We start from the raw sequence: 70,135 nt of genomic DNA on the forward strand, positions 1-70,135 counted from the left end.
CCTCACACCATTACCTACCGTCTGGCCATTACTATTGCGCGCCAGTTTGCCGAGAGCTATTGTTGCCGAGAGCCTTTACATTACTCTCGGTAAATGTTTTGCCGAAAGGGGCTCTCGGTAAAGAATCCTTTGCCGGTAGATGTTTTGCCGACGGCTCTTTGCCGAGAGCTACTCTCGGCAAATAGTTTGCCGAGCGTCAGATCGTCTTTGCCGAGAGCATCGGGCTCTTGGCAAAGTTACTATTTATGGTAGTGGTGCTCGAGCCATGCTCGCGTCGAATCGGCCAAAAACAGCGGGAGATTGCGAATAATGAAGTTGTCGTCACTCGCACCATCGGCCTGACATGCAAGCCGATAGTCTTCGAGCCAAAGCCCGGGATTTGTTTTGCCAGAATATTTCGGAATGTTGGTAGGCGGTCGATACCTTAGGGGGAACGCAGCGTTGAGGATGTGTCGACCGAAGGCCTGAGGGCCTGGTAGGCCGGGGCTCTTGCTCCGGTCCTCGTAGCACCCGCCACATCGGGGATGGTAGCCGTGGCGTGCCGCTTCACCATCGTCGCCGTGGGCGCGTCTCCGGGCGTCGATGGTGCTGCGTACGTCGTGGTCACGGCCGAGGCGTTGATGCACTGGGACGGCGGAGAGCTGCCTGCCGCCTAGCGGTGTTTGGTGGATGGACGTGTCTTTGGTGGGACGCACCGAGGACGCACGCCGGCTAGTGTCGGGTTCGCGTCGTCAAGACAATGAACTTTCCGCCTACTGCGCCGCCACCCGCTCGAGCAACGTGCGAATTTCTCGGTGGGTGTGGCGATCCTCAGATGTCACGGCCTCCAAAAGGCCCCGCAGCAAGGCGGTTGCTGCGGCGATGTTCTGACTGGCTTGGGCAAAGTGAGGGAGGGCCCCATCGTTGGTGAGGATCCTTTGGTGCACGGTGCGGGCCGTGGCGCGCGCACGCCCCCCGTCTTTGCAGCGTTCAATCTCGTGATTGATGTCCGCGTATTCCCGGACGAGCCCTTGCCTGACCTCATCGATCTCTTGCTGACGGGCCCTCGGTTGCTCCATCCCTAGGCGAGATGGGGCTACCGTCTCATCCCCGGATCCATAGTTAGGGTTGTTTGTGGGGGTCACCTCTTCCCCGGGGACACTTTCGACGTGACCCTCGGGGGTCTGCGTCATGAAGCATTCCCGAGAAGGGTGGTGGCTCCCCCTACTAGAATTTGAGCTGGAGAACAATCCTGGTTCCTCGTTGAGGAGCCCGTAGAGAGTCTCCGTATCCTGCTCAATCGCCCCCACGAACTCGATGTCCGTTGGTGTTTGAATCATACGTAGCGCCAGAAGGCGGCCAGTGGTCGCCGCAACATTGCGAAGACCGATCGGAAATGCTATCGGGGCGCTCCGTACGGACCCTCCTAGGCATAAGGCGGCGTTGTGAGAAGCCTCCCTTGATGATGGGACTCCCAGGGAGTTGCCCGGTGGACCATCGAGCCTAAGACGGCTAAGGTTGATGGAAGGGGGAGATGGGGCGGCTGAGTGAGTCAGCGCCAGCTCTCCTCCTAATGTCATGATGAAGTCTAGGTCACCGAAACACACGTGTGCGCCCGGGGCCTAGGTGATTGCGTGGGTGGCCATCCGAGGCCTGATTTGGAACGCGCAAAGCCCCTACCTGGCGCGCCAACTGTCGGTGTTTCGTACAAGCACCGACAAATAAATTTATAGTAATGCGCGTTAGGCCTGTATGGAGCGCTAAAGGACACAAGATTTATACTGGTTCGGGCCGAATGTCCCTACGTCCAGTTTGCTGCTGCTTGTGTTATTAGCACCGCGAACGGTCTGTAGTAAAGGGTACAAACGATCGAGAGAAGGACTGATCCCAAGTCTCTGATGAAAGGGTTGAAAGGAGGTCAAGAGCTTCGTAGCTGCTTGACTGTGTGTATCTGTCCGTGGTCTCGCTTTTTCCCCCTCCTATGGGAGAAGCGCATCCCCTTTTATAGATCAAGGGGCTGGCTTTACACGGATAAGGGCTTTAGCTAATCTTGTGGTTCACGTCTACCCGGTCCGGTCCTTTATTCTGATGAGTGCTAAGGAAGATAAGTACCTACAACACTGTTGATATCCCTATAGAGTGTCAGGTTGATTATAGAACGCTGCCCTGCTCAAGGTATGTGCTGTAGTATAGTGGTTTTGACTTATTAGCCTTTCCTATCCTTGCTCCGCACGTCTTCCGGTTTTTGTGAGTCTTCGTCGAAGTGTCGAGGGATCAGGGTTTGGAGTAACGCCAAGGTCAAGGCCTTCTGGCTTTGGACCTGAGGGGTCGGGAAGCGGGCGCCGCTCCCTCGGGTCTACAGCGTGGTGACGGAATTCCCGTCGTTTGTGGAGATAGCAAATCTTCTTCTGGAGTGTAGCGGTTGTCGTATATCTTCATCGGGTTCCGTGTCCCAGGATTGAAGGCGGCGCCTACAATTCTACAGGGCGAGGAGCACGCACCTGTACAACCTTTCGGGCCCTACGGCACCCGGAAGGGTCTAAAGCACCCGTCCCGTCCTCCCCTGGTAGTGTTTTTCCTGTCAGGGCGCAGGGTATGGTTCTTGGAGCCATGGTTGACCCGAACGTCTTGTCTTGCCCTGTTTCTATCATCCTGAGGGAACAGGGAGAAGTGGTCAGGTAAGGTGAATCCAAACTTTAGATACGAAGCAGGGTGAGGCTCGTTCCTCGCCATCGGGTGAAGCGGAGACCAATCCCTATCTCCTAGGCGAGACCGACCCTGCCCCTCTGGGGTTGGGCAAGGCGGAAACTATCCCTTAGCCCTCGGACGAGACCGAGCCTGCCCTAAAGGCGTCGGACGAGACGGACACTAATCCTCAGCCCTCGGGCGAGACCGAGCCCGCCCTAAAGGCGTCGGGCGAGACGGAGCTTATCCCTCGGCCCTCGGGAGAAACCGAGCCGGTCCCAAAGGCGTTGGGCGGGGCAGAACCAAACTCCTATTATTCGAACAAGGGATGAAACGATGCCCTTATGCGTCCAGAAGTTTTTCACGTTCGGTGGTTATCGGTTCCACCTTCTGGGGTACCCCGGTATTAGGTCCCCGACAAGAAGCCACCGCCGGAACCATCATGGCTTTGAGGGTCCACTAGCTCTGCTCAACTGACACTACAGTGACAGAGCTTGGCTGGTATTAAAGCTGGTTCTAGCTGTTTTGTTGCGAGAGAAAAATACTATAGATTCTAGCTGATAAGTTGGCTGATAAGTTAAAGCGAACCGTCCGGAGCCTCTCCAAATGCGTTGTTGGTTTCTGTTGTTGTCCACTAAGAGTTATTGAACTTCTCATAAATCGTTGTAGTTTCACATGTAAATTGTATATTATGAAAGTATTTGTCCTAGTAACTCTTAAAACAAAAATCTTATATTGTCAATAAGTACCACTTTTAAAAATTGATGGTTAAAGTTAGCATTTTTTTCAAAGGGGGGTTTTCTTTTGAACCGGCGGTGAAAATAATTTTCACCTTTCGTTTGGCATAAGCGTCAACCTGAACCCCGTGAGCGTCTTTGTCTCCAGCCTGACCTAGCTGCCCATCAGCTTCTTGTGTCGTGCTTTCTTGGAGTGACAACCAGGTGGGGGCATGACATTCTAGAATTGGTTGCCGCGAGAGGGAACGGATCCATGGTCCCATTATCCTCCCTTTATCTCCCTCCCTCACTCCCACAGCTGGCTTCCTCTCCCTCCTTCCCTCCTCTGTTTCCGTACCCGTCACTAGCGCATAGCACGACAAACCCTAGGGGAAGGCGCATAAGTGGTGCATAGGCACCGACAGGCGGTCCCAGCGTGCGGTTGCCCCGGTGCACGACGCGCTAGCAATGGCTGCCGAGCGCGCGACCCTTTTGCGCACGGCGCACGAGCTGCCACCACGCGTATGGAGGTGAGCCCATCCTCACCCTCTCTCTTCTTTTCATCTCTCAATTTTCATCACTCTCTCTCTCTCTCTCACACACACACACACAGAGAGAGGTCTAGCAATAGCGGTGGTGGGTGGTGGCACGAGCACATGGCGGGTAGGTCGAGGAGATGGCGATGGGTTGGAGCGAGGAGACAACGATGCTGATTCAACTAGCGATGGCATGAGCAACAACTACTGCAGAGTGGACGGTGTGGGCAACGGTGGGCTCAAACCGCTGGTAGCAGTGCAGGTTCGTATAATGCCCGACGGTGATAATTATTTTCTATCTCGGTTTGAGAATGGGAGCGATGAGGCTTGTTATCACCACCTGAAAGGTCCTAATGGCTAGAGGGGGGGTGAATAGCCTAATAAAAATTTCTACAACAACACTTAACCAAATGGTTAGACTATTATGAGGCGAAGCGAGTGTTGCACTAGCCTACTTAAAATGCAAGCCACCTACCACAATTCTAGTTTAGATAGTGTCTATTCACACAATAGCAAAGACACTATCCTATGTTAGTGTGCTCTCAAAGACTAACTAAAGAGCCACACCAACCAAGCAAGCAAGCTCTCACAACTAGCTACACTAAAGAGCTTGTCAACTAGTTTACGGTAAAGTAACGAGAGTGGTTAGGATAGTTATACCGCCGTGTAGATGAAGAACCAATCAATCACAAAGATGAATAACAATGAAGACCAATCACCTCGGAATCAATGATGAAGACAATGATTTTTTACTGAGGTTCACTTGCTTGCCGGCAAGCTAGTCCTCGTTGTGGCGATTCACTCACTTAGAGGTTCACGCGCTAATTGGCTTCACACGCCAAACCCTCAATAGGGTGCCGCACAACCAACACAAGATGAGGATCACACAAGCCACGAGCAATCCACTAGAGTACCTTTTGGCGCTCCGCCGGGGAAAGGTCAAGAACCCCTCACAATCACCACGATCGGAGCCGGAGACAATCACCACCTCCGCTCGACGATCCTCGCTGCTCCAAGCCGTCTAGGTGGCGGCAACCACCAAGAGTAACAAGCGAAATCCGTAGCGAAACACGATCACTAAGTGCCTCTAGATGCAATCACTCAAGCAATGCACTTGGATCACTCCCAATCTCACTATGATGATGAATCAATGATGTAGATGAGTGGGAGGGCTTTGGCTTAGCTCACAAGGTTGCTATGTCAATGAAAATGGCCAAAGATGTTAGCCACAGCCGGCCATGGGGCTATAAATAGAGCCCCCATCAAATAGAGCCGTTATACCCCTTCACTGGGCAAAACGCGCTCTGACCGGACGCTCCGGTCAAACTGACCGGACGCTGGCCCTCAGCGTCCGGTCGCCCGATGGACGCCACGCGTCATCAGCTTCAAACGCTGTACGTCAGATTCCAACGGCTACGAAGCTGACCGGACGCTCCGGTCAAAACTGACCGGACGCTCAAGCCCCAGCGTCCGGTCGTTTCCAGTAAGCTCCCCGAGACATGTTTTTTCGACCGGACGCGTCCGGTCCACCTTGACCGGACGCAGCCAGCGTCCGGTGCTCAACCCTAGCCTACTGTGCCGTCTGACAGCTCGACCAGACGCAGCCTTTCAGCGTCCGGTCGCTGAGTGACCCAGCGTCCGGTCAGTAGACCGACGCCAGCATCATTTCGACCAACTCCATTTCAACTCTAACTTCTTCACCCTTGCTCCAATGTGCCAATCACCAAGAATTTTGCATCCGGCGCAATAGAAAATAGACATTTCATTTTTCCAAAAGCGCCGAACCCATCTCAACCCTACAACCACCTTGTGCACATGTGTTAGCATATTTTCACAAATATTATCAAGGGTGTTAGCACTCCACTAGATCCTAAATGCATATGCAATAAGTTAGAGCATCTAGTGGCACTTTGATAACCGCATTCCGATACGAGTTTCACCCCTCTTAATAGTACGGCTATCAAACCTAAATGTGATCACACTCTCTAAGTGTCTTGATCACTAAAACAAAATAGCTCCTATGGTTTATACCTTTGCCTTGAGCTTTTTATTTTTCTCTTTCTTCATTTCAAGTTTAAGCCCTTGATCATCGCCATGCCATCACCATTGTCATGCTATGATCTTCATTAGCTTCTTCTACTTGAAGTGTGCTACCTATGTCATGAGCACTTGATAAACTAGGTTAGCACTTAGGGTTTCATCAATTCACCAAAACCAAACTAGAGCTTTCACCACCCACTTTCACCGCCGAATGGCAAAATTAATGGTGAAAATGATCTTAGACTCGACGGTGATGAAAATTCTAGAATAATATACATTAAAGAAATGTTTGGATGTACTCGTATTGATTTCAATCTGTTGGCGAAGCTTTTATTTAGCTATAAACTTACATAGATTTCTCACCTATCTATAGCGGAAACAACCATCAACGATTGCAGACCTACAGCCTGTTCGGGAGGCCGTAAACGATCGTGGATTATTTACTGCTAGCTGGTTTGATGTAAGAGAAAAATACTGTTTCGGCTGAAAATTTACGATCATTTACGACCAAGCGAACGTGCTGTAACTTCTGAGGCATGGACTATCGGAAATTGAAAAAAAAAATGGAGCTGTGTGTGAGAAAGACAAGAGGAATTAGTTATTTCACTTTGTTTTTTTATTTATCGTGTGGGCAGCTAGTGATGCCTTCCCATGGCAGCACTTGAAGTGAGATTCTATCCATGCACATATACTCGGCCGTTACGGTTGCAACTGGCCGGCCAAGGCCATTTCATAGGCCGAGTCAGCAGGCCCAAGCGCCGAAGGGTAATCCTGTACTTTCCCGCAACGGTGCGATACAAAGTTTCAAATTTCAAAATTTGAAACGGCCGGCCAACAGAACCCGCCGCTCCCCTCCATTCGCCTGACGTCCGTCCTCCCATAGGCTCCCCAGCCTCATCATCACATAAACAAATCTCACCCGCATCGATGCTCCAATGGGGCCCAAATATTTCTGTCCATCCGTTGGTCCCACGTGTCCGTGTCACAACATCCACGACCGAAGGTAAATATCGCCGAGACCCCGAGCACGCCGGCTCCGCGGGACCCGCCCGCCACAGCTCATTCCGACCGTTGCCGGCCGCTGATCACGCAAGCCTCAGAGCCGTTCGAAGCCAAACGGTCGTTAACCCAGAGGCTGCGCCGTGGGCCACCATCACGTCGTCAGCCCCGAACCAGACGGAGCTAGGTCTACCGCGCCGCGCCACACCATCACGGGCCGGCCGCGGCCGCCTCTCCCACTCTGCCTATAAAAGCCGCCGCGGGGCGGGGAGGCATTTATCGCTTCACCTCGGCGTCTTCACAAACGCCAGCGCTTCCACTCTCGACAGATCGATCGATCCTCGACCATTCCCCTTTCCGTCCTCCCCCGACCGGCCTTCGCGCGAGTCCCGGTCTCTTCCGAAGCCGTCGCGCGCGGTTGTTTGAGAGGAGGGGAGGAAGATGAGGGAGTGCATCTCCGTCCACATCGGGCAGGCCGGCATCCAAGTCGGCAACGCGTGCTGGGAACTTTACTGCCTCGAGCACGGCATCCAGGTAAGATCGCGTCATATTATCCTCCTCGCTAAGCGTTTCTATCATCGTTTTCGATTGATTTCTGATCTGTTGTCGAGGAGTTCTACGATTCGCAGTTGCAGGGCGTTAGTACTTGAATCGGGGTGAAGTGGTTAGGTTTTTTTTGTCAGATCTGTTGGTAGTACTAGTATCTCTAGGGTTCGAAATTTCCTGTGCGATTTAAACTGAGATCATCCTGTGTTTGGGTGTATTGTGGATTTCGTTTGCGATTAATACTTTGCGGCGGAAATAACATGCTGTTCCGACCGAATTTTACATCTCGTATGCACCCGTTTGTTGCTGGTCACGCCTATTCTCAGACGGATTGCGATGTCGTAATTACTCATCGGCCGTTCCGTGGTCGGTTTGGATCTGTTTTGTGCGTGGATGAACTGCGCTATCTCTGTATCTGTTATTGTCGACTAGGAGTTGATTGGATTCTCCTTATTATTTCGTGAATCAAGCTTTGATTCTGTAATTTTACTCATGTTGTTTTCATTTCTTCGATCTGATTCCAAATTGGTCTAGGGGAATGATGCTTTAGTTTGTGCTGTGCAGCTGTAATAAAATTTCTCTTTGAACTGTATCTGTTATTGTCGACTGGGAGTTGATTGAATTTTCCTTGTATTATTATTTCCTGAATTTAAGCTCTGATTCTGTAAATTCTAGTCATGTTGTTTTCATTTCTTGGATCTGATTACAAATTGGTCTAGGGGAATGATGCTTTAGTTTGTCCTGTGCAACTGTAATCTGACTGTAATGAAATTTCTCTTTCCTATGAACTGCGATATATCTGTTTCTACTTGTATTATTTTGTGAATCAAGCTCTGATTCTGTAAAATTGACCCATGTTGTTTCCATTTCTTCGATCTGATTCCAATTGAGAATATGGGAATGCCGCTTTAGTTTGTGCTGTGCAACTATGACTAAACTGAAATTTCCCTTTCCTATGAATATGAGTTGCCATCATGCCTTTAGAATCAAATACTAATTAAATTGATGGTATGCTGAACCATGATCCTTTGATCCTTTCACGATATGATCTAAATTGCATTTAATACCTTTCTGTTATACGCAGCCTGATGGCCAAGTGCCTGGAGACAAGACCGCGGGACACCATGATGACGCCTTCAGCACCTTCTTCAGCCAGACTGGTGCAGGGAAGCACGTGCCCCGTGCAATCTTCGTTGATCTTGAGCCCACTGTGATCGACGAGGTGCGCACTGGCACTTACCGCCAGCTCTTCCACCCTGAGCAGCTCATCAGCGGCAAGGAGGATGCTGCTAACAACTTTGCCCGTGGCCACTACACAAGTAATTGCCCATCTAAAAACTTTGTGTTCCACAGAATAAGCTCATCTCAACTCATTTATGTTTTGATTACTGATGCATCATGCTCTTGTTCATGCAGTTGGCAAGGAGATTGTTGATCTGTGCCTTGACCGCATCCGCAAGCTCGCTGACAACTGCACTGGGCTTCAGGGCTTCCTGGTCTTCAATGCTGTTGGTGGTGGAACCGGCTCTGGCCTTGGTTCACTCCTCCTTGAGCGCCTGTCTGTGGAGTACGGCAAGAAATCCAAGCTGGGCTTCACTGTGTACCCATCTCCCCAGGTGTCAACCTCTGTTGTGGAGCCCTACAACAGCGTGCTCTCCACCCACTCCTTGCTGGAGCACACTGATGTCTCCATCCTGCTCGACAATGAGGCCATCTATGACATCTGCAGGCGCTCGCTCGACATTGAGAGGCCCAACTACTCCAACCTGAACCGCCTTGTGTCTCAGGTAGAACAATTGCATTATACTTGGTGGGGATGTGCTGGTTTTGTTCATACATATGTGCTCTGGTTTTGTTCATACATCCTTGAAACCGATGCTAAAATGTATGCCTTAAACTGTTTTGGTGTGCAGGTGATCTCATCACTTACTGCTTCCCTGAGGTTCGATGGTGCCCTCAATGTGGATGTGAATGAGTTCCAGACCAACCTGGTTCCTTACCCGAGGATCCATTTCATGCTGTCCTCATACGCGCCGGTGATCTCTTCGGCGAAGGCCTTCCACGAGCAGCTGTCGGTGGCGGAGATCACCAGCAGCGCGTTCGAGCCGGCTTCCATGATGGTCAAGTGCGACCCGCGGCACGGCAAGTACATGGCGTGCTGCCTGATGTACCGTGGTGACGTGGTGCCCAAGGACGTGAACGCCGCGGTGGCCCTCATCAAGACGAAGCGCACCATCCAGTTCGTGGACTGGTGCCCGACGGGGTTCAAGTGCGGCATCAACTACCAGGCGCCGACGGTGGTGCCGGGGGCCGACCTCGCCAAGGTGCAGCGCGCCGTGTGCATGATCTCCAACTCCACCAGCGTAGTCGAGGTGTTCTCCCGCATCAACAGCAAGTTCGACCTCATGTACGCCAAGCGCGCGTTTGTGCACTGGTACGTTGGCGAGGGCATGGAGGAGGGAGAGTTCTCCGAGGCTCGCGAGGACCTGGCCGCCCTGGAGAAGGACTACGAGGAGGTTGCTGCAGAGGGCGGCGATGATGACGGTGAGGAGGACGAGGAGTACTGATCTGCTTGCATGAATCTCTTTGGCTGTCGAGCCATGTTGTGGTGTCGAAAAACCTTTTGCGTTTGCGTCGTGGGTACTGTTGTTTTTTGCTTTCATGTCACTTGCTGAACTGCTCTAGTAGTTGATTGAAGTATCTCGCTTAAGCACTGTTGGTTCCAAAGATATGTGTGTACTTTTGGGGGTGTGTTTGTTCGTGGTCGTGGACGGGACGGGACGATCGCCTTTTTCACGTTGTTTGATCGGGTTGTACAGTGACGATCCGTCCCGATAAACTCACCAAATTCGGAGCGTGCTGCCCGACTAAAGCGCGCGGGCGCGGCGCCGGCCAGCACAACGTGGGAGAGACCCGTGTGTGGGGTTGGAGAAGCATGTTGCCGGGCATATCACACCTCATGTTGTCTCCGAACCAACTGCAACAATACTGTTGTGAAACGACACATACTGTTGTGAAACGACACCTATACGTAAACGGACGTCTACAGACGAACAGGCGTCTCTTCATAAGTGATCTCATCCATCAAGCATAGAATTAGTGGATATAATTAGACAGTTAATTTTAGTTCCAGAGGACATGTCTTTTGAGAACAGTCGTGTCCATTCGTGACACTCCTCCACTTGTATTTATATTTTCGAGATCAATGAAAGCAACAGTTCTCCCAAATCTTGTTCATTTACATTCACGCTTTAACACGTTATCAGCACTTTGCTCTACGATCAAGAAGGCAGGAGGATGACGATGCTGGTGATGCAGATTCTCCCACGCCGTCTCCGCTGCAAGACTGCTGTTGTCATCTCCAACAACGAGATAGACACAAGGGCCATCAACACACTGCGTAAGCATGTTCTTTGGTGTGCAGAATCAAGAACTCAATGTTGATGGCAATGGAAACGCTTCTTCATCGGCGTTCCTAGAAAAGAACGAATTCAGAACAAAACCAGAAGAAGATAAAGGACGGTAAACCACCGCTATTGATTGTCTTCGATTTATCATATTCTTTGGCTGGGCCCTGGCATGCGGCGGCGTGTTTGTCGGTCCCGAGGCCAGGCTTCATCGCGGCCGCGATGGTGGCCACGCCCTGCTCGCAAGGACGGCAACACTGGCCATGCCCGCGAGCCTGGTACCCTGTCGTCGTCGGCAGTCGGCACCCGTGGCTGGCGACTCGGCCGCCAGTGGCCTCCGTGTCGTGGCCTCGCGCCGCGGCTGGTGCCCCCCGAAGCGGCCCGAAGTTGGCCGCCCACGCGTCCTCCGCTCCTCGCGGCCCCCAGCGCCGGCAACCGGCAGCCCTGCAGGCCACCGCGCCCGCGGCTCATCGGCGATAAGGGCCGGCGGCGATGGTTGTGCCCCGTTCGCCCAAATCGGCAACGGCGGCTCCGCTATCCCCATGGCCCGCGCGACGGCCGGCCCAGTCCGAGGCCCCTTCCCCGGCAGCAGCGATGGCCGGCTCTTGGCGGCTTCCGTGCCCGTGACCTCGCGCCTAAGGCCCCTGCGGCCACCGCGTATCGGCGTCCGCGCCCCCCCGAGCGACTTCCCGCAGCGGCGACGTCCGCATCTCGGCCGCGTGACGTTTTCTACCGATGGAGAAACCGTCCTTGGGGACAAGGCAGTGCAAATTCGCACAAAAATCTTTCTTTCTCTTACGAATTACATGATAATCCTAATAGATTATTGATGTATTCTAGAATTATGTTTTTTTTATCTCCGAGAATTATGTTTTAACCATCAGGTTTTAACATGTCTATATATTTATGTTCATTTTACACCATATATATATATTTTAAAACCAACTATGATGCACAATATTTACCTTATGTAAATAAATATTTTTGAGACATGCGTCATCAGAAATTGCATCGTAATATATACAGCTGCAAATGAATTTACCACTATAAATTCACTTTCTAGATCCTATATTTTCTGGATTTTTTTAGTATTGTTCAAAGTGTTCATCCAAAATGGCAAATCCAATAAACATGTACTATTAGCATTACATGTTCAAAGTGTTGGTTCAAATCAGTAAACCCAATAAAGATGTATTATTATATTTACATTATTTAAAGTGTTCGTCCAAATTGACAACCCAATAAACATATAATATTATTATCACGACGTTTTTATTGCAACTACTTTGTTATTTGCAATTTTCATTTTATGTTAAGCCCATTTAAGCTTTATTTAAAGCTTATAGCGCTTATATTTTTTAATGAAAAATCAATTAAGTGTATTACCTCATTATTTGTATAACACAAATATTCCACATTGTATGTTGGCCATACACAAGGTAGCGCCATAGTTGCTACTGTGGGATCTACACTAAATTCTTAGTGAATATCCTCAATGTGCGTATACAACATCACAAATTGAAACATACGGTCTACATCTTTTCACAAGATGACTACCATTAATCAGCATTCCTATTGGCTATACACAAGGTAGCACCATTGTTGCTACTGCGGGATCTACACTGAGTCCACAACTTAGTGACTATCCTCAACGTGTGTACCCAATTCGTTTGCTGATTAATTAAGGTCTACATCAATCTTTTGATGATTACCTTAAAATGTGTTTATACAAATTGCATACACCACTTGACATCTACTGTTCAACAGACTATGTCCATATTATTAGAGGTCTACATCTATATGACTACCTCTAATGTGTTAGCATAAATGAGGTTTACATTATTAGTGAGATAGATCTTGTCTCCTATTTATTTTGCATTAATTAATACAACATCACCATAGCAATTTTAAATTTACCCTTAGTGTAAATTCATAAAATCTATGGTTTAAACCTTGTTAGAATAATAGTCAGCAAAGAGTTTGATCTCTTGCTCTTGATGGTCACCATTATCTAACATGGTCAATGGACGTAATATTAAACTTGATGTTCTATGGATTCATGGCAATATTTGATGCTCCTCATAAGAGAGCATCATCACTTATGATCAATTTAAATACGGAGTTTTATTTAAATAAAGCAACATATACATTCAGGTCACACGTATGTGTATCTCAATGGGTGTAAATCGAAACACTATATGGCTAGCTTTCAATGAGTGATACGAACAACACAAGGCAGTCATTCTGCCCAATGCCAACTATGATTGACCATAACTTTATCTCTAGGATCTTAAGTCTACTTGAGAATATAATTATGTTGTTCCAAAATATCCCCCACATTGTGTTTGCGCGAAAGCACACAACTTACCAAATGTATTCTACATTAATTCCTACATTATTTCAGGTCTAAGTGTATGATAAACTCTTATCGAGGAATCATCATTAGCATTATAGTGATGCTCTATCATCTGAAGTACATTGAATTTTTAGAATCATTATAAGTTCGATGCCATGTAGTAATGCCATCCATAGAACTTTAATGGTAAGATTTAACGCAAAAATAAGTAGCAGCCCTGTACATTCTTTAGGGTCAAGGCATTTCTCAAATATGATAGAACCATATTTTGTCCCAATTGTGTATGTTACAGCCACATAACTTAGAAATGTCATGCCTTGAAACATTTAATTGATCGGTATTACAAATCCATTGGACATAAATATCCGGCTCAACAATAAAGATATGAAGTACGCTTCTATCTTTAACCTGACACCACCAGGAAGGCCAGTTGTTCACAAGTTTCATGAAAAAACCAAGTAGCAACCAAACACTTAATTAATAAGTGGGTCTTATGAGCATGGAGAGCACGATCATCGAATTTACTTCGCTTGATCCATTTTGGAGACCAAATTTGTCTTCCATTTACAAAGATACCTAGTATCTTCGTCCCATTTTGGTGTTATAATATAAAATATTATCATCAATTTTAATTGAATATCACAATAATGTGCCATCACATTTGATATTCTATTAATTAACTTGTATGTAATCTATATATTTGCAAAGAATGTTATTATATTCTTCATGCTATATATAGACCTATACGGGAGTCGATCCAAATGTAAAGAGAAATTTTGCTTAGTGGATAGTTGCATCACAAACTCTATACATAGGGAAGCAAAATATTCCTAAACTCTTACATAGAGACAAGAAAATATTTTGTTAATCCCTTGACGCGATGTCATGATAGTGGGCTTTAGTCGTCCTACTATCATACTCCCTATTGGTACTTAAATAATAATCATGAATTCATTCTTGTATTCTGATTCCAAAATGTACCCAATTAAAATTATAGAGATATCCGTCAATGTGGTTTTCATATGGAAACCCCAAGATGACAACTAAGAGGAGTATTTTTCTCTTAACCACGGATATGGCAACATTTAAACAAAACATCCTCAGTTGGATTTGACTATATATACAAAACCTGTATCCGATGTTGCATACAAATAATGGTCTTGTTTTGTAGATAAAATCCTAATGAGAATAATGGTGAAATGAAATTGAAAAGTCAGATATTTAGTTTAAATAGATATTACTATTTAAAGTATCATATAACAAAAAAAACCTCGATGCATATGCAACCAACCTCAGCTTGACACAGAGCCTTTCTCCCATAATGTAAACTGTTCTTAATCTTAATAAAAGCGCTTGTTATAAAAAAAAACCAAGGCGGTTGACTGTAGCTGGTGCAGTGGCGCACGCCAAAGTTTCTAGGCTAACCAAATATGAACCTAGAACTAAATGATGGCTAAATTTCTACGACAGACTAAAATTTGGCTTGGCTAACTCTGGTGTACAACTAAACATGACCTTAGTCCCACGCAGGAGCTTAGATCAAAGAAATCCAATAAAGATAATTAATTTTGTTTTTAGTTTGGACTATATATAAATATATTTAAACTACTTTAGATAAATTTGATCTATGAGCTACAGATCTACAACCTTTTAATAACCTAAATAGAACACTTACTGCCAATGGCGATGCTAGCAAGATTACGAAGTAAGCGATGCTCTATTGATTTTGTGTAAATGTAGTCATGCCATTGTCCGTCTATCAGCGAGAATTGAGCAGAGCAGAAAACTTTGCAAAAGGTTCCTAAAACTTCAGCTGAACCACCGAAAAGAAGAGCAAAAAAACTCAAAGTTCAGCTGAACTGCCAAAAAGAAAAGCAACAAAGAAAAACCCTCAGCTGAACTGCAAAAAGAAAAGAAAAAAAGAAAGCTGAACTGCAAAAGAGTTAAGAAGAGCAATAAGAACTGCCAAAAAGAAGAGCAACAAAGAAAAAAACAAAAAAACCCTTCAGCTGAACTGAAAAAAAAAGCTGAACTGCAAAAAAAAAGTTACAAAAAGAAGAGCAATAAGAACTGCAAAAAAGAAGAGCAACAAAGAAAAAAAAAACCTTCAGTTGAACTGAAAAAAGAAAAAAAACTGAACCGCACAAAAAAAGTTACAAAAAGCAACAAAGAAAAAACAAAAAAAAACCTTGAGCTGAACTGAAAAAAGAAAAAAAAAGCTGAACTGCAAAAAAAAACCGAACTGCAAAACCCTTCAGCTGAACTGAAAAAAGGAAAAAAAAAGCTGAACTGAAAAAAAAAACAGCTGAACTGAAAAAAGAAAAAAAAAGCTGAACTGAAAAAAAAAACCGAACTGCAAAAAATTGCTTTCGTTGAGAGTCGAACTCAAGACCTCCCGCTTACTAAACGGGTGCTCTAACCAACTGAGCTACGAAAGCTTTTGTTTGAGAATTTAAGAATACTTTATATGTTACTAAACACCTTCAGAATCTAACTACAACTTTGATATAGACCATTGTGTTTACTTAGATATAGACTATTGTGTTGCAGATGAACACACTGCTCAAAGTGGAGGAAAAGTTACAGTGCTAACTCTTGCAGCAAAGTGTCGCAGTCTTATAGTAGAAAGTGGAACATGAAATGAAATATGCAAAAAGAAAAAAGTTGATCTTAATAACTCTGGAACAGAGAGAACGTGGTAGGCAGGCAGTATATTCTACGCCATCTCAGGATGTTATGTCAGAGACACGACACTCGGATTTACCAGACAAGGACATAAATAGGCAGACACGTATAGACTCTCCAATCTATACATAAAATGATGTTTTATGTTTTCGGAGACGCGATCTCAAATTTACCAGACAAATTATACGTTTATGTCAGAGACACCACCTCTCAGATTTAGTACCAGACAAAAGTTCCTCACCGCTTCATGACCTGCAAGGTCATAGATAGGCAGACACGTACATAGACTAGACCCTCCAGGACTCAACGGTATCCTGCAACATCCCAAGTTCAAAATTTTGGTACTACCTCCGTTTGTTTTTAAATAAACGACATTTACAGCAAGCTAGTTAGTTGAAACGTTGCTTGTTTAAAAACAGAGTGAAAAACAAGCATGTGAACATTCACCAAATCAATGAGCCCTGAGCACAGCTTCCTGCTTCATTGTATACAAAATAAGGTCTGACTGAGAACAGCTCAGTGCTACAGAAGGAATTTTCCCATTAAAGAACATTTGGTGCCACCTTTAGCAAGGCAATGAACAAAACAGACAGATGGTGCCGAGGTACAAAAACATGGTACCCGGTATCTAAGTTATGATATATGGTTTGTTTATTCATCAGCTAGTTGACCAAAATATGGAAAATGGAAGAACCCAGTTTATCAACCACAATGGAAGACAGATTCAGCGATAAAGGCTCTCAGATCTCAAGTTCTCAGCAATCTCAGTCTCCCAGCGATCACCATTCTCAAGCAATTTCTCCTTGTCGTACAGTAGTTCCTGCATCATTTGCATGTCAAGGCTTAGCAGCAAGGCTTAAAAAACTTGAGATAAAAACTACAGTGGAATCACGTAGTTTACCTCGTGTGTCTCGGTAGCGAACTCAAAGTTAGGCCCCTCAACAATAGCATCGACTGGGCAAGCCTCTTGGCAGAACCCACAGTAAATGCATTTGGTCATGTCAATATCATATCTGTGATGAGATAAAAGCAACACAAGTTCAGATTAAAGTTTAATTGCAGAACACAGTGAGCAAAGCATAGTTCTATAGACGAGAGAGAGAGAGGGAGCTTCATTTTGATTACCTTGTGGTTCGGCGACTGCCATCTTCACGTTCTTCAGCTTCAATTGTAATTGCCTGAGCTGGGCATATCTGCTCAAATAGTCAAGAGTTATGTATCAATAACTGCCACCTTAGTTACTAAAGAACCATCAACAATCCAACCATCATAAGCCAAACATACCCCACTACACTAGTATAACAAAGACCATTTCACCATACTAAATTAGTCAGAAACACCACATGTTGAAGCAAGCATATTCAATTAATATATTACTTTTTACCAAAGTGTTTGGTAAATCTAGTATGAGTTAGTGGAGACAAGGAGCCTATCAATTTTTATCTCCATATCATGAATTGCTGGTATTTCACAATTGAATGTATAATGCCCCCTCCAAAATTTCCATGGCCACCTTATATGAACTTGCTCCATATACAACTGGAAGATGATAAGGAGCACCTAAAACATTGGGCAGCAATATGACAAAAATGATTTTGCTTTCAAGTGACTTACATTTCAAATATATTTTCAAGGCAAGATACATTAAAATATTAAAATCATAGTAACTCTTATGAACTCAAAAGGACCCACAATAAGGGTTTTGAGTTCCAATTTAGCTAAAAATCTCAGACCCTGGCAGCACAGATACCAGTAGGTAACTGGTATTTTTGGGATTTGAATATTTGATTTGACAACTACTATTAGGGAAAGACAGGAAAACAACTGGTTCCTGGCTGTATTTGATATTCATCATCTGAAGTAAGAAAACTTTAAACATAAGTACAACTTACAGCTTCGCATAGTTTACAAGCAATGCAACGCTCTTCCCCAGATTCGTAACGTCTGAGAGCGTGCTCACCACGGAAGCGGGGACTCAGAGGACCCTTCTCAAATGGATAGTTAATCTGCAATGTGGTGAGATAAAAACAGTCAATGGAAGCATGCAACTACAGTACACATAACGTCGTATGCCAAATTCACCACTTACTGTAACATTTCTCTCAAAGAAGTACTTGAGAGTTAGCATCAAGCCACGGACCATTTCAGTCAAAAACAATGTATTGATGCTCCTTTCAAACACTGAAACAAGAAAATCACAATGAGAGGGAGGGGGGCAACAATATCCCGGCAGCAACAAACAAAATTGCCAATGACCATAATCGTCCAATGCACAGAAAAACATCATCAGAAACTCACCAGCATTCCAATCTTTTGCGACATCTTTTGCAAGCTGTTCTTTCTCCTCATCCTCTGGTCATTAAATAGGATTAAACACTCAGAGAACAGTAACACTGAGTGAATTCAAATTAAGTATGCCATGGAAATCCAAGTGTGAATAAATACAGCTCATATAGTAATCTGCCTAATCACTTAAATAAACCAAGAAGGCAAGGCACAACTTCATATTTGAGAATTTCGTGTTGGCTGAATCTTGAAAGTCAAATTTAACTGGTAACCCAAAACTCATCCTGAAAAGTTTCATATACTGCTCTTTCACACTGCCGAAGGTACTAAAACTCATCAACAGACGACTAGTTGCAAACCAGACACTCATATAGAACTGGGCTGAATTATCCTCATCAATTTCTGATTTCAAGTTCCCCAGTCTGTCCTATTTGAGCATGTCATGTTGACTGAAACTTGAATGACACACAATCAATCAATAATCCAAGACCAAACAGTTTCATACATCCCGTAATTCAGTGCTCTTGCACACTACTCTGAACATATAGGTAACCAGCGCAACATGAATCGCATTATTTTTGTGGTACAAATACTGGCAAACAGCCCAGTAGAAAGGGGGGAGAGCAGTGACCTTTGAACCGCTTGGGAATCCCCGCGTTCACGTAGGTACGGAGGTGCCCCTGCATCGCCGACGCGGCCGGCCCGAGCTGCGCCTGGAACAAACACCGGCACCACAGAGTCACACACGCATCCGCAACGGCAGCACCCAGGAATGACAAGGCTCTCGATCTGAGAATCCGCGAGCGGATAGAGGGGATCTGGACTCAGGAAGCGCCGGGCACAGGCGGAAAGGGCTAGGGATTCGTACCGTCTGCCTCGCGCGCAGCGCCTGCGCTGCCTGCCGGGCTAGGAGCGCCGCCATGGTGGCGCGACCTCGACGGCGACGAAGCGGCGGAGGCGATGTGCTCGGACCGAAACGAGGGAGGTGGGGAGGCGTGGAGCGGCCGGTGCTGGGCTGCGTATTAGTGGCTGCGGAGATGGCCGGGTGGACGAGGAAAGGAGGAGACGCGCTGCGGGTCGCGTGTGGCCTGGGCTGGGGTGGGCTGAGCTGTGTCCGAGAGAGCGGCAGGGGCCCAACGGATCAAGGCGGTTCGTTCCTGAGGTCTGTTTGGAGTTGGGACCCGGTACCCGTACACCGTAGACGTAGCTGATTTCTCTTCTTGCTAAGGAGAGAGATCCAGCAAGAATTCCGATTCCACGTACAAATCACATGTGCAATATTTTTAAAACATCCGGATGCAACAGTTGTAACATGTAAAAGAAGATGGATGAAACATTCAAAACAAGTGTCTGAAACATTTATGAAAACGCCTTAAAAACTTTTGAAAACCGTTGCAAACATATGCAACATTCAGATGAAACACTTGCAAAACATAGGTTTGAAACACTTAAAAACACTTTAAACATATGCTTGCAACATGCATGTATATGCAACATTCAGATCTATTTTTGCAATACCTAGATAAAACACTTGCAACATACTCTGGACAGATAAAACATTTGAAACATACGCTTAAAACATACGTGTATAGTCATTATAACATGTGCAACATCTCGATCTACTTTGGCAACATCGATATACAACACTTGCAAAATACGTCTGAATCATCTGAAACACTTGAAACATACTCTTGCAAGATACGGTTTTCATCCTTCTTCTTCCGTATGACGCAACACAGAGCGGGGGGACGATCGATTCTGTCAAGCCGGCGACCGAGGATGGTGGCGCGGCCTAGCAGCGGCCAGCTGCGCCTACGCCTGGCTTGGCCCCGGCCTACGATGGCCACCTCTCCTGGCCACTTGGCCACACGCGGCGGTCGGCGCTTGTGTTAGAGGAGAAGCTAGGCTTTGTCGTCGGGGTCAGCTGACCCTAATAAATTTGCGCAAACTCAGTGGTACTTATTGTTTTGTACAGTTATCCAAAGGCAAAGACCCCGGTGTATATTAGTACTGACCCGACGCCATTTTTGTCTGGCTTCGCCACTGGCCTGCGTGCCTGCTACTGGCGGTCACGAGTAGGCAGGGCGGCAAGGGAGAAAGAGGTAGTGATGGAAGGTGGTCAACAGTGAAGGAGAAAGACAAGCACAACGTCGTTAGCCACAAACATCCCGCCCTAGTGCCGCGGGAAGACGAGCAGCGATGTAAGAGAGAAATATGGCAAGTAGAAATTGTTGGACCGTTGTTAGATCCAATTAAAATAGCATCCAATAGGGAAAAAAAACGTCCGGACATCTGCTCAGGAGCATTACACTGGGAAATCGGAACAACTGCTTAAATCAGAAGCGAAGACCCCCGCTGTTCTCAGGCGCGCATGCGCCTCATCATCTTCTGAAACGCGCGCATGCAAGCCGTTTAATCAAACCTTGACGACGTTGCACCTTGTTTAATCATCACCGCATCAATCTCCGGGACTAACTGTTAATCATCTAAAAATTAGTCATAGGCCATCTAAATAGATGGTTTAATTTTTAGATTTTAATCCACATCTCAACTAACGACTAGTCTACAAGTTGGCAAATGAGAGCTAAAGTGAACTAATTGCTTCTGGTTTATGTATACAAACAACATATGACTAAACAAACAAACAAATTATATATACTTATTGGCCTATGGAGAGTAGCAGTGTGATCGTCACACATCCTAAAATACACAAGCAAGCCCCTACCATTGTATCAAGCACTAAAATTCTCTTCTTTTGACATTCAATTGCAGCATTTTCTCTTGATTGCGCCCATCCATTAAGAGGCTGTTCGGCTGGCTGATTGCCGGCCGGCTGGCTGGCTCTATCACTCACGAAATCACTGTTCACGTCGTGCCAGAACAGTAATTTTCTCTCACAACAATCAGCCGGAACAGTGTTTTTCAGTCCTGTCGAACATGCCCTAAGCTTCACGCGCTGATACTATTTATGGCGACTTCATCAATTTCAAGATCAGTCGGCTCAGTTTCTTAAAAATGTCATAAAGTAAGTTGTGTTATCGTCATAAAGTAGCTCGTGCATACATCTATGTGAGCGTATGCGTTGTTTCAGGAAAAAAAAAAGAAGATAGGCTGATCGAGACATACTCACATCACACGCATAAGTAGTAGTGCGTGGAACACTTTTTTTTTGCAAATGTTTGTGAGACATATTTGTATAGCTATAAGTAGTAGTGCGTGGAACACTTTTTTTTTGCGAATGTTTGTGAGACATATTTGTATAGCTATGTGTCTTAGACATATTTGTATAGCTATGTGTGTAAGACATTTGTAGGAATGACGGTTGTCTTTTCTCTTTCACACGCATATGCAGCGGTGTGTGGAACAACATTTTTTTTCTACGAATGTGTGTGAGACACACTTGTATAGTTGTGTGTGACACATTTGTAGGAGTGACCGTTGCCTTTTTCTCTTTTAGGTCTTGTTTGGATGCATGTGTATCCATCTCAATCCATATGTGTTGAAATAGAATGAAATAGAATAGAATTTAGTTTAATTCCACTCCAATCCACTTCAACACATGTGGATTAAGATGAATACATGCACATCCAAACAAGGCCTTACCTGGCTTGGGCTTTTTCCGATTACAAGGATGACACACACGTTTGCACACCATCACGAACGCACAACACACTCCCACACCCCAGAAGTCTACTACTTATCGCGCGCTTGCAAATAATATGTAGTTTTCGCATCGCGTTAATGAAAATAGGCTTCCGCTCTGGACCGTTGCGCGCCTCTCTTTTATGTGGCTTGGTCTTTTTTCGATTACAAGGATGACGCGCACATTTGCACATCATCACAAACGCGCAACACACTACTAGACATCATAAGTCTACTACTTATCGCTTGCTGACAAATAATACGCATCACTTGAGTTTATATCAGTTACGGGGGTTGAAGATTTAAGTCAGTGCCCTCTCGAGCACACCAAGAGGGGTCCCTTGCGTCGGGACAAGCACACAAAGAGCGGTCCTTTGCGTCGGGTTGAAACGCCGCCTACTTTGCATCGCTAACCTTTGAAGCTGAAAGATTAAGTCAGACGTTGCCACGTTGTGCGTACTAAACAAGCCTTTTTCTGAATAAAAAAAAACAAGCTTTTTTCAGCGAGACGTCAGCCTGACTTAAGCATGCTAGCAATGGTTATGGACTTATGGTTGGGACACTTAACAAAACGCTGAATTCAAAATGTTCACTCCAGACATCATCGGGACTGCTTTCCTTTGCCTCCTAAACTAGTTATGCACATATTTATATACAGGTAAAGTTACTGTTATATGTAGAAGAACTGTGGTTACTATAGTTATACCTTCGCTCCTTCACAATGGGTGAAGCTTTCTGTCTATAAATACGGAAACTACATTGTCACAACTAAAATCACCCTCCTATCCTGCTGCGGGTCAATTACAACGGGGAACTCCAAGCAGCAGCAGGGACTGCTCCTACAGCCCAAGCACATCAAACTCGTGGGGCATGTAATCTTCGCTCGGACGATAGTACTTGTTGGGGGAATACAAACCGAAGTTTGTAACCTGGCTGCTGTACAAGCATGCAAATCTCTCAACCTGCGGAAACAAGTGAAAACAAAATCTTGTGTCAGTCCACACATTGCTGCCCGTAACATTCTAAGCAAGTGTGGTTGAACGTTCTGCACCTGATGAGCAAATCTGGAATTTTGGTACCCAGTCTTCATGAGCTGTCCCCACACCTTATGAAACTGAACTCAAACGGAAAGCAAACAATTAGAAAGATAAAAAGCGCAGGGAACAAATTCAGCAGTTGTGTAACTGAGAACATTACCTTCTGATGATGTTGCCTCTGAGCCTCCTGATGAAGGCGGCGAACATGCTCTCTCTGTTTCTGCAATTAAAAATGAAAATAAAAAGTCCCCATCAAAGGAAAAAGAATTTTTACCAACATGTACCAATTGTTTTAAGGAGCATGAATCATTTTTTTATCTAGTGTATGGAATGCACATATATGTGAATGCTTTAACATTGTAGAGCTCTACCCTCTACTCTCTACTCTCTCACTCTCTCTCTCTCTCTCTCTCTCTCTCTCACACACACACACACACACACACACACACACACACACACACACACACGTGTTACTTATACGTTGAAACATCCAATGTTATTTGTTCAATTCGACCCTAACTTTCTCAGAATGACTCCCACTGTGTTGCAGACATCTATGCCGACAAATATACATAGACGTTTACAAACACACACGCACACGCATAACCAACCCATGACCATCATACCTCTGAAACACATAGAGCATGTTTGCTATGTTATTCATGCGCAAAGGCTTATTTTATCCTGAATTCCTGATTGCTATGTTATTTTTCTGTCTTCCGATTTCTTTGTTATTTAGCTCACATAGAGTATGTTTTGGCCCAATTTAAAGTGAAAAAATAGCCTTCATGTTATATTCTTGACTATCCCATCTGTGACAATTTTGTTGTTCCGCTAGTACAGCTTAATTGTTCCCCACATCTTTGTTTGTACTAAAAAGCAGAAGCTAGATCCTCTTCTCTATCAATATATTTGCCTGGCATAATCGTGCCAGCAATTTTTCAAAAAAAAAAGCAGAAACTAGATCAAAACAACTTATCTTAGTCGTACTTTTTCTATGCTTGTGATTGCTACCAAACAGGGCCATGGTGAACCGATTATAAGCAAAAACAAACAGACGGCCTATAAATATTAAAGTAATAGAAGACAAAAGAAATTAGACGCTCTAACCGGGCCTAAATCCTATTAAGATTCGAGCCAACCACACTCTCTCGGTTTGGGCCTGAAAGCTGAGAACTCTCCTCTCTCCCAGACACACCCTCCTCCCAACTCTCTCTGGGCAGCTGGGACGCTGCCCATCAGGCCATCAAAGCCTAGGGCAGCTGGGTTATAACAGCCGCCAATCTCCTCCGAATAATTGCCCATTCTCCCGTATAGGAGTTGACACTTTGCTATATCAAGTCAGTATAGGAGTCGACACTTTGCTATATCAAGTCGACACTTTGGAATGGAGGGAATTGACAACGAAATGAATCAAAATAAGGACCAACCAGCAGATTGTCATGTTCAGAGAACAACTTCTTCTGATTTTCTGTGACATCATCAAGTCTGAACAAAGAGGAGAGGGCAAATCAATTAGGAAACTACAGCTTTGACGCAAAAGTACAATTATGTTAGAAGATTCAAGTTAGTTCTTCAAAGCTAAAGCAATAGAATGTGGAGTAACTGCATAACAGTAAAAATAGAATTTAACTTAAATAAACTTTCTCAACTTACTTAAGAGACCATTCAAGATGATGGATTCTGTCTTCAATTGAATCACGCTCCATTCTAAAATGTCTAAGCTCCTGAAATAGATAGCACGTAAAAAAAGGCCACGACCATGTTTGTGACAATAGAGTGATAGACCACATGAACTTGGCAATATCCGGATGTCCAAGTCTGAGAACAATATCACATAATGAAAGGATATGAACAAGCCGCTGATACTTTTTTGGTCAAGATAGTCTCTACTTACATAACATGTTGGCCTCAAGTTGAGTAGTTTTTTTTTTCCTGAAAGAACTCAAGTTGAGTAGGTAAACCTCAAATATTTTGGCAAGCTGCTTCTGCTACAATATTTTGGTTTACCTTCAGTATAACTAGTCCTAGAGAACAAATCTCAATAGAAAACAACCATGAAAATTATTGGTTCTAGGGAAGTGCTGATCATGCACAGGAATATCTCAAAGCCTGAGCCCAGTTAATAAATAATATCTCATTGTTAGGAATAAAATTGTTACAAGCAACTGAGTGTCATTCATACCTTCCGAGTAGACTTTGATTTTGAGAGAAGCTTCACCTCTTGTTCTAGTTCTGGAATCACTAGCATAGTCCGCCAGCCTTTAGGAAATGGATGAAATATAGTGGACAAATGCAATAAGGAAAGCGAAGTGCCCCACAGGAAATATAGATAATGTGTAAAACTACTACAACAAGAAATACAAGAACAAGAACAACAACAACAACAAAGCCTTTAAGTCCCAAACAACTTGGGGTAGGCTAGAGTTGAAACCCAGCAGAAGCAATCAAGGTTCAGGCACATGAATAGCTGTTTTCCAAGCCTTTCAAGTCTCTGGGCATATTCCATCCTTTCAAGTTTCCTTTTATTGCCTCTACCCAAGTCAACTTCGGTCTTCCTCTGCCTCTCTTCACGTTATTATCCTGACTTAGGATTCAACTACGCACCGGTGCCTCTGGAGGTCTCCGTTGGACATGTCCAAACCATCTCAACCGGTGTTGGACAAGCTTTTCTTCAATTGGTGCTACCCCTAATCTATCACATGTACCATCGTTCCAAACTCGATCCCTTCTTGTATGACCGCAAATCCAACGCAACATACGTATTTCCACGACACTTATCTGTTGAACATGTCGTTTTTTCGTAAGCCAACATTCTGCACCATACAACATAGCAGGTCTAATCGTCGTCCTATAAAACTTGCTTTTTAGCTTCTGTGGTACACTTTTGTCACATAGAACACCAGATGCTTGGCGCCACTTCATCCACCCTGCTTTGATTCTATGGCTAACATCTTCATCAATATCTCCATCTCTCTATAGCATTGATCCTAAATATCGAAAGGTATCCTTCCTAGGCACTACTTGACCTTTCAAACTAATATCTTCCTCCTCCCGAGTACTAGTGCCGAAGTCACATATCATATACTCAGTTTTAGTTCTACTGAGCCTAAAACCTTTGGACTCTAAAGTCTCCCGCCATAACTTTAGTTTCTGATTCACTCTTGTCCGGTTTTCATCAACTAGCACTACATCGTCCGCGAAAAGCATACACCAAGAGATGTCCCCTTGTATGTCCTTTATGACCTCATCCATCACTAAGGCAAACATATAAGGGCTCAAAGCTGACCCTTGATGTAGTCATGTCCTAATCGGGAAGTCATCCGTGTCTCCATCACTTATTCGAACACTAGTTACAACATTGTTGTACATGTCCTTAATGAGTCCGACGTACTTCGTTGGGACTTTATGTTTGTCCAAAGCCCACCACATAACATTCCTTGGTATTTTATCATAAGCCTTCTCCAAGTCAATAAAAACCATGTGTAGGTCCTTCTTCTTCTCCCTATACCGCTCTATAACTTATCTTATTAAGAAAATGACTTCTGTGGTTGACCTTCCGGGTATGAAACCAAATTGGTTCATAGAGACCCGCGTCATTGCTTTCAAGCGATGCTCTCTCTCTCCCATAGCTTCATAGTATGGCTCATCAACTTAATTCCCCGGTAATTAGTACAACTTTGAATATCCCCTTTATTTTTATAGATCGGTACCAATATACTTCTCCACTCGTTAGGCATCTTGTTCGATCGAAAAATATGGTTGAACAGCTTGGTTAGCCATACTATAACTATGTCCCTGAGGCATCTCCACACCTCGATTGGGATACCATCCGGTCCCATCGCCTTACCTCATTTCATCTTTTTCAACGCCTCTCTGACCTCAGATTCTTGGATTCTCCGCACAAAGCGCCTATTGGTGTCATCAAAAGAGTCATCCAACTGAAAGGTTGTGTCCGTATTCTCACCATTGAACAATTTGTCAAAATACTCTTGCCATCGATGTTGGATCTCATCCTCCTTCACCAAGAGATGCTCCCTTTCATCCTTAATGCACTTAACTTGGTTGAAGTCCCTTGTCTTTCTCTCACGAGCCCTAGCCATCCTATAAATGTCCTTCTCTCCTTCCTTCGTACTCAAATGTTGGTAAAGATCCTCGTACGCTCTACCCTTTGCCACACTTACAGCTCGCTTTGCAGTCTTCTTTGCCATCTTGTACTTCTCTATGTTGTCCACACTCCTGTCATGGTAACAAGAAATAACTAGTAAAAAGTGTGTGTGACACACACACACTATACGTTTTGACGTTTTTTGTGTCTGTTACATTACATGACGCAGTGCACGGCGTCAATGCATGCATTTGGATGGATCGGCACCGTGCTAGTCAGAGGTGGTTTGGACGTGCAAAAGGAGAGGGATGCCAGCAGCAGCAGCAGCACATCAAGACCCGTGCCCATAAAAACGAGTTTTACCATTTGTCTGTATCATATACTAGTACTGTATTGTATAAGGTATCTTGTCCTTTATGAACTTAATTGCAATATCTGAGGATGAAGTTTGGACATGTGTTATGATGGATCAAATCCTATTAAGATTCGAGTCAATCACACTCTCTCGGTTTGGGCCTGAAAGCTGGGAGGCTGCGCCGCTGCAGGGTAACACTTGTAATGGCCGCCGAATAATTCCCCATTCCCAAACCCAATTCCTTAACTAGCTCACAGGTCACAGTCTCTCTATCGCTCGCATCGCCGATGGAGCAGCCCCCCAGTCCGGGGCAGTCACCGGTGCCCTGGCTGTGTAGCGCCGAGACGGCTGGTGCATCGATGATGACACGACGGGAAGCAACATCGGAAGGAAGAGGTGCGCTCCATAAGGGAAAGTACTTGTTGGCACGTGCACGGCATTGCTCAAGTCTTTGCAGACGCCCGCAATGCTAGTGAGCTCGGCGAAGCACTGCAGATAGGTGAAGATGAGGACGAGGATCTCTACAGGGATGATGGCCAAGGAGGCCATGGTGGAGGCAGTGCGCGGGCAATGGAGCGTGAGGTGGGTGGGGATCAGTTTCCAGTTCTCCCTTCCTCAGTGTGGGTGGTGGGGGTATAGATAGAGACTAGAGAGATGAATAGGGATTTGCTGAACAGCTAGTGGTTTCGGTCTCCCTTTCTCTGCTGGGACCACTTACCGTAGCTTTACGACACGTGTCGTTTATAGTGAACCAGAAGCTGCAATATACTCAAACTTGAATACATGGTCAAGATGTTCTGATCAGTACGTTGTCAAATTCGTGGATGCTATATTAGCCAGTACTTACGAATTTATGGTCTTATGCTATTGAAATTTTGATTTTTTGATCAATATATATAATGAATGGATGTTCTTCCTCAGTTGAAGAAAATAAGCATAACCTACTAGGCATAATCTTTGTAGGTAACGTGATATTGGCTGCAAGAACCATTTGATGTGGGTGAGAGCTGAGAGCTGTCTCAAGCATTTGCTGGAAATATACTGCAAGAAGCTGATGTTAGTAGTTTGCTTCAAGTTGACAAATTCTTTTTGAGGCAAGCCTACATACTGCAGTCCCATTTTTGAACAAGGAGGGTATAGAGAATTAATTGGATGCCACTTAGCTTCCATTTCACAGTTCAGATTGGATTTTGTTTAAGATGAAATGGCACTTGATTCCCGTTTTTCACCTTGTTACTCTTACGGGAAGCAACATCGGCAGGAAGAGGTGCACTTCGTAAGAACTAGTAAAAGTACTCCCAGAAGAATAACTAGTACTTACCACAAGAAATAACTAGTAAAAAGGGTAGTGTGAGTGTGAGTGTGTGAGTTTGTGCGTGTGACACACGTTCACCTTTTGTGTTTGTGTTATGTTACATGCAATGGCAAAGCACCGCAGGTAGGTGAAGATGAGGATGAGGATCTCAACAGGGACGCTGGCCAAGGAGGCCATGGCGGAGGGAGTGTGCGTGCAATGGAGCGTGAGGTGGGTGGGGATTAGTTTCCAGTTCTCCCTTCCTCGGGGTATAGATAGAGACTAGAGAGAGGAATAGGGATTTGCTAGAGACTGGAGACTGGAGAGGATTTGGGAGATGGCGGCGGCGAGAGTGTCATCGTCCGCGGGGAATCCAGGGAGGTCGTGGCAGTCGAGGTTGAGCAAGGCGGAGCGCCATAGGCGCTTCCATCATTTGGCTAGGGTTGGGACACGACCGATGTCCTTGGGAACGCCGTCAGGGAAGGTGCTGATGTAATTGACGCCCTTTCCTTGTCGTCATCTCCCAGCTGCTGACAGTTGGTGTCGACAGGAGGTGATCCGAAGGAGGGAGATTGACAGGCCGCTTGTCAGTGTTCTCAACGCATACCAGCCAATCCGGTTCGGTGTGTTTGGGGAGAGGAGTGGAACATCTGGATGGAGAGGATTGGGCTCATCCACCTCAACCTTGGGATTAAGAAGGCCCTAGTGCTCTTGAGGAACAGTGAACACAAGAGCGATACTTCACAGGCACTCTTGTATGAGACTAACATGATATCTGTTCATAGATATATCGGATCTTCCTGAATTTGCATGTTCCATGTACTTGTTGGCACGTACACGGCGTTGCGCCAGTCCTTACAGACGCCCGCAATGCTCGTGAGGTCGGCGAAGCACTACAGGTAGGTGAAGATGAGGACGAGGATCTCTACAGGGACGTTGGCCAAGGAGGCCATGGCGGAGGGAGCGCGAGAGCAATGGAGCGTGAGGTGGGTGGGGATCAGTTTCCAGTTCTCCCTTCCTCGATGTGGGCGGTGGGGTGTAGATAGAGACTTGAAAAGGGTAGTGTGTGTGTGTGTGACACACGTTCACCTTTTGTTTGTGTGTTATTAGCTCGAGGTCGCTCAAGGAGATCATGTTGAGGGTCGTGCATGTTCCTGTCGTGGATGTCACGCCACAGCGTCAACGTCCAAGCAACCGAGCTCAACAAATTCAGGCTGCAATCCAGTGGGAACCGTGACTTGATCACGTCGTTCGAGGCGCCCACAGTCGATTCGCTCTTGTTCTCGTATTTCTCCGCATTGTCTCGTTTCATTGGATTTGGTTTCGATTTGCACCTTATGAGTTTGTCCACCTCCATGGAGTGGAGCAGCAAATACAGAGAGCTCAATAATCCTGACGGCTTACGCATCCGTGTGCTATGCATGGTGATGATATGTACATGCGTTGATCTACTGCAAAATTTAATTTCCCAACCTTCAATGAATTTTGTCATTTCTATTTGCACAACATATGCTAATCACATTGTTTAGCAGGATACGTCTGCAGAAGCAAGACGGAGCTTTACGGAAGAAATAATACGGCCTTCCAGTAAACAATTTTTCTACTTTTATGCTTCATCTCCGAATGGAGGACCGGTGTGCTTTAGCTTTTGGAACACTTGTGTTGGAGCTGCTCAAGACTCTGAATGTCATACAAAAGCTCCAACTCTTCCTTCCTCAAGTCAGTGTATATAACTTCACTTCATACACCTTAGCTAAGTTCTCTAGCTTGCTAATACTAAACATCGGTAGCTAATGTGGTGTACTTTATTGACTCTTCTGTAGGAGCGTGGCATTTGCTCAACTAAGAAAGAATATGGCCATTACATGGAGGACATCAGGAGAAATCGACACATCTCATTAACTAATCTCGAGGTGGTGGAAATCAAAGGATTGAATGGATCATGACCTTCGTTTCTTAAACATTCTGATTAAACGTGCACGACGTCGCGCCAGTCTTTGCAGACGCACGCAATGCTCGTGAGGTCGGCGAAGCACTGCAGGTAGGTGAAGATGAGGATGAGGATCTCTACAGGAACGCTGGCCAAGGAGGCCATGGCGGAGGGAGCGCACGAGCAATGGAGCGTGAGGTGGGTTGGCATCAGTTTCTAGTTCTCTCTTCCTCGGCGTGGGCGGTGGGGGTATAGATAGAGACTAGAGAGAGGAATAGGGATTTGCTAGAGACTGGAGACTGGAGAGGATCTAGGAGACGGCGGCGGCGAGAGCGTCGTCGTCTGTGGGGAATCCAGGGAGGTCATGGCAGTCGAGGTTGATCAAGGCGGAGTGCCATAGGTGCTTCCATCGTTTGGCTAGGGTTGGGACGCGACCAGCGTCCTTGGTGGGCAGGAGGGAGATGATGTCACCGGCATCGCTTGGCTAGGGCTAGGGCTGCTGCTACAACGCAAGGGGAAAGGTGGCTAAGCTTAGTTGTTGCGGAGGCACTTGCGATATCGACGTGGACGCCTGTGCCGACAGTTGGTGTCGACAGGAGGTGATCCGAATGAGGGACATTGACATGCCGCATACCAGGCAATCCGGTTTTGTTTGTTTGGGGAGAGGAGTGGAACTTCTGGATGGAGAGGATTGGGCTCGTCTAGCTCAACCTTGGGACTAAGAAGGCCCTGGTGCTCTTGAGGAACAGTGAACACAACATACATCATAGGCACTCTTGTATCGAATCTTCCTAAATTTGCTTGTTCCTTTTCTCATGATGTCACTTGAGTTTTTTTTTTGCTTGTGCTTAACTGGTTAGATGCTATGATGATGAACCTGTTAAAGTACTTGTTGGCACGTGCACGGCGTTGCGCCAGTCTTTGTAGATGCCCGCAATGCTCGTGAGGTCGACGAAGCACTTCAGGTAGATCAATATGAGGACGAGGATCTCTATAGGGACGCTGGCCAAGGAGGCCATGGCGGAGGGAGTGATGGATAAGTCTCATGTGTGGCTGGTCTTTGTGGGGCTATGATGCTCACATGGTCATGGTCCTTGTGGCTGTTTTTCTGTTTTTAGGACAGCATCTTAGACCAGAGGACAGCATCTTAGAGGACAGCATATTAGCATCTTAGACTAGCATCTTGGCATATGCTTGGCTGGCTAGCAGGCTATAAATATGTAACCCCAACCCCTCAGGTTGGTATGGCATTTGTGTGAGCTTGTGTGAGAAATAGACAAGAAAATTGCCCCAACTCCTAGTGTCATCCTCTCTCGATGAGAGTAAGAATTCTCCTACTACCAAGAGTGAGAATTCAGCGACTAACAACTGGTATCAGAGCCGTATTATCCTGTAGCCTGAGCATCTCTTGCTCATCTTCTCTCCCAGCCCCACAACAGCCCCAGCTGTTGGCAGCAGCAGCTCCTCTGGCCGCTCATGTTCACTCCTCTCCTAGCTCGTCTGAAGCAGCCCTCTCCCCACGCAGCAGCCCCCCGGTAGCGCGTCATGTCCGCAGGGCAGTCTCAGCGCTCGGTCGCCTCGAGCACGCGGCGTCGGCAGGAGGCCGAACTTGCCGCGGCAGAGGAACGCGAGCGAGCGGCGGCAGAGACCGCTGCGGCGGCGGCAAGGGCGTCGAGGCTGGCAGCGGCGGAGCTGGCAGCAGCCAGAGCGGAGGCGGAGGCAGCGGCGGCGGCGAATGCAGCGCGTGCGGCGGCAGCGGAGGTCGAGGCTCTGCGCGGCAGCATCGGCAGCTCCATTTCCGCTGACGACACCGCCGACGCGGACCTCGAGCTGCTAGAGAGGGAGGCAGCGCGAGCGCGGGCGGCGCAGTGGACAGCCGCGCACGTCCACGAGCGTGGCGGCAGCCCAGACAGGCGTGGACGCGCTGGCGGCGCTCCTGGAGGAGGCGCGCACGGCGGTGGCGCTCCTGGGGCAGCCGCGCACGCCCACGAGCGCGGCGGCAGCCCAGACAGGCGCGGACGCGCCGGTGGCGCTCCTGGAGGAGGCGCGCACGGCAACGATGGCGGACGGGTCGATGGAGAGCGCGGCCTTCACAGGCAGCGTGGCTCTCTCCCCGGATCGGTACCGACGGGTCGATGGAGAGCGCGGCCTTCACAGGCAGCGTGGCTCTCTCTCCCCGGATCGGTACCGTGGTTACCACTGGCTCCAGGCTGTTGTCAGGGACGTCGGTCCCGGCGGTGGGTGGCCTACCCTCACCAAGACCAACTACGTCGAGTGGGCTGCGGTGATGAGGGTAAAGCTCCAGGTGCGGCACATGTGGGAGGCAGTCCGGTATGGCGACGTCGACTACGACCTAGATCGACGGGCGCTGGATGCTCTCATCGCTGCAGTCCCGCCTGAGATGCAGTTCTCGCTTACCAGCAAGCGGACTGCCAAGGAGGCTTGGGACGCCATCGCTATGGCACGCATCGGCAGCGATCGCGTCCGCAAGTCCACACTGCAGGCACTTCGCAAGGAGTGGGAGAACCTGGCCTTCAAGCCAGGTGAGGACGTTGATGACTTTGCTCTCCGTCTCAACACTCTGTTGCAGAAGATGGTGCAGTTCGGCGACGACACTTACGGTGAGGAGAGAGCTGTCGAAAAGCTCTTCCGCTGCGTCCCCGAGAAGTACAAGCAGATGGCTCGCTCGATCGAGTCTCTGCTGGATCTCTCCACGATGTCGATCGAGGAGGCGATAGGTCGCCTCAAGGTCGTCGACAGCGATGAGCCACAGTCCCTCTCGGGGCCCATCACCACTGGCGGGAAGCTCCTCCTCACTCGGGAGCAGTGGCTTGCCAGCCAAGGTGACCGGAGGAAGGGGGAGCCTTCTTCCGCGACAGGCGGCCGCAAGCGTGGCAAGCCACGCAAGGCGCGCAGAGACGCCCAGGCCGGGGCGCGAGGACGTGCCGAGGGTGATGCCCGCGGAGGCGCCCAGGGCGGCGCCGCCGGCAGGCACAAGCCGGCACGAGACGACGCCTGCCGCAACTGCGGCCAGCTTGGCCATTGGGCCAAGGACTGTCGACAGCCACGACGCGGCCAGGCCCACGTCGCACAGGCGGAGGAGGAGCCGGCTCTGTTCATGGCACATGCCAGCATCGAGCTACCTCCAGCGGCACCGGCCGCAGCGGCTCTCCTCCACCTTGACGAGCCAAAAGCACACGCCCTCCTCGGCGACAGCTCCGGCAACGACAAGACTGACGGGTGGTGCCTCGACACCGGCGCCACCCATCACATGACCGGTCGACGGGAGTTCTTCACCGAGCTTGACTCTAGCGTCCGAGGCTCCGTTAAGTTTGGGGATGCCTCCGGCGTGGAGATCAAGGGCGTCGGCTCCATCATCTTCACCGCCGTGTCTGGTGAGCACAGGCTGCTAACCGGAGTCTACTACATCCCCGCGTTGAGGAACTCCATCATCAGCTTGGGACAGCTGGATGAGAACGGTTCGCGCGTGGTGGTTGAGGACGGAGTCATGAGGATTTGGGATCGTCGTCGTCGCCTTCTTGCCAAGGTATCCAGAAGCGCAAATCGACTCTACATCCTTAACGTGCAAGTGGCACAACCCCTCTGTCTCGCTGCTCGTCGGGACGACGAGGCGTGGCAGTGGCACGAGCGTTTCGGGCACCTTCACTTTGAGGCCCTGAAGCGGCTCAGTGCCACGGAGATGGTGCGAGGCCTGCCGTGCCTCGACCATGTGGAGCAGCTCTGTGACGTCTGCGTGTTGACGAAGCAGAGGCGACTCCCTTTTCCCCAGCGGGCGAGCTTTCGAGCCAAGGAGAGGCTCGAGCTCGTGCACGGGGACTTGTGTGGCCCGGTGACACCGGCCACACCGGGAGGACGACGCTACTTCCTGCTGCTCGTCGACGACCTCTCCCGCTACATGTGGGTGATGGTCCTCGGCAGCAAGGGAGAGGCTGCGGACGCCATCAGACGCGCGCAGGCTGCTGCAGAGGCGGAGTGCGGCCGCAAGCTGCGCGTGCTGCGCACCGACAACGGCGGCGAATTCACGGCGGCTGAATTCGCGTCGTACTGCGCTGACGAGGGCATTCAGCGCCACTACTCCGCACCATACAGCCCGCAGCAGAACGGCGTCGTCGAGCGGCGCAACCAGACGGTTGTGGAGATGGCTCGGGCCCTCCTCAAGCAGAGGGGGATGCCGGCTGTCTTCTGGGGAGAGGCGGTGGTGACGGCCGTCTACATCCTCAACCGCTCGCCTACCAAGGCGCTCGACGGCAGAACGCCGTACGAAGCTTGGCATGGGCGCAAGCCGGCGGTCTCCCACTTGCGGGTCTTCGGCTGCCTCGCGTTCGCCAAGGAGCTTGGCCACATCAGCAAGCTCGACGACAGGAGCACTCCGGGAGTGTTCATCGGCTACGCGGAGGGCTCGAAGGCCTACCGCATCCTCGACCCGAAGACACAGCGTGTGCGCACGGCGCGCGACGTTGTGTTCGACGAAGGGCGAGGATGGGCGTGGGACAAGGCAGTGGACGACGGCTCGGCTCCGATGTACGACGACTTCACTGTCGAGTACGTCCACTTCAAGGAAGCTGGGGGAGTAGGCAGTTCTTCTTCGGCGAGCGCGTCTACCCCAGTCTCCGAGCCTCCACCGACCCCGGCACCTGCTACTCCGACAGCACCACACTCTCCAGGCAGGACCTCGGCTGCGATGAGCTCCTCGTCGGCTCCACCACAGCCGGCAACGCCACGCACTCCAGCACCGACAGGCACCACTCCGGGCACGTCTACTCCACCACTAGCTCGTGTCGAGCACGGCCCGGTTGAGCTCGCTACTCCACTCTCTCACGACGAGGAGCGCGTCAACGCGTACCACGACGGCGAGCCGTTGCGGTACCGTACGGTGGAGAACCTTCTCGGCGACCAGCCGGTGCCGGGACCGGTGCCTCACGACCTGGAGGCGCAGTTGCACCTTGCGTGTGACGACGGCGAGCCTCGGTCGTTTGCAGAGGCCGAGAGACACGCGGCATGGCACGTCGCGATGCAGTTGGAGATGGATGCGGTTGAGAAGAACCACACCTGGGAGCTTGCTGACCTTCCTCGTGGTCACCGCGCGATCACCCTTAAGTGGGTGTACAAGTTGAAGAGGGATGAAGCCGGCGCCATCGTCAAGCACAAGGCTCGCTTGGTGGCACGAGGTTTCGTGCAGCAGGTGGGGGTCGACTTCGACGACGCCTTTGCTCCCATGGCACGGATGGAGTTCGTGCGACTCCTTGCGCTAGCTGCCCAGGAGGGCTGGCGTGTTCATCACATGGACGTCAAATCGGCGTTCCTTAACGGCGACTTGAAGGAGGAGGTCTACGTGCACCAGCCGCCGGGATTTGCGATCCCCAGCAAGGAGGGCAAGGTGCTCCGCCTGCGCAAGGCCCTCTATGGCTTGCGGCAGGCACCGAGGGCGTGGAATGCCAAGCTGGATTCCACGCTAAAGGGGATGGGCTTCGAGCAAAGCCCGCACGAGGCGGCCATCTACCGACGGGGCAATGGAGGTAATGCCCTGCTAGTGGGTGTCTACGTCGACGACTTGGTGATCACCGGCACCAAGGATGCGGAGGTGGCGGCATTCAAGGAAGAGATGAAGGCCACTTTCCAGATGAGTGACCTGGGGCCTCTCTCCTTCTACCTGGGAATCGAGGTACACCAGGATGACTCTGGGATCACGCTTCGACAGACCGCCTACGCCAAGCGCGTCATTGAGCTAGCTGGGCTCACCGACTGCAACCCAGCTCTCACTCCGATGGAGGAGAGGCTGAAGCTGAGCCGCGACAGCACGACGGAGGAGGTGGACGCTACGCAGTACCGGCGTCTTGTGGGGAGCCTTCGCTACCTCGCCCACACACGGCCGGACTTGGCATTCTCCGTCGGCTACGTTAGTCGGTTCACGCAGCGACCGACGACGGAGCACCAGCAGGCTGTGAAGAGGATCATCCGCTACATTGCGGGGACTCTCGACCTCGGCCTCTACTACCCGAGGTGCCCTGGGGCGGCATACTTCATCGGGTACAGCGACAGCGACCACGCCGGCGACATCGACACCAGCAAGAGCACGAGTGGGATTCTCTTCTTCCTCGGCAAGTGCCTCGTTAGCTGGCAGTCGGTCAAGCAGCAGGTAGTGGCCCTGTCCAGCTGCGAGGCCGAGTACATAGCGGCCTCCACCGCTTCGACTCAAGCGCTCTGGCTCGCTCGACTGCTTGGTGATCTCCTCGGCAGAGACACTAGAGCGGTGGAGCTCAGGGTGGACAGCAAGTCCGCTCTGGCCCTGACAAAGAACCCCGTGTTCCACGAACGCAGCAAGCACATCCGGGTGAGGTACCACTTCATCCGAGGCTGTTTGGAGGAAGGGAGCATCAAGGTGAGCTACATCAACACCAAGGACCAGCTTGCGGACCTGCTCACCAAGCCCCTTGGGAGGATCAAGTTCCTTGAGCTCTGCTCCAGGACCGGGATGGTTCAACTCTCCCACAAGACGACGCACAAGACTTAGGGGGAGAATGATGGATAAGTCTCATGTGTGGCTGGTCTTTGTGGGGCTATGATGCTCACATGGTCATGGTCTTTGTGGGGCTATGATTATTTCACAAGCATCACACGCCAATGCTTCTGAGGCTGGAAGAATTGATGCGGAATCGATGGAAGCCGAAACTGTGGACAAGCAGCAGGCACTCGAGGATAGGGCAGCTGGCAAGCACTCTGTGCAACGAGCCCTCCGAAATGCTGACATGTTCAAGTGCGAGCTTCTTTAGCTTGGGGAAGTGGAGTGTCTGGACGGCTGCAGTAGGTGAGAGAGGCGATGCCGAGGCTGGGCGCGAAGCGGAAAATGGGCGCTGGCAGCGTTGGAAGTGGCAGGAACCATGGTCCATCCATTAGGTAGGATGAGATGCAGAGCTCCTCGAGATTGTCTAGGGCAGGGGACAGGAGCCAAGCGTCCACGGTGCCGGTGGCGGTGTCGGGACGAAAATTGAGGAGACCCGTGCTGACGCAGATGCAACGGCCGGACTGGAGAGGATCTAGGAGATGGCAGAGCGAGAGCGTCGTCGTCTACGAGAAAGCCACGGAGGTCGTGGCAATCGAGGTTGAGCAAGGTAGAGCGCCATAAGTGCTTCCATCGTTTGGCTAGGGTTGGGACTCGACCGGCGTCCTCGGTGGGCAGGAGGGAGATGATGTCACCGAGAACGCCGTCGGGGAGGGCGCTGATGTAATCAATGCCCTTTCCTTGCTGTCGTCTCCCAGCTCCTCCACCTCCATACGGTGGTGCTTCTTGGCGACTCCGAGATCTATGCCCTCCTGTCCCGAAAGGTTTGGAGTCAAGCACATCTGTCATCGCCAAGAGTGGCGAGATGCTTCCCATCTCCGATTGCTAGCCGTCGGTGTCGGGTGCCTCCAACCACCTCTTTCTGTTTTTGGCATGAGGAGCCGCCTCCACCTCAGGCTTCATGGCCGGCAGTGAGCAGCGTTAGTGGAGCTAGAGCTGCTGAATGCTAAGAGAGTGGCTCAGCGTCCCCGCCACAATCGCTCGTATAGGTCAACTGTGCAGGCTGCTGCGCTGCTCTGTCTCAGACAGACTGCAGTGCCCTAACTGAGGGCACAGGATTATTTTTTCCGGCCATGAAGCCTCCATACAATCATCCAGCATCCATATATGTTATATTATATGTGTGTCTATGATTAGGTGTGGGCTAGTATTCTTAATAAAATGGGGGCAACATTAAAAGTTGTCTGCAAAATTAAAACTGCCATGCTTAATCATAGATTTATATCAGATCACAATACAACTAATGAGTAGAGGATAAATAAAACATACCTAGAACTTTCTTGCTCCGCAGAATATCTCCATATATGTGATCACCAACATAGAGAATCTACAAAATTGTAAGATAAGGAAATATTATGTTTGTTCATACGCTCAAATACATTCAGTGTAGAGTATTGGATTGGCTTTAGTCCAATATCCAATGGGATTTCAGCACTTCTATATGGATCCAATAGCTTTGGATTCTGTAGGATAAAAAAATGGACAATTCAAATTCTATTGGACTTATACTTGGTAGCAGGAAACTGGTCACGGTGGAGGTGGCGGCAACGGCGGTGGCGCAGCCGCGCAGGTCTTGCGTACGGCTCTGCTAGTCCTGCGCCGTGGCCTTCTTCGCATGAGCAACAGCTGTTCCAGCAGGAACGGCAGCGGATGCACTGCAAACCACTCGGCAGGAACCTGTTGGCTGGGATGCCCACTCGAAGTTGGTCGGAACTGTGGTGAAGCACCCAGGCTAGCTACCAGGCGCTTGGGGTTGCTGCGGACATGGGCAAAGGATATTGGACTAAAGCCATTGGATCCAATAGCCTCTAATTGGGTATGGATGTCCGTCCATTCACATGTGCAATTTAGTGCTAGTGAATCTCTGCTAAGTGTATAGCCCATACCTGTGAACTAGAAGCAACAGAAAGTAATCTGTGGAGATGACCAACATTGCCTCCCTGGAAAGGATATAGCAATAAATAGGATATAGCAATGGTAGAAAGTTGCATTTACATTATATATCAGGAAAATAAGTACCTGGTAAACTTTCTGAACTGGTGTTGAGTGTTGATGACTTGATCTTGGGCTTCCGATCTTCACTAAGGATTGCATATATTAGGGAAAAACATATGCCATGAAGATAGATTAGAATTGACAAATTTACTAGCCTGAATATCAGCATTCAGAAGTTTTCCAGAATCAGGCTCAACTTCAAAGAGGCCTGCACGGTTATCATCATGGAAGAAACTTGGCTTCGAACTGAAAGAAAGTTCATTAAGGACTGGCTACTAAGTTGAGGGAGCTGATACTTTCACTAATAATAAATAGCAACAAAAGAATCAAGAACCAGGGAACATAAGACACTAACCTGCCTGTTATTACAATATCAAAATATTGAAGCCAGTTGTGGTTGAGACCATAGCCTACATTTGAAGTGTATGGCCCACAAAGGTAGTTCATGACAACATTGGTGTAGTCCCACAGACTGCATGAATGAGTACTTGTCTAAATAGTAAATAGATTGTAACAAGAAGCTCGAAAATGCAGAATGCATCAAGATGAAAAACCTTAGTTTTAACAGATGGGTACGTTTTAGGAGAAACTAGAAAGGACACATTACAGAAATATGTCATCACACAAGTCTCAAGAAGCCTAAAATTATAAAGGCACCACCGGCCACATACCTATTCGTCACTAAGAATGTTGAGCGTCCAGATTTCCTGATCATTTCAAGCATTGGTACAATTGCCAAGTCCTCATTGATGTACCTGCAATGTTCAAATTACACAAATTAGCAGGATTTTCTATAACATAATTATAAGCACAAGTATATAGCACTGTAAAAGTGGAAATGACATAATTAGCAGGATCCTCTAGAACATAAAAGTGGAAATAACACATGGATGCCAATTTGCATGTGGACCAAAATAAAAACCAAAGCAGACCTATAGCAAAAGTAAGTATGTCTTTATGAATAATATCTAGCACTGAATTGTGTCAGGTGACTGGTATTAAATAGTTAACCATGAAATAGGAAACTGAGTTACCTGGCAGGATCCTTCGCCACCATGCGCTTTAAAGTTCCATCACGATGACACAAGTCAACCGCAGACCTCACATCTCTGTACATAAGTGGATAGCTGTACCAACATAGTAACGCAAGCTCAAAAAAACTCCAGTCAACTCCAGATCAAACAATGAAAGAAAAAACTAGAGAGCAACAAGTAAACAACAAAATTATTTTCTCCTTGTAATAGTAAGGCTCTACTGTCCTGTTGCTAAAAAAAGATAGTGCTCTCATTAACATGCTTACGCTTTTATTGTGTGGTGTAAGACACGGTCATGTACAGACAGGTCTGATTTTGTTGGCCACATGAGAGCAAAAATGGAAAAGGTAACTGTGCCATCCATAATAGTGTTAGCGTGCATCAAAAGATCGCAGGCAACTTAATAATTTGAAATAATTACAACTGGAACTTACAAAAAGTCCTGGCATTTTATTGAACAATCCATTCATTGACGCAAATAAAGTTTGGTGAGACTATATGCACGAGGTGTGTGGATTTATGACAACAGCCAGCACAACAACCTCAAATTGTCCAAATTGTATGCAAGTCCTAGTGCCAAAAAAGAAAAAAAAACGAGTGCCCACAAAAACCTAAACTAAATTACCGTGATTGGTGTCAAAAGACAAGGGACATATGCCATGGTTGTCATGTGGGGCCACGCCTATACAAGGAAACGGCGCGCCCGGGATGGCCGCAGAGCCACTGAGGATCCGGGCGCGGTCACCATGCAGGCAGACGCGCCAGCTGAGGATATGGCGTGATCACCCAGCATGCAGGTCAGGAAGAAATGGCAAGTAGATAGAAGGAAATAATAGCCGATCAAGGCCTTAGAATTAGGAGCAATTAGCTCCAATTTATAGTGTCGAATGGCCTATATATGAGAGTCATCAGGATGAATAAGAATCAAGCAAGAATTATTACCTAATCTCTCTTCTTCTTCCTCCAAACTGACTGGAGCTGAGGGGCAAAACCTCGCCCAGCTACAACGGGTCGCGGCTACGAACTCCGTAGCCGGGGTCCTACTAGTCTCAGACCTGACGTCCTTGACAACCTGGTATCACGATCCAGGCCTTCCTCGCCTAGCCGATCATCCTCGCCTCCGCCGCCGCTCCGAGCTTCTTCTGCCCCACCCACCCCTCACCAAGCCGCTGCCATGGGAGACCGGGAGGCCGCCCTCCAGGCTACTCTGGACGCCCTGGCCGCCACCCTCAAGTCTCTGCAGGCATCAGTCGATGCCAACTCTCAGGCGATCCAACGCTTGAACGCTGCCCAGCCGACGTCGTCTTCCTCCGTCAACAAGTCCGCCACAGGGGAGCACCACCAGGACCGGCCGCCACGATTCCAGAAATTGGATTTTCCGCGGTATGACGGCAAATCCGATACGCTCATCTTCATTAACCGCTACGAATCCTACTTCGACCAGCAGCGCATCATGGAGGAGGAGAAGGTTTGGATGGCCTCCTACAATTTGGAGGAAGGTGCCCAGATGTGGTACATCCAGATACAGCAGGACGAGGGAATCTCATCGTGGCGCCACTTCAAGGACTTGTTGCACCTGCGCTACGGACCTCCTCTTCGCTCGAACCCGCTCGGTGAATTGGCGGCGTGCAAGCGCACGGGCACCGTCGCGGAGTACCAGGATCACTTCCAAGCACTCCTTCCTCGTGCGGGTCGCCTGGACGAGGAACAACGGGTCCAACTCTTCACCGCGGGCCTCCAATCGCCGCTCAGCTTCGACGTCGAGGTGCATAATCCGCAGTCCCTCGCGGAAGCTATGAGCCTGGCGCGCAAGCTCGAACTGCGGGAGCAGTACGCGGCGCCTCCACCTCGTGCGGCGCCCCGAGCACTCTTACCGGCGCCCGCACCGCGTCTTGCTCTGCTGACGCCGCCCGTGGACACCACGACTGCCCCAGCCACAGTCACCGTGGAGGGCCGGCCGGTCAAGCGCCTGACCCAGGCCGAACAGGAGGAACGCCGTCGCTTGGGCCTCTGCTACAACTGCGACGAAAAGTTCGGCCGGGGGCATAACCGGGTCTGCAAGCGCATTTTCTTGCTGGAGGGCGTTGTGGAGGACGACGAGGACGTTGAAGAGAGCGCCACCGAGACGAGCCCCCACTTCTCGCTCCACGCCATCGCCGGCGTCCACTTCAGCGACACGATGCAAATCCAGGTCGCGTTGGGCGACACGTCCCTCATCGCACTCCTCGACTCCGGATCGACTCACAATTTCATCTCCGAGGCAGTCGCACAGCGCACAGGACTTCCTCTGCAGCACCGTCCTCATCTGACGGCCACGGTGGCCAACGGCGAGCGCGTCTCCTGCTTGGGCGTCATCCGCCAGGCGGCGCTCACCATTAGCGGCGACACCTTCGCCGTAGACCTGTTCGTCATGCCTCTCGCCGGCTACGACGTGGTCCTCGGCACACAGTGGCTCGCGTCGCTGGGGCCGATCCTCTAGGATTTCCGCGCGCGGACGATGGCATTCAAGCGGCATGCGCGTGACGTCTGCTGGCACGGGATGGTAGGCCCTGCCGCACCCAGCCTCCGCGCAACTACTGCCAGCGCCACCCTGCTGGACGAACTCCTCGACTCCTTCTCCGACGTCATCGCCGAGCCCCACGGGCTACCTCCTCGCAGCCGAGACCATAGCATCATCCTCCTGCCAGGATAGCAGCCCGTGGCGGTCCGCCCCTACCGGTACCCAGCGACGCACAAGGACGAGCTAGAGCAGCAATGCGCCGCCATGCTGGACCAGGGGCTCATACGCCGGAGCTCCTCGGCCTTCTCTTCCCCGGTCCTCCTCGTTAAGAAGGCCGACGGGTCGTGGCGTTTCTGCGTCGATTACCGTGCCTTGAACGCGATCACCGTCAAGCATGCTTTTCCCATCCCGGTGGTTGATGAGTTGCTGGACGAACTCCACGGCGCCAAGTTCTTCACCAAGCTGGACCTTCGCTCGGGCTACCACCAGGTCCGCATGTGCCCCGCTGACATCGCCAAGACGGCGTTCCGCATACACGACGAGTTGTACGAGTTTCTGGTGATGTCGTTCGGGCTGTGCAACGCTCCGGCCACGTTCCAAGCAATGATGAATGACGTCTTGCGCCCTTTCCTTCGCCGGTTTGTGCTCGTGTTTTTGGATGACATCCTCATCTACAGCTCATCTTGGGCGGATCATCTCCGGCACCTCCGTGCCGTCCTCACCATGCTGCAGCAGCACCGACTCTTCGTCAAGCATTGAAGTGCGCTTTTGGGGTCACCTCCATCTCCTACCTGGGGCATGTCATCTCCGAGGCCGGCGTCGCCATGGATCACGCCAAGGTGCAGGCGGTCCAAGACTGGCCCCAGCCCTGCTCGGCGCGTGCAGTACGGGGCTTCCTTGGCTTGGCGGGGTATTACCGCAAGTTCGTCCACGACTACGGCACCATTGCGGCTCCCCTCACGGCGCTGTTAAAGAAGGAAGGTTTCCGCTGGACTCCCGACGCCACCGTGGCATTACAGGCCCTCAAAGCCGCGGTCACCTCGGCTCCGGTTCTGTCCCTGCCAGACTTCGACAAGCCGTTCGTCGTCGAGTGCGATGCGTCGACCCACTGGTTCGGGGCAGTGCTCATCCAGGAGAAACACTCGATTGCCTACTTCAGCCGGCCCGTCGCGCCGTGACACCGTTCCCTCGTCGCCTACGAACGGGAGCTGATCGGTCTCGTCCACGCCATCCGTATCTCTGGGGACGTCAGCCTCAAATTTCTCCTCGGCTAGCGCCTCGCGACGATCCCACAGCATCATTGGGTCGGCAAGCTCCTCGGGTTCGACTTCACCGTTGAGTACAAACCCGGCACTACGAACACGGTGGCTGATGCCCTCTCGCGCCGTGACACTGAAGAGGGCACTGTCCTCGCCATCTCCGCGCCTCGGTTCGACTACATCGAGCGCCTCCGCCAGGCTTAGGACACCGATCCGGCCCTCGTCGCCATCCGGGACGAGATCACTGCAGGCACCCGGGCGGCGCCGTGGTTCCTCATCGACGGCATGGTGGCCTATGATTCCTGCCTCTACGTTCCGCCGGCGTCCCCACTACTGCTGGAAATCATGACCGCCGTGCACGAGGACGGCCACGAGGGTGTGCAGCGCACCGTGCACCACCTCCGCCGCGACTTCCACTTCCCCAACATGCGCCGCATGGTCCAGGACTATGTCCGAGCTTGCTCCACCTTCCAGCGATACAATCGGAACATCTTCATCCGGCTGGCCTGCTCATGCCGCTGCCGGTCCCGAAGGCAGTCTGGACCGACATCGGTCTGGACTTCGTGGAGGCATTGCCGCGCGTCGGGGGAAAATATGTCATACTGACAGTGGTGGATCGTTTTAGCAAGTATTGCCACTTCATTCCCCTGGCTCACCTGTATTCTGCAAAGTTAGTGGCCCAGCCTTTCTTCACCGACATTGTTCGACTCCACGGCATGCCTCAGTCAATGGTGTCCGACCGCGATCCGGTGTTCACTTCCAAGTTCTGGAGGGAGCCGATGCGCCTCATGGGCGCCAAGCTGCACATGACAACGGCTTTTCATCCGCAATCGGATGGCCAGACGGAGGCAGCCAACCGCGTCATTGTCATGTACCTTCGCTGCTTCACCGGCGACCGGCCTCGTCAGTGGCTTCGCTAGCTGCCGTGGGCGGAATACATCTACAACACGGCCTATCAAACTTCGCTCCGCGCCACGCCGTTCCGGGTAGTCTACGGCCAGGACCCGCCTACCATTCAGTCCTATGAGTGGGGCGAGACTCGTGTCGCTGCCGTCGCCAAGAGCATGGCAGACCGCGACGAGTTTCTAGAGGACGTCCGCTACCGGCTTGAACAAGCCCAGGCGGTACAGAAGCTGCACTACGACAAGCTGCACCGGCACGTCTCCTACGCGGTGGGCAGCTAGGTTCTACTCCGTCTACGCCATCGACAGGCCGCCTCATTGCCCCAGACGACCACAAGGAAGCTGAAGCCCCGCTCGGGCCGTACCACGTCACCGAGCTCATCAATGAGGTTGCCGTGCGCCTCGTCTTGCCGCCGCACACTCGGCTGCACGACGTCTTCCACATCGGCCTCCTCAAGAAGTTCATCGGTGATCCGCCAGCTACACCGCCACCTCTCTCGGTCATCCACAACGGCGCCGTTGTTCCGGAGCCCGAACGGGCAGTGCGCATCCACCTGGCTCGCAGCGTTCGACAAGTGCTCATCCAATGGAAGGGCAAAATCGCGGCCTCTGCAACTTGGGAAGATGTGGACTCCTTCCTCCACAAGTACCCGGCGTTCCAGCTCAAGGACGAGCTGCTAGTCGAGGGGGGAGAGATGTCATGTGGGGCCACGCCTATACAAGGAAACGGCGCGCCCGGGATGGCCGCAGAGCCACTGAGGATCTGGGCGCGGTCACCATGCAGGCAGGCGCGCCAGCTAAGGATATGGCGTGATCACCCAGCATGCAGGTTAGGAAGAAATGGCAAGTAGATAGAAGGAAATAATAGCCGATCAAGGCCTTAGAATTAGGAGCAATTAGCTTCAATTTGTAGTGCCGAATAGCCTATATGAGAGTCATCAGGATGAATAAGAATCAAGCAAGAATTATTACCTAATCTCTCTTCTTCCTTGCCCAGCTACCACGAGTCGCGGCTACGAACTCCGTAGCCAGGGTCTTGCTAGTCTCGGACCTGACGTCCTTGACAATGGTACAGCACAAAAAGGATATCAACAAGGCATGGCATAATAATATGGTATGACTCATTCAATCATCCCAACAGATAGGTAACTTTGAACCTCACTTTTGGCAGGAACACAGGAACTGTAACCCGAACATGGACGTAGGTGTCAGAATCTAGCTCAGGTTTGGATGCCTGATTTGACAAAAAAAAATGGCTACCACTGGAACTTACAAAAAGTCCTGGCATTTTTATTGAACAATTTACTCATTGACGCAATTAAATTTGATGGGACCTAATTGCATGAGACCTGTGGATTTATGAGAACAACATGATGGATTAGCCTAGTGCTTACCCAATGTATCTAGTTTACCTAAGCTATTCACTATTCACTGTCATAGATAGTTACTGTTTACTGACTAGCTGTTTTCACATGCCTTAGCATCCAAGGTAGCATCTGCTTTATGCAGCTGGTATATGCTGTAGTAGGTAGAGCACCTTCTTGTATCCCAAGTTTGCTACTCCTATATAATGCAATCAAGCGGCCAAAGTGCCAAGCTGCCCTCTGGCAGGAAAATTCCTCTTGTCTAGCTACTTACTTGCAACACAACAAACACAACAACCTCAAAATTTCCAAATTGTGTGCAAGTCCTAGTGCAAAAGAAGGAAAAAAACATAAAACTTAACGAGTTCCCACAAAAACCTAAATTTAAATACCATAATTGGTGTCAAAAGTCAAGAGATAGTATGTCATGGTACAGTACAGAGGATATCAACAAGGCATGTCATGATAATTAATAATATGCATTCAATCATCCCAACATCTACGTGCCCTTGAACCTATTTTTGGCGGGAACATAGGAACTGTGGCTCGAACATGTCAGAATCTAGACCAGGTTTGAATGTTTGATTTGACAAAGAATCGACATGGGTGTCAAAACTACACTGAGTTAATGAATATACAAGCGTGGTCCAGCAATAAAAGGTTGAAGAGGTATTGACATGGATCAAAGTGCATGTAGACTAAATGTAATACTCATGATGAAAAACAAGCCGACATGAAATGAACAAAGGAAAAGGTGATTGCTTAGGCGATTCAAGATAGTAGATTTAAATCTATGAAGGAATAAGGAAATGAAAGAAATTTGGAGTATTGTGGACTTGTGGTGAATTGGTGATAGATAGCCGTGTAGTGTTGGCTACATATTGGATAATTATCAAAAATAAGAATCAAGAATCATTCAGAGTGGATATGCTCTTCAAAATGTAAAATAATTTCTAATAATTTGTATCAATCAACTTATATTTAAATGACGTCCTAAAAATTTCAAGCCCCGTCAGTATGGTAAACATGTAAGATGGGAATAATCATACTCTGTGCCTGCAGGTACTTTTGCAGGATTCTTGTCCATGAAATCAACAAGCTGAGCAAATAGATAAGCTTCACCCAGTGAGAAAAGCGTATCTATAAGGGCATAATCAGGTTCATCAAATGAATCTCTTATCAATGTACTCCCATAAGCAGCAACTTTTTCTTCTTTCGACAGTTCCTTAAAACCATGGTATGCAACTTTTACATACTTGTGTCGATCCATCTGATAATCCATCACCAAAATAGTTAAAAGGAGTTAGTTTAGTTAAAAATTACTCCCTCCATCCACAAAAAGGTTGCAACTATGGGATTTGTGCAAGTCAAACTAGCTTAACTTTGACCAAGTTTATAGTGAACAGTATTAACATTTATGTCTACAACTATGTTTACTACGAAAATATATTTCTTAGTTAATTTAATGTTACTTATTTTGTATCATAGATGTTACTACTTTTTTTTATATAACTTTGATCAAACTTTAGATCGTTTGACTCCTCAAAGAATGAGAATTGCATCCTTTTGTGGACAGAAGGAGTACAAGTATTGAAAGTCCAGCACAAAAGTGCAATGAAACAATGAGCTATAAAACAAATTGAGAACAGGAGCAAATATTTCATTTAAATTTTACAATACAGATCACATCAAAATTTATGATGAGGCCAAGACTGTTTTTGACATTCCCACTAACCAGTAGAACTTTTCACATTGAAAACTAACACTTGATACTTCCAAAATGATGACGATGCTCAGCGAGCGATTAATATTAATATTGAGGAACTGCAAATGCTAGCTCGAAAAGAGTGATTATGGTTCAAACTATAATCAAACTATAATGTATAATAAATAAGAATAGGTAGAATAGTTAACCGAAAAAATGCATCAATTAGTTTGACAAGCCGCCTCCTACTGATTCGCAATCATGTAACCACCAACATCACATTTCAAATAAGAATATGAAAAAAAAAGGAGATCTGATTATTGCAAAAATATTGTGGCTAGGCATTTTGCTGATAATACTCCTACAACAGAGCCTTTTGTTTCCAAGCTGGTTGGGCCCTTCATTGATAACAATATAATTTATTTTATGTTTTGTACAGTTACAACAGAAAACTTCCAGCAACTTGGTCTTGTTTTACTAAGTGGCAGTGTAACAGTAATATATTATTTCCAAATAAACGAGGGGCAAGTTTAAAAAATAATAACTGACCTTCAAGATATTTCCTCTCTTCTTATCAAGAACTAGTCCTCTGACCATATATTTCCAATCAAACTCCCAAGTCAGCAGCTGCATGATCAAAGAATAGTAAAATAGAATTCTGAACCTAAACAAGCCAACATGGAATATGTTTTGTTGCTTTCATAAAGATTCAGTATGTAAAGGTGAATTCTGAAATCAAGGCAAATGCACTCCAGTAGACAATATTTCTGCTCAATAAGTGGATAGCAAATTTCATTCTCCAATGTGTTCGACTTTATGAGTGCAACACTCAGTGAGGCCCCACTAAGATAAAAAGCAATAACTCCAACAAGGAATTTTAATCAAGAACAGCACCAACATTATGCAGCCAAACTCCATAAAAGTAAAAACAGGTATAGAGTGTACTAATTCATCTATGCTGTCATAACCAGAAGCCGATGTGCTTCCTTGCCATCGGTATAGAAATGCTGCCACACACTATCAAATCACATGCTAAACTCAATAAGTAGAAGTCCAGCCTCTAAAAGCATAGTATATGATAGACTAAAAGTATAAAAATGAAGCATAAGGGTTACGCTAACTTCTGGGACATCCAAATGGTACAATCATAGACACATTGGAAAACAGTTAAGCAACTATATGGAATTTATGTGCCATTAACTCTCTTTCTTGCATGCATTGAAAGGTCAATGTACAAATAGATTCAAAACAAACACATCTAGTATGAAAGTGATCAATCTGGATATTTTATCTTGGTGTATTAAGCAAATTTGCATTCCTTAGCACTAACCTCTTCAGGGTAGTGCAGATCCTTCACAAGCTTCTCTATTGTACCATAGTAAGCAAGGGCCTCGAAGGTCTCAGGCTTGTACTGTGCCAGAGTGTAGTCCATATCAAATCCCACTGCCCTAATGTTCCTCATGTTGAGTGACCTATTGCAGAATACCTCCTTCCCGACAGAAATGCTTCTCGGTTCTGCCGAAGGTGTTGACCATACTGCCCCAGTGGACGCTGTGTCCACCGCACCGCTGTCCATCCTTACAGCAGTGCAACCTGATAGGAGACCAACACATCTGTATTGTAAGAGCATACAAGCTAATAAACTTAAAAATGCTAACTGTACTTCACGATCGGTGGAGAAGCACGTTGTTTCAATCAGGAATTATGTCAGAGTGGGTTAAAACGTTAGATGATCGACGTATTACAAGGACATAATGGCAAAGTTGCAGCAGTAGAACGAGTAAAACCGAAATTCTTGCATCTCATGAGAATAAATAAAACACACTTAACGCTGAATCACAAAACTATGATGCAAAATGCAGAATCCATCAAATTCCAACAAAAATCCACAATCTCTGCATGCCATCACGACTCGCCAAAGTGATCCGGGTAACCCAATGAAATCCACAAACTCAGCTCGGGAAAGGAGTGGAACCACGAACTCCCTTGGAAACAACCATCGAAGTCTGAGTGAAATCGGAGATATACAAGACAGAACATCTCGCGCCAGTCAAACCGGTCAAATAGCATAGGAATCGCACGGCGCACAAAACAGCACGAGAAGAACGGGCAAAATTCTCATCCCACCGAGAAAATCTTCACGAATGCACGGAAGAAGCGCGTACGTACCTCTGGAGCCGGAGGCCGACGCGGCGGCGGCGGCGGGCGAGCAGGAGGAGGACGCGGACGCGAAGAAGAGGAGCAGCGGAGGCGAGAGGGGCGCGAGGTGGAGAGCAGCGGCGAGAGGCCTCCTGGAGAAGAGCATTATCGCTGGCTCCCAACCCGGCGCGCTTTAAATAGGCGACGAGGAGAAGCGCCGGATGCGACGAGGGAGAGAAGACCGGGCGACGGAAGCGTGACCGTGGTCGTGCGAGGGAGGGAATAAATGCGGCGCTAGGTGGGAGGATGGGAGGAGGAATCCCGATGGGGCCGGGTGGTGGTGGTCGTGCGCGTGAGGGACGGGACGGGAGGCCGGGCACCGCCGCGCGGCGGAGTCATCTCATCTCATCGCGCTGGCCTGCGCCGAGCAGCGGGCATTGGCCGACGAGCGGGAGGAGGCGCGGGCCGCGAGGGGGTGACGGGGCAAGTGGCGCGGGGATCGTGTGCGGATTCGGATGCCGATGCTGCGGAGCGGAACGGAGCTCGCGTGCGTTGGAAGCAGCAGCGGGCGCGGGTGCGGGCGCGGGCTCGGGCGGGCGGGCGGGCGGGGGAGGGCTGGTGGTGGAGGAACTCCTGCTCGCTCTGGCTGGGGGATGGATGCGTTTGAGTTGGCGCTTGTGGTGATGTTGCGCCGCTGGCCGCTGGTAACGGATGACGCAGCGCCGCTTTCCCTCCCGCGGCTTGGCTCCGGCCACACGCGCCCGTACAAAAAAAAAAGAGTAGGGCAGGAGGGCATGCTACACGCAAATCGGGAAGAATGGAGGATGGTTTTTTGCTAGGTGAATCTTTTATGGGTCTCTTCGCCGGAAGGAATTCGGGAGGAATTTGGATGGTTTGGAGGAATGCTGGATGAATCTATGAGAGGAAAATACTATTCTTGATGAAAAAAAAAACGGATCAAGCTGGATTTAAGGGCACGCGAACGAGGTCTATAGCTAGTTATTATATATATAAATCTTGTTAAAATAGGAAATTGTGCAGTGGTATAACATTAGGGTTAGTGTGGAGAGTTTATCTCTATGAGCGATAAAGAAGACGGTGATGACCGCTAAAGCTTTCAGCAGTTACTAAAGATGGCATAGAGAATAAACAAGATATTTCGGACAAAGAGGTTAAAAACAGAAGGGGTGCTGGCGATGAGGAAGGAGGGAGCGTCATGAATGGTAAATTCGGAGGAATACGAAGGTGTGAGCTACTTTATCAGCTAAATGATATCGTTGTCTAGCCTCCGACAAGTGAAAGATGCCAAACTACGGATAACCGTTAACGGTATTAATAACGAAAAGATTGGTATAAACCAATGGGCAGACAAAAGAAAACGCCAAGAAATAATTAAGATGGAGATTCTACTTTGGCCTAGAATGCAACTTGAATATGCCACATTTATGAATGTGTATTCAATGGCATTGTCGTGGTTGTCTTCAGTTTTAGGGCGCTTTTGTCTACCGCCAAAACCAATTGGTTGACAATATATATATATATATAAAGGCGACAAGGGTGGATAATCGATAAAAAGCATTCGTTTAATTAAGCTGCGATGACAAGATGAAAAACAATGTAGGGATCTCTTGCAAGCTAAATCTAGACATTGGCGGAGCCAAATTTGAACATAGAGGGACCGTTCGGACTGATAACAATCACACATGACGAAATACATATACAGTCAAAGTATACATAACAACCAAAAAAATATTTTGTGTTATAAACTTATTATAATACAAAAGAAATCTAAAAAACTAGAAAAAGAACACAAAATATTTTAGAGAAAAAATGAATAAAATTAATTAGCCCAAGGTCTCTAACGCTCATATGACGATTAATCTAATTCTTGGGCTAGAAAAAAATCACGATAATAACAGAAAGACCAATCCCAAACAATATAGGTGTTAATGGAGATCAATACAGAAGGAGAGTAAACAAGAAAACACTAATTATATTTAACTAGCTATTTAGAGGATTATTGTGGGAACAAAAGAGGTGAACAAAAATAATAGAAAGACTATTTATTAATTATATAAGATGTTATAAGATAATAATATGGAAGAGGACAAGAAATCACAGTACAACTAACATCATCAAGTAGTTAATTAAAATATCATATAGCCAACAACTATATATGGTAAGAATTTTAATTATATATTTCTTAATATAATATCAAGTAAAAAATATGTTGTGCTGTTAGGGGGGGGGGTATGGCCCCTGCCAGGCCCCCCTCCTTGGCTCCTGAGCCCTGTTAGCAACCCCCAATGGATTGACACTCAGATAACCGAATTCAGAGGAAGCAGGATACAGAGGGGAGGGAGGTCGGATCAGAGAAGATTTGAGGTAGGAACCGGGCACATGGAGATGTTGGGGAAGAAGAACAGTAGCCTAGATAGAAGGAGGGTTCTGTTTATAATAAAATGATTCTATCTCCTCCACATGACCTCTTCTGTCCTTAAGTAGCTAGCGCCCCCACTGGTGACAACCTGGCGTGGGTGGGCCCACATGGCAGGAAGCCCCGACAAGCTCGTACTCTATTGTTGGGCACAAAAATTGTTGATGCTCTGAACTTTCAGATGACAAATATACTTACTAAGGTGGTGTTTGGATCCGGTGATTAAAATTTAGAAGGTGTGTCGGAAGGATATTGTATGGGGTGTTCGGATACTAATAAAAAAATAAATTACATAATCCGTCAGTACTCCACGAGATGATTTTTTAAGTCTAATTAATCCATCATTAGCACATGTTTATTGTAGCACCATATTGTCAGATCATGGACTAATTAGGTTAAAAGATTCGTCTTGCAAATTAGTCGCAAACTATACAATTAGTTTCGTAAATAGTCTATATTTAATACTCCATGCATGTGTTCAAACATTCGATAAGACAGCAACTAAAATTTAGGAGGGGCAACCAAACACCACCTAATTGTCAGGTCTTTGCCTCACCAGTTGAAGCTGGATCATATGGTCACAACCTAGGCCATTGGTCTCTTAGGTCGGCCACTGCTGAAATTGAAGCAATTACTAGATGTAGGCAGTTTACTCTTGTGAGTCTTTAGCACACCATCCACAAATGTAATGTCAAATATGTCTCGCAAAATTTTAATCGGGGGATATTCCGTCCAATCTCTATACTTTGCTTATAACGAATAAAATCCTTCCTATTGTAAAAAAAAACATCTGGTTACTATTATAGTTGATTTGAAAAACAATGTTTGCTATAGCACGTGGTAGTAGAAAAGAAAGTTAGATTGCCCATACTTCGAAATGTTGTGTATCTTTTAGGTGGGCGAGTAGCAAAAGTTAGTTGTTCTCTCGGTGGATAACGGGCGATAGCATGGCACGCATCTTGGCCGTGGATTTATTCCTCCCATGGCGATCCTGGGCCCCTCAGGATTCCACGTTGGCAACCCGGTTCAATCGATTAGGATGACGAAGAACTCATGGAGCGGAGGGCGGAGCGCTCTTGACCTTTGGCATCGCCTTTTCTTCTGCTCCCTCCCTGTCTCCCTCCTTTTGGGCCCATCAACAAGCGTGCAGTCCACAGCAGTAGGCAGGGCAAGTAGCACGACAGACGGACAGATCCCAGATCACACATTCCTATTCCGATCCGAACAGCTAGCCAAAGACCCAAGAGTGGCAAGCGATATAACGCAGCAGTCAGTTTCGTTACGCCAAACTACACCAAATGATGTGTAAAGCGGTCGCTTTCCTATACGACGACGACGACGATAAGCTTTGCTTACTTACACGTATATTAATTTTCGCATGGCTTTTGTAGTTTTGTCGACGCTTCACGTTCGATCTTGTCCCTCGGCACACAAGCGGTATGACACAAGCCTGATTTTTTTTGGGAGTTTGATGCAAGCCTGATTTTACTTGTATTGCTTGCTAGATCGAGTGACAGTAGCAACAAGAGGCAAAAGTTAACATGCTGGGGATCGGAAGCCAGGCAAGCCTACATGCTAATGCTAGTGCTCCAGAGATCTGGTCCAGAACTAGCTGTGTTGCGCTTTTTTTTTTGACTGTCACCTGTGTTGCGCTTTTGTTTATGTATGCCGGGATCGATCATGACACAGCAGGATTATACTAATCTATAATAAGCTATATTATATTAGTTAGTAATCTGATTAGTGGAAGTTAGCTCGAATTTGATTCATGGCGATAACACCAGAATACGTGGAGGGAACCCAGTATTGTTCGGCTTCGTGGCACACGCTCATCTCTACCGGTTAGTTCCAATTGAAAGATCGATGCTGCCATTTGGAAAATGTCTTCCAGGTTCCAGCATCATCGTCATATCAGTGCAAAAGGGGAGTGAATGCGATTCTACAGCTTTTTTTCAAGACCCCGTTTAGTTCCACTTCATTTTGCAAAAATTTTCAAGATTTTCCGTCACATCGAATCTTTGGACGCATACATGAAGCATTAAATATAAATAAAAAAATAAAACTAATTATACAGTTTAGACGAAATTCACGAGACGAATCTTTTAAGTTTAATTAGACTATGATTAGATACTAATTACCAAATAACAACAAAAATACTACCATACCATTTCACCAAAAATTTTACAAACTAAACCAGGCCCAAGCCTAACGAGCAAGCCGGTGGTGTGTTAGGTATGCGTGCGATATTTAAAATGCCGCTGCAAGTGTAGCTAAAGGAAAAAGCTAAAAAAAGAACACCGTGCCATGCGGTGAGCGGCCGGTGCGATCCACGCATCGTCTGGGCTGGTTTGTTGTTTTTTTTCCTTTTATCTAAGTATATCAAGACAACTAACACAGCTGAGAGATACTCAAAGATCAACAGACTCCGAACGTGACGGGTGGCAGGCATATCATTTGATCATTATGGCAGCTTACGCAGCTGGAAGACCGACCGACCGAGCTACGGCTCATTCGCTGGTTAGTTGTTGTTGCTTGTTGGTGTCGTGGATTCCTATGCACAAGGCACAAGGCCGTGCACGTAGCCACGTACGGAGTACCTATCATTCGTCCTTTGCATGCTTCTACCAACTGGACTAGTGGAGACGTGGCAAGTATTGATATTCGGGATACTGTAAGACGTGTCAAGTATCAATATTCGGGATACTGTAACACTCTCGGTGTTACACCGTAAATCATTTACTAAAACATATTATGATCATTATGTTTATGTGTTAATGCATGTAATAAAGTGTATAGATCAATTTTCATAACTCAAAACGATCAACAAAAATATGAAACGAAAGTGGATTCGATAGTCATGTTATATTATTTAGGGTTTAAAACCAATCTTTATTATGCAAAAATGTTATAGAACACGTATGTGATACTTAAATAAAGTTTGAAGTATAAACTTTGTAGATAACAATGAAATACTTACGGTCCAAAAATGATATTACTAGCTAATATTTCCACTAACTTAGAAATCATAAATAGAAATCAAATATAGCTCAAAAACTTCGAAATTTTCAAGTCTGCCGACAACTAGACAATGCTATGTTTAGCAATTTATTGTGAGAGATTGAGTTAAAGGGTGGTGTAGTGTTATAGCTCGATTTAAAAGTGTCATGTGCCATCTTGAGTATGGTGAAGACGGTTTAGGCTTAGGAGCAACCGTTTGGTCTGGTTGAGCGCTTTAAAATTCGTGAGTGTCACTGTCTCGAGTTGGTTGGCGCTGGGTGCGCGGTCACCGCGCGGCGTCCTCACGCAGCGCGCGTGGTCGCGCCTCGCGCGGTCGTTCTGCGTCGTCGCGCTGGGTCGGTCGGGCCGCCCGGGCTTGGCCGAGGCCGACCGCAGCGAGTCGTTGGCCACGCGCCCTGCTGCCTTGCCTCATGCTGCCACCATTGATGCCACCGCGGCCACGCTGCCGCTGTCGTCGTATCCGCACTGTTGCCTCGCGTTGCGATGCTGCCGCTACCTTCGTGTTGTTCCCGTACTCGCGTGTAACACCCTAAAATTTGCCCCTTTTGAAAATAGGTTTAAAATAATTTATTTCTGAATTTTGTGCTCATAAAATATAGGAAAATAAAATTTTTCATTAAATTAAAATTCATCATAAGGTTTAGCAATATGTATGTGCATACATGCCCTTGCATTTTATGTATTGGATTGAGTGGTTTAAATTGCTTTTGCAAAAGAAATTAAAAATGGCTTTGAAACAAAAGAAAAGAAATTTTGAAAGTAAAAGGAATTAAAAGTTGTATAATTTATTTTTGGAAAACTTACCAAAATGGCTCATTTTTATTTGAGTTGAAAAATATATTCAAAACTCTATTTGAATTTGATTTGGCTTACATGTGAAATTGGTTTTGAAAACAAAATAGAAAAAATAGAAATTGGGAAAACTCCTCTCATTCCTGGCCCGAAGGCCTGCTTGACCTGCTTCTCTCCGCGGCCTAGTTCTGCTTCCCGCTCCCCATTTCCCCTCTTGGCTTTTGCTTCCATTGGCCCATCCCCGTCCCTTCCCTTGGCCCAGCAGCACCAGAGCATCGCTTCCTCGCGGCCCACTTCCAGCGCCGGCCGCCTCACTCTCTTCCGCGCCCACTCCGCCTGCCCTGGCTCTATCCGGCCCAAGTCTACATCGCGCCACACGTTCTTCCTCCTACCCGCTAACATGTCGGGCCCAACCGTTAGGTGCCTCTCTTTCCTCTCGCTCGTGGCTGGCTCGGACACCGCACCGACGTCGTCGTGTCCAGCTCTGGTACGCCTTGTGCGTCGTGCCTCCCAAGTTAGCTGCATCTCTTAAATAGCCGCCCGAGCTCATGCTGCCTCCCTATACCACCTTGCAGCAAGTCTTCCACTTTGCCTAAGAGCTCGCAGCCACCTAGCCCTAGTCGTCGCCATTGATAACCGCCTAGCCAAGCGCTGCGCTGCCCATCGTCGCTTCATGCCGAGGTAATTCATCTAGTCGTGTTCGCCGTTGTATTCTCCATCTTATCGTGCTTTTGCTTCGTTGAACGGTGGTTTGTCAACCGAGTTCGTCGAGCGCCTCCCATCACCGACCATGGAGCCATCGTGGAGCACGTCGTTGTTCGCCGCCGGTCACCTCTCATCCGTCGATCTAATCCCAGCCGTCCACAACTAATCCAACGGCCTCCATCAAGTGATACCCCTTCGTCGGTCAACATTGCAAAAGAGCCCCTCTAGTTCTCTGTTTTCAAACCCGCGGTCCATTGCGCAATCCACAGGTTACGCCTTGTTCTTTTAAAAAGCGTATTTTGTTCGGTTGACTTCAAAAATATGTTTTCACCTATTTGTAGTTTTGCCACTAATTTTGTTTTAGCCATAAAATCTTTGTTTTAACTCCAATTTGACCAATTCAAATTACGTTAGGTTCATAATTTTATAATCTACATGTTCATACTACTGTTAGATATGTTTTCAACTTTTAAAATTCAAGGTTATATTTAATATATTATTTTGAATAAAGAAAATCTTATTTAATTCAGAGCTAAATTGATCCGTTCAAGTTACGCTAGATTCATTACAACGAGATCTATGCGTTAGTAACCATGGTTATCATATTACTATTTCTAAAATTTCATGGTTTAAATCATATCTTAATTAATAATTATGCAACTGGGTTTTATAAATAAAACATGATTTGTTTTACTTTAGTTTTATAATTCAAATCTAAATTTGACTTAATTCAATTTATATTATTTATAAAATATCTTATTTAAAACAAATGAAGCCTAGAGTTTTCTTTTCCACGTATAAAGTAAATCTTTTGATAGTTGTATCTTTTTAAACTGTAGCTCCGATTAGGGTGTCTCTCGCGACTATGTGTTCGTAGCGATGCGTAGAATCGTGTTTTAAACTCTTTTACTTATTTTTCTATGATTGGTGTACTATTCTTTTTAGTTCTATTGTTTGCTTCGTGTATGATTGTACAGATGCTTGTGTGGTGCTTTATGATTACATCCAGTCGATGAGATATACGTGGTGATCAAGAAGAAGAAGAAAAACATTGAAGATTAAAGCTTACTGAAGGATCAGCGTTAAAGGCAAGTATAGCATGGAATCATCCTTGTTGTCCCATATACCTTTAATTATTTAATTCATACTGCATGTGTCTACCTTGACTGTCACTAAAGATTTCATAGTCTTTTCTACTTGTATCTTGATATCTATAGGGTATTGCATTGGGTAGTATGATGCTAGTGCTCAACTAAAGCTATGATCTTGTAATTTGACTAATGAAATATACAATAAACATTAAAAGATACTTTTTAGCAATATGGAATAAGGGGGTTAGAGCATTGTGCTATTTTATGGTGCTCTAGATTCTTCTCCCTAAGGACTTATCTGTAAGTGATTATCCGGGACTTACAGTACAACTTTGAGGGCTACATGGCTCTGGCTTTAGCTTAGTATGAGGACCTTTTCTAGCTTGTTAGAGGTTATCTTTATTGGCGTAAGAATGACTTGCCGAATTGGATATAGTGTGGCATCTATCCCCTTGTGTATAGGTTGCGCATCATTGTGCCATCGGGAAGGGGGGCTATACATCTGTTTGTTGAGTGAATCTAATGGCCCTAACTTATTAGACGAACCTTTGAAAGGCTTCATAGTAAACTCTACCGATCTTCTTTAGAAGTGGGTCAAGAGATTAGCTACCTCAGACGAAAGGGTAAATCACGATTCATAGTGAAAGTGTACAACCTCTGCAGAGTATAAAACTAGTATATCAACCATGCTCACAGTCATGAGCGACCTTAGAACTCTTACGGAATAGATGATGAACACTGATGATACTAATAATAAAGATGCTCACTAATGATTACTATTTATGCTATTCATTATTCATGTTTACTTGATCATGTGTTTATATGGGCTTGTGAATAAACTTGTTGCCACCCAATTGCTAAAAGATGACTCATTAAAAGCTAATTGCAGTTAACCAGTGTCATTCTTTTGAGCCTCATAAACCCCATGTTATATTTGTTGAGTACGGCATATACTTATATTTATTTTACTTTTTAAATCTTTGGAAAAATTCCAGATGGGTACCAGATTGCTAGAATTTAGAGGAATTAGACTTGTAATCAACTAGTCAGTTATCCCTATGGAATTGGAGTCTTCACTCGAAGATCGAAGTTGTTTTTCTGCTATTTGCTATCTAAGGTTATAATTTTTATACTAATCCGCTATGTATTTAAGCATTATCTTTTGATATTAGCCTTATTTATAGCTATATGTGAGATTTAACTTCCTGGGCTCACATATGGTGTGTATCTGGTTTTGCTCTTAAAACCCGAGTGCTACATCGCGTCTGCTTGCTGCATCGTGCTGCCCCTCCCTAGCCCGGTTGGGTGCCATCCGCATATGGCCGTCCACGCTGCCGTCGCCTTGTCATTTAAGGCGCTGTGGCCACGTAGGCCATGCTGGTCAGGCACACACACCTGTTTGGCTAGCACCGACATGTGGGCCTCCCGATCTCGTCAACCGTGTCCTGCCAAGGCAGGGACAAGCTAAGCCCACTGTCGCGCTCCATTTCTCTCTTCTCTCTCTACTTTCCACCGTCGCTGTGTCGCATCACGGTGAGCGAGAGAGCGGGAAACTCCCATCAATTCCTCGTGTCTTCTAAACACACCATCCGAGCCAGACGCGTAATACTAGAAATTTACTCGTCGGTGGTAACTTGAAACACCGACACCGGGCGCACGAGCGCCATGGGCATCTCGGCCCACGTTCGAGTCTTGGTCGGTTTCTAATCCATGGTTTTTCCTCGAAGAAAGGCAACAAGCCCTTGGGACCAGTAGAACGAACCCGAGAACTATATGAATTGGCCACTGAGAATCTAGAGTCGGTCACCAGCTGACCCATGCTAGACCCCCATGAACGAGAAGCCAAGGCCCCACTTAGACTATCCCATTAACAACTCACTGAGCACCATGTTTTGTCCATCAAGGAAAAACATGGCACGGCTCAGCCCTTCCGTTTTATCGAGAAAAAAACGCTTGAGGGATGACGATCACAAAGACGAGTTGACCCCTCGACCGGACCCCTACAACGCGTGGGGCATTAAAGGAAGTTGGACTCACGTCACGAATGCGCGGTCGTAGGACAATGGCTCGGATCCTAGGGAGGGGTACGTACAAAAACTAAGAATAACGTTTCTAAAACAAAAAAACACTTTCTCTTACCAGTTTTGCTATCATCTCCTCGATCTTTAATGAAACCTGACTCCAGCAACGGCAAGGGGTCGGGCCTCACTCGAGAGCTGATAAGGGTATATATATCCATTCTGAAATAGTCACCGTGCCCGACTTTTCCTCATGTTAAAAACTAAGAGGCAAGGTTTGCGGAAATAAACGCTGAGTAAAACTGGTTGGACTGTAAGAAACCTATGCCCCAGCGGCTACGGCACTCTTGCTTACCAGCATGATCAAAGTTTTTTGCCCATACCTCGAGCTCTACAGTCTTAACAATAGGAAGGGTCGAAATGCATTAACCCTTTTTACACATAAAAGGGAGAAAAACAAGCTTGTTTAAACAAAACACAAGGGTTGGAACTTGTCCGCTTATTACAAATGCGCCGCCTGACCTATCTAACTAAACTAACCCCTCAGTTCACGCCAAGGAGGCCACCTCCTTTTCAATGTCGTCCAGCTTGGCGTCGGTATAGATGGGCGTGAAGCCTTGGCTCATCATCGCCAGATCGATGTTCTTGTAATGAGAACGGGTGATCGTGAACGATCTGTGAAAGCCAAAGCGAAGCACGTCCCTTGCCATATCATGCGCCTAGTCCGTGATCCGGGTGGCGCGAACCGCGAGCGAGCTTGGTTCCTGCTCCGGGGCTAGCTTGAGCTCATAGCAGACTAGCTGGACAGCGACGCACAAGTTGTCATGTTCGTCGCTCTCCTTCTGAAGGGTGTCCTTCACCTCGCTGAGCTCCTTCTCCAGGCCACAGTTCTTCACCACCTCTATCCTGAGCTTGTCATCAAGACCTGCCCAAGTCACGTATCGACTGTGCCAAAAGGCTTACCACGGAATGTAGGGAAACCAGAGACTTACCGTTCATATCCGCCTGAAGTCGGAGAAGCGAAAGCTACATATCTAGGGCTTCGACGGCAGATTAGCGAGCATGGCAGATCTGAATGGTGGCGGTGGAGAAACGGAGAAGGTAAGGCTGTGGTTTTGATGTGTAGAAACATGAAGGGGGAGGCCGTTATTTATAGGATGGAGCGGGGCGAGAAGGCGAACCATCCGCCAAGGTTCACACGTCCGCTGCGCCGTGTCACGTCACCTCCCTCTGAAGATCGTGCGCATGCTATCTCTAGCCGTGACCTCGAAGGACACGCCGGTTGACGGTTCACCCGGTCGATGGGCCAAGAATCGTTGTAGGTAAGGGGATACAGAGCTAAAAATACTCCTACTGCCCATTCAGGACCAGGAGTTCGAAGGCTGACCCGTCGATAGGTTCACAACCGCTCCGGGACACTCTCAGAACGAGGGGTGGAAAGGGATGGGCCACTAGCGGCTAGTACCTGGGCGCACGAGCGCCATAGGCATCCCGGCCCATGTTCGAGTCTTGATCGGTTCTCAGTTCATGATTTTTTCTCAAAGAAATGCAACGAGTCCTTAGGACCGGCCGAACAGACCAAAGAACTATATGGATTGACCACCAAGAGTCTGGAGTCGATCACCAGCTAACCCATGCCGGACCCCCGCGAACGGGAAGCCGGGGCCTCACTCGGACTAGCCTGTTAACAACTCACCAAGCATCATGTTTTGTTCATCAAGGAAAAACGTGGCATGGCTCAGTCCCTCCGTTTTATCGAAAAAATGCTTGAGGCATGACGATCACAAAGACGAGCCGACCCTCGACTGGACCCCTACTACGCGCGGGGGCTCGAGGAAAGCTGGACTCGCAAGGAGACCGAACGTGCGGCCGTAGTACGACGATGGACCGATCGGATCCTAGGAGATCGAAATCAAGAAAAATCTTTCCGACTACATAAATCATACGGTTACATGCCCCAAGAAGACCGATCGTGACAAAAGGGAATCACCATCCTAGTAGGACACATCGCGGGCTAAAAAAGAAGGCCAAGGCCCTCAGAATCCTCACATCCGAAAAAGCCTCCAAAGAAGTATCCTACTCCTCCGTAGGATCGGGGGCTACTATCAGGTATCAATATTAGGGATACCCAAAGCAAGAAAGTTAGCGCCCACGCTGATTTACCCAGATGGCTCGAGACATATTAAAAAGTCTCGCCCGACCTCAAAGTCGCGGGCTCCATCTCGCCCGACCTCGAGGCCGTGGGCTCCGTCTCACTCGACCCCTTGGGTACGGGCTCCGTCTCATCCAAACTCACGGACACGGGTTCCGTCTCGCCCAAGGTCGTGGGCTCTGTCTCGTCCGATGTCGAGGCCGCGGGCTCCGTCTCGCCTGACCCAAGGACGTAGTTTCTGTCTCGCCCAAAGTCGTGGGCTCCACCCCGCTCGACCTCGAGGACGCGGGTTCCGTCTCATCTGATGGGGATTCATACCACTGTCAACCACTCTAAGGTCAAGCACTCAAGCGTATGAGTCTGAGTCAAAACTCTGACGACAGGGAAGAGGCTGGCACATCTCAATGCAACCCGTGGCCATGACGGGCCATACCTAGGGATTCACATCAAGAACAGTATTGGACGTGCCATTGTGCCATTGCTGTTCTGCCTAATCCTCGTACGGACGCTGACATGCGCGTTAGTTCACCACGACGTCCGTCGGGACGGAGTGAAACGCCATGACCGGCAGATGATGTCTGCGCATGGCGCTAGTGACGAATAGGGCCACGATATGGAGCCATCCCTGTTGACATCTAAAGAATTAACGAGACCCACATGAATGAGAAGAAGGACCCGACGATCCTGGAAGCCTTCTTCTCTCTCGTTCTTCTATTTTTTCTCCTCTGTAACCCGTGCTTTCCTTTCGTCTATAAAAGGGAAAGCAGGGCGCCCCATAGAAAAAGCATGATCTGAACAAAAGAACACGACACGAGCACACGACTGAGCAGCAAGCGAGCACTCAACACCCGTTCACTCATTCCACCAAAAACTTAGGATCCTCTTCCTCTCTCGCCTATTTATAACCTTATTACAAACTAAGTGTTGATAACACGAGCAGCAGCTAACTAAACATAGGAATGTTCCATCCGAATCAATATAAACCCTTATGTTCTCCGAGCACATGATCCAAATTAGACGATTTACCCGTTGTTAAAACACCGACACGACTGTTCCCGGCTTTTGCACTTGCATTGATTCCGCGGCGTGCTCCGATTCGGGGTCGCCGTCGGTGCGGCCGCCGTGCCGTTTGAGCGACCGCGGCCTCGTGATTCCTGAAGGCGGAACCATCATGGGACCCGTTCATACTACCGGAAGACGTAGCACTCAGAATACGTAACGGGATAGTTCGTGTGGATTTGGACAGCTGGACGGCCCCTAAAGTTTGGAGGCCCACGCGCAGAGGAAGAGCAATCCCACCCGCTGTCCCCCCACGCTGCCACGCACGCCTAGCCATGAGCGCCATCCAGTCGCCCGCCGCGCCGCCGGCGAGGCCGCCTCTCCGGCGCAGCACGACGGCAGCAGCGTCTCCCCTCCGGGAACCCTCACAGCCACAACCGACGCTACCGGCGCCGCCGAGCATCGCCTCCCGCCGCACCGCGCTCGTCGCACTCGTCCTGGCCGCGGCAGCGCCGGCACGCCCCGCCGCCGCCGGCTTCTCCCTCGGCATCCGTACGACCGCATCCCTCGCCTCGCTTACCAACTTTATCGGCTCTCACTTGTCTTCTCTCTTTCTCCTGTTCCTCTTCGTGTTGGCGCGCGCAGCTGGGCCCAAGGAGCTGCTGCGGGAGCAGAAGAAGAAGTCGGCGTCCTACCTCCTCGCTCCCATCGCCGCCTCCCGGGACACCCTCGTCAAATCCCAGGCTCTTCTCGGTAATTCCATGACCTCGGAAGCATTCAACCTTGCCTAATCTGGTCGGACGTCCAGGAAATTCTTAGCAACCGTGGCTTTGCTATGCAATGTAGCTTCGCCGAGTGCGTCTGCCGAGGACGCCGAGGAGGTGAGGGGGCGGATCGGTGCGGCAGGGAGGGACTGCGTGCCGCGGCAGAGGAACTCGATTGTCGCGTTCCAGTCGCGGACTGGCGTTGAGGTTGGGGCTTTTGACCTTCACTTGCATGGTGGGTTTGTTTTTGGTGCTCTAGGTGTTTGATGGAATTACCCTGTAGGTGTGCACATTCAGCTTGATACTGAAGAACGCCGCTTCGCTGCTCGCTAATAAGGATCCCCTCAAGGTTGAAGCTGATACTAGGCTTGGGGAGCTCATACAGTATGTTTATAGCTAGCTAGCACCACGTGAGACTCACATAATTATTGTTTATTGTATGGAGTAAATTTTGGCTCATTGACCTTGTCTTGTACAGGTCATTCTCTGACCTGGGAACTCTGGCCGAGAACAGTAATTTTGAGCTCGCAGATGATAGGTGAGTAATGCCAACACACATATTTTTCTTTATTTAAATCCTGGATCTGAGAAACATGTTCGACCTATTAATATTCTGGCCTCTTACTAGTAGCAACTTGATGTTTCCTGTGCAACATTATATGTATATCTTTTTTATTTATGTAATGTTGTCATCCTTTTGCATCTTCTGTTAGGATATTTAAAATTTATATACGGACAGCCAATTATACCTCTGTTGTTGATTTTGTAAATAAAGGAGTTGTATATATCATCATCTCACCATAGGAGTTACTAAGAACAAATTGCTGCAATATAGTCGGACCTCCCAGTCTGGATTGTCTTCTAACGTGAAATGATTGGATCTGTACAAATTTTATTTTAAATACTCTGTACAAGTTTAAATAAATAAGCTGTCAAGGGCGTCGAGGGATAGGGTAGGCGCACCCCGGCTACGTAGTTCGTAGCCGCGATCCGTGTTGGGGCGAGGTTTTACCCCTCAGCGCCCATTTTGTTGAGAGAGGGAGAAGGAGAGATAATTGTTCTTGCTTAATCCCAAATGACGGATTACAAGGACTCCTATAGGCCATAGCCTCAACAGACTCTCACAAATCACTCCTAAATCAGAGGCCCCTTGATTGGCTCTCCTTTAATTTAGCCACTTTCTAAACCGAGCCCTGCGCTGGTGCCTGCCGCGGTGACCGCGTCGCCCGCGTCGCCCTGGCGCGCTGCTGCACGCCGCGCATCTCGGGCCCTTCTATTCCTGGCGTATGTGCGGCCCCACATGACATCTCTCCCCCCGTCGAGGAGCAGCTCGTCCTCGAGCTGGAAGGCCGGGTACTTGGCGGTGAAGGCCTCGACGTCTTCCCATGTAGCCGATGCAGCCGACCCGCCCTTCCACTGGACAAGGACCTGGCGCACACCGCGCGCCAATCGTGCCTGCACGGCCCGCTCCGGCTCTAGAACCGACGCACCATGGTGGATGGGGGGCAGTGGTGGTGGAGCATCCGGTGGCGGCCCGCAGAACTTCTTGAGGAGACCGATGTGGAACACATCGTGCAGCCGAGCGCGAGGCGGAAGGGCCAGGCGGACAGCGACGTCGTTGATGAGTTCGACGACGCGGTAGGGGCCGAAGTAGCGCGACTTGAGCTTGCCGGTGACGGCCTGGGGAATGGACGAAGCTGCCCGCTGACGAAGACGAAGGAGGGCCCAATCGCCCACCTGATACGCGACATGACGGTGGAGCTTGTCGTAGTGCTTCTTCTGGACCGCCTGTGCCTGGTCCAGGCGATAGCGGAGGTCCGCCAGGAACTCGTCACGCTCCTCCATGTTCCTGGCGACGGCGGCCACCCGTGTGTCCCCCGTCTCATAAGACCGGATGGTCGGAGGATCGCGCCCGTAGACGACGCAGAACGGCGTGTCCCGCAGCGAGGACTGGTAGGCGGTGTTGTAGACGTACTCCACCCATGGCAACCAGCGCAGCCACTGTCGAGGTCGATCGTCGGTGAGGCAGCGTAGGTACATGACGATGACGCGGTTGGCAGCTTCTGACTGGCCGTCGGACTGAGGGTGGAACACCGAGGTCATGTGGAGCTTGGCGCCCATCAGGCGCATGAGTTCTCGCCAGAACGTTGAGGTGAAGACCGGATCGCGGTCGGACACCATGGACTGGGGGACGTCGTGAAGCCGCACTATGTCGGTGAAGAAGGCTTGCGCGATGGACTCGGCGGAGTACGGATGCGCCAGGGGAATGAAGTGGCAGTACTTGCTGAACCTGTCCACCACCGTCAAGATGACGGACCTGCCACGGACGCGCGGCAATGCCTCCACGAAGTCGAGCGCGATGTCCGTCCAGACACCCTGGGGTACGGGCAGGGGAAGTAGAAGTCCTGCCGGGTGGAGGTGCTCCGGTTTGTACCTCTGACATGTCACGCACGAGCGCACGAGGTCCTGCACCAGCTGTCGCATGTTAGGAAAATGAAAGTCGCGTCGGAGGCGATGTAGTGTGCGCTGGACCCCTTCATGCCCGTCCTCGTGCACGGCCACCATGATCTCCTGGACGAGCGGGGACGCCGGGGGATGTAGAGGCGGCCGCCGAACTGGACCATGCCGTCGACGAGCGTCCATGGTGCGCCGCGGGAGCCTGCACGGAGCTCGTCCCGTATGGCGACGAGGGCAGGGTCGGTGTCTTGCGCTTGATGGAGGCGCGTGACGAAGTCGAAACGCGGGGCGGAGATGGCGAAAATGACCCCCTCGTCCGTGTCGCGGCGAGACAAGGCGTCCGCCACCACGTTCGCCGCGCCCGGCTTGTACTCGACGGAGAAGTCGAAGCCCAACAATTTCCCCACCCAGTGGTGCTGGGGAATCGTGGCGAGACGCTGATCCAACAGGTACTTGAGGTTGTAATGATCCGTCTTGACGAGGAATCGGCGGCCCCAGAGGTACGGTCTCCAGTGCCGTATGGCGTGGACGAGGCCGATGAGCTCTCGCTCATAGGCGGCGAGGGAGCGATGGCATGGCGCGACGGGGCGGCTGAAGAACGCTATTGGGTGCGCGTCCTGGATGAGCACTGCGCCGAACCCGTGCGAAGAAGCGTTGCACTCCACGACGAAGTCCTTGGCGAAGTCCGGCATCGCCAGGATCGGGGCCGAGGTGACCGCCGCCTTGAGCGCGTCGAAGGCCGCGGCTGCTGCGTCGGTCCAGGAGAACCCTTCCTTCTTGAGGAGGGCTGTTAGCGGCGCGGCGACGGAGCCAAAGTTGTGGACGAATTTGCGGTAGTACTCGGCCAAGCCGAGGAAACCGCGCATCGCCCGCGCCGAACGTGGCACCGGCCAGTCATGGATGGCCTGCACCTTGGCCGGATCCATGGCGACGCCCGCCTCGGAGATGACGTGGCCGAGGTACGAAACGGAGGCGATGCCGAAGGCGCACTTCGCCCGCTTTACGAAGAGATGGTGCTGGCGCAACATGGAGAGGACGGCGCGGAGGTACCGAAGGTGGTCGGCCCATGTCTTGCTGTATATCAAAATGTCGTCAAAGAAGACAAGGACAAACCGGCGGAGGAAGGGTCGCAAGACGTCGTTCATGAGCGCCTGGAATGTCGCTGGGGCGTTGCACAGCCCGAACGGCATCACCAAGAACTCGTAGAGGCCCTCGTGTGTGCGGAACGCCGTCTTGTGGACATCACCCGGCCGCATGCGAACTTGGTGGTACCCGGAGCGAAGGTCCAGCTTGGAGAAGAATCAGGCGCCGTGGAGTTCGTCGAGCAGTTCGTCCACTACGGGAATGGGGAACGCGTCCTTGACGGTGAGGGCGTTCAGGGCGCGGTAGTCGACGCAGAAGCGCCAGGATCCCTCCGCCTTCCTGACGAGGAGGACCGGCGAAGAAAACGCCGACGCGCTGCTGCGGACGATGCCCTGCTCCAACATGGTGGCGCATTGCCGCTCCAACTCGTCCTTGTGGGACGCAGGGTACCGGTACGTCCAGACCGCCACCGGCTATGCGCTCAGCTTGAGGACGATGCTGTGGTCGCGGGCGCGCGGAGGCGGGAGCCCCTGGGGCTCAGCGAAGACGTCCTCGAAGGATGCTAGCAGTTCGTCCAGGAGGGACTCGCTGGCTGTCGTGGTGCGGACGCCGGGCGCGCTGGTCGTCGCCACGCCTGTACAGCACACGGCGCGCCCCTGACGCTGGAAGGACATCTTCCGCGCGCTGAAGTCCCAGAGCACCGGCCCCAAGGTCGCCAGCCACTGCGTGCCGAGGACCAGGTCGTACCCGGCGAGTGGCATCACGAAGAGATCGACGCGGAACGTGTCGTTGTCGATGGTGAGCGGTGCCTGCCGAATGATGCCAGGGCAGGAGACGCGCTCGCCATTCGCCACTGTCGCCGTGAGGCGTGGGCGACGCTGCAGAGGCAGCCCGATACGAAGGGCCGCGTCCTCGGCTATGAAGTTGTGCGTGGATCCCGAGTCGAGGAGCGCGGTGAAGACGGCGGCGCCCACGGCCACCTGGACCTGCATGGTGTCGCTGAAGGACACCCCAGCGATCGCGTTGAGGGAGAAGTGCGGGGTCTCCTCCCCGGCGGCGTCCTCATCAGCAGCGGCCCCGTCGTCGGTGTCGTCCTCGATGACGCTGTCGAGGAGGAACAGCCGCTTGCAGACCCGATTGTGCCCGCGACCGAACTTTTCATCGCAGTTGTAGCAGAGACCGAGGCGACGACGCTCCTCCTGTTCCGCCTGAGTCAGCCGACGAACCGGCCGGCCCTCCACGGTGATCGTGGCCGGCGCGGCCTTGTCCGCCGGGGGCGCCGGCAGGGCGAGTCGCGGTGCGGGCGCCGGCAGGAGCGGCCGATCGCGCAGGGGAACGCGTGCCGCGGGTGCGACGTAGCTGTTCCGCAACTCGATCTTGCGGGCGAGGCTCATGGCCGCCACCAGCGACTGGGGATTGTGGATCTCCACATCATGGCTGAGCGGTGGAAGGAGGCCGGGCGGTGAACAGCTGGACACGCTGTGCTCGTCTAGGCGGCCCGCGCGAGGTAGCAGGGCCTGAAACCGGTCCTGGTACTCCTCCACGGTACCGGTTCGGTGGCAAGCCGCCAACTCGCCGAGGGGGGTGGATCGGAGGGGAGGCCCAAAGCGCAGGTGGAGGAGCTCCTTGAAATGGCGCCAGGAAGGAGTACCCTCGTCCTGCTGGACTTGGTAGTACCACAGTTGGGCGCCGTCCTCGAGGTTGTACGACGCCATCCAGACTTTCTCCTCCTCCATGATTCGTTGTTGATGAAAATAAGATTCACAGTGATTGCTAAAGATCAGGGGATCCGACTTGCCATCGTAGCGCGGGAAGTCAAGCTTTTGGAAACGCGGCGGCCGATCTTGGTGGTGCTCCCCCGACCCGGAGTGTGCGGAGGTTGACGATCCGCCCGGCGGCGGGCGCGCGGCGTCTAGGCGCTGGATGGCCTGGGCATTGGCCTCCACGGACGTCTGGAGGGTCCTGATGGACGCGACCAGGGAGTCCAAGGTCGCCTGCAAGGCAGCGTTGGCGGCGTTGTTGACGGTGTTGTCGCCCATGGCGTCTACGCGAGGCGAGGGTGACGGCGCGGCGGCTGAGGGTGGTGCGGCGGCTGGGGTTGGCGAAGGGGCACGGGATGAACTGGATTGCCTAGACCGTGATACCAGGTTGTTAAGGGCGTCGAGGGATAGGGTAGGCGCACCCTGGCTACGTAGTTCGTAGCCGCGATCCGTGTTGGGGCGAGGTTTTACCCCTCAGCGCCCATTTTGTTGAGAGAGGGAGAAGGAGAGATAATTGTTCTTGCTTAATCCCAAATGACGGATTACAAGGATTCCTATAGGCCATAGCCTCAACAGACTCTAACAAATCACTCCTAAATCAGAGGCCCCTTGATTGGCTCTCCTTTAATCTAGCCACTTTCTAAACCGAGCCCTGCGCTGGTGCCTGCCGCGGTGACCGTGGCGCCCGCGTCGCCCTGGCGCGCTGCTGCACGCCGCGCATCTCGGGCCCTTCTATTCCTGGCGTATGTGCGGCCCCACATGACATAAGCCTTGATTTTC

General features: G+C 49.1%; 4 protein-coding genes and 1 non-coding gene across 7 annotated transcripts in view; 2 read left to right on the forward strand and 3 right to left on the reverse strand.

Annotated features, from left to right (window-relative positions):
* The first annotated feature begins 7,194 nt into the window (after positions 1-7,194).
* LOC136470993 (tubulin alpha-3 chain) lies at positions 7,195-10,228 on the forward strand. The gene is made up of 5 exons (XM_066468752.1): positions 7,195-7,322; positions 7,355-7,489; positions 8,586-8,820; positions 8,918-9,288; positions 9,415-10,228. The coding sequence occupies exons 2-5, from the start codon at positions 7,397-7,399 to the stop codon at positions 10,066-10,068; spliced, it is 1,353 nt and encodes a 450-aa protein (XP_066324849.1). The 5' UTR covers positions 7,195-7,322; positions 7,355-7,396; the 3' UTR covers positions 10,069-10,228.
* A 5,400-nt stretch (positions 10,229-15,628) lies between these two features.
* Positions 15,629-15,702, reverse strand: TRNAT-AGU (transfer RNA threonine (anticodon AGU)). Its single transcript has one exon. It is a non-coding gene; the product is annotated as a tRNA-Thr (tRNA).
* A 695-nt stretch (positions 15,703-16,397) lies between these two features.
* On the reverse strand, positions 16,398-19,309 carry LOC136477179 (uncharacterized). Its single transcript, XM_066475249.1, has 8 exons — positions 19,104-19,309; positions 18,867-18,948; positions 18,248-18,301; positions 18,039-18,130; positions 17,842-17,955; positions 17,075-17,142; positions 16,851-16,962; positions 16,398-16,769 (listed from the first exon to the last, which is right to left on the reverse strand). The coding sequence occupies exons 1-8, from the start codon at positions 19,155-19,157 to the stop codon at positions 16,674-16,676; spliced, it is 672 nt and encodes a 223-aa protein (XP_066331346.1). The 5' UTR covers positions 19,158-19,309; the 3' UTR covers positions 16,398-16,673.
* A 3,169-nt stretch (positions 19,310-22,478) lies between these two features.
* LOC136471081 (uncharacterized) lies at positions 22,479-50,674 on the reverse strand. Of its 2 annotated transcripts, none has more exons than XM_066468841.1 (17): positions 50,110-50,674; positions 49,271-49,533; positions 48,490-48,567; positions 47,285-47,505; positions 40,211-40,303; positions 39,848-39,931; positions 39,532-39,648; positions 39,332-39,422; positions 39,201-39,257; positions 39,068-39,121; positions 38,451-38,508; positions 25,100-25,176; positions 24,571-24,641; positions 24,345-24,402; positions 23,075-23,134; positions 22,929-22,991; positions 22,479-22,839 (listed from the first exon to the last, which is right to left on the reverse strand). In XM_066468841.1, the coding sequence occupies exons 1-17, from the start codon at positions 50,243-50,245 to the stop codon at positions 22,717-22,719; spliced, it is 1,704 nt and encodes a 567-aa protein (XP_066324938.1). In that variant the 5' UTR covers positions 50,246-50,674; the 3' UTR covers positions 22,479-22,716. The 2 variants fall into 2 exon arrangements, with proteins under 2 accessions (XP_066324938.1, XP_066324996.1); XM_066468899.1 differs by having other exon boundaries at positions 50,106-50,236.
* Positions 50,675-63,550: 12,876 nt separating this feature from the next.
* LOC136471326 (uncharacterized) overlaps positions 63,551-70,135 on the forward strand; it is a 6,992-nt gene continuing 407 nt past the window's right edge. Inside the window, exons 1-5 of one of the 2 annotated variants that reach the window (XM_066469139.1) lie at positions 63,551-63,843; positions 63,937-64,044; positions 64,138-64,262; positions 64,339-64,439; positions 64,534-64,593. In XM_066469139.1, coding sequence (XP_066325236.1) covers positions 63,627-63,843; positions 63,937-64,044; positions 64,138-64,262; positions 64,339-64,439; positions 64,534-64,593 — 611 coding nt within the window. In that variant the 5' untranslated portion in view covers positions 63,551-63,626. The remainder of the gene's footprint in view (positions 63,844-63,936; positions 64,045-64,137; positions 64,263-64,338; positions 64,440-64,533; positions 64,594-70,135) is intronic. The other variant, XM_066469086.1, reaches the window with a different exon arrangement.

The sequence above is a fragment of the Miscanthus floridulus genome, chromosome 1, assembly GCF_019320115.1.
Source record: "Miscanthus floridulus cultivar M001 chromosome 1, ASM1932011v1, whole genome shotgun sequence".
Taxonomy (NCBI): domain Eukaryota; kingdom Viridiplantae; phylum Streptophyta; class Magnoliopsida; order Poales; family Poaceae; genus Miscanthus; species Miscanthus floridulus.

Bases quoted from the DNA above. Each gene is read 5' to 3' on its own strand.
- LOC136471081 (XM_066468841.1), bottom strand. From the start codon at position 50,245: ATGCTCTTCTCCAGGAGGCCTCTCGCCGCTGCTCTCCACCTCGCGCCC. The intron at 25,177-38,450 runs GTATGTTTTATT...CATTTCCTAAAG, and splicing joins GCGGAGCAAGAAAGTTCTAG to GCTGGCGGACTATGCTAGTG. The intron at 22,840-22,928 runs GTGCAGAACGTT...TTGTTTCCGCAG, and splicing joins ATTCCAGATTTGCTCATCAG to GTTGAGAGATTTGCATGCTT.
- LOC136477179 (XM_066475249.1), bottom strand. From the start codon at position 19,157: ATGGCGGCGCTCCTAGCCCGGCAGGCAGCGCAGGCGCTGCGCGCGAGG. The intron at 18,131-18,247 runs GTGAGTTTCTGA...TTCTTGTTTCAG, and splicing joins CGCAAAAGATTGGAATGCTG to TGTTTGAAAGGAGCATCAAT. The intron at 16,963-17,074 runs GTAATCAAAATG...ATCTCATCACAG, and splicing joins GGCAGTCGCCGAACCACAAG to ATATGATATTGACATGACCA.
- LOC136470993 (XM_066468752.1), top strand. From the start codon at position 7,397: ATGAGGGAGTGCATCTCCGTCCACATCGGGCAGGCCGGCATCCAAGTC. The intron at 7,490-8,585 runs GTAAGATCGCGT...TGTTATACGCAG, and splicing joins GCCTCGAGCACGGCATCCAG to CCTGATGGCCAAGTGCCTGG. The intron at 8,821-8,917 runs GTAATTGCCCAT...TTGTTCATGCAG, and splicing joins TGCCCGTGGCCACTACACAA to TTGGCAAGGAGATTGTTGAT.